At 39.6% G+C, this 72,089-nt stretch overlaps 1 protein-coding gene across 12 annotated transcripts; it reads left to right on the top strand.

Annotated features, from left to right (window-relative positions):
* The first annotated feature begins 32,057 nt into the window (after positions 1-32,057).
* On the top strand, positions 32,058-64,380 carry LOC131223914 (probable protein phosphatase 2C 1). 12 transcript variants are annotated; one of them, XR_009160762.1, is made up of 12 exons: positions 32,060-32,390; positions 33,393-33,586; positions 43,410-43,522; positions 43,674-43,753; positions 44,919-45,000; positions 46,037-46,107; positions 52,425-52,504; positions 52,621-52,718; positions 58,941-59,064; positions 59,157-59,234; positions 64,001-64,049; positions 64,162-64,380. XR_009160762.1 is itself a non-coding variant. In XM_058219483.1 (12 exons), the coding sequence occupies exons 1-12, from the start codon at positions 32,242-32,244 to the stop codon at positions 64,212-64,214; spliced, it is 1,176 nt and encodes a 391-aa protein (XP_058075466.1). In that variant the 5' UTR covers positions 32,062-32,241; the 3' UTR covers positions 64,215-64,380. The 12 variants fall into 12 exon arrangements, 11 of the variants coding, with proteins under 11 accessions (XP_058075467.1, XP_058075468.1, XP_058075466.1 ...); XM_058219483.1 differs by having other exon boundaries at positions 32,062-32,390; positions 59,152-59,234; XM_058219484.1 differs by lacking the exon at positions 58,941-59,064 and having other exon boundaries at positions 32,058-32,390.
* The last annotated feature ends 7,709 nt before the right edge of the window (positions 64,381-72,089 follow it).

The following is a 72,089-nucleotide window of genomic DNA, read 5'->3' as shown; positions in this document are numbered from 1 at the left end:
TATGTTTGTTATGAGATGTGGTTGATCATTGCATATGTCATTGAGCATGTTGTTATGAGACTCCCTGATAGGCGGAGGTTATCTCACATGAGCGCACAATATGTACAGGATTGATGCATGACTGGATTGTATGACTCATATATCTTGCATTATGATTACTGTACACCCTAGCAACATTAGGGTCGTAGCCTCCACAGGCATATCGTGGATGGCCACACGGGGCACCGAAAATTTGTTTGAGCATCGGGCTGTCATAAATGGCTCTGGGTGAAAATTTCTAAAACCCTCTTGGTACCAAAAGACGCCCCAACGTCGAGACCGAGTAGATACATGAGCGCCTGAGTGCCAAATATCAGGAGGCCATATCTCCCACTGTGTCGTGGTCGGTTGGGAGGGGGTGTGGCCTTACCTGCCCAAGCGTAGGGGGCATTGCTAGGCTGAGTTTGACCAACTCATGAATAGGTCCGCTATTGACGTGCCGGATAAGTATTAGCAGACTATCGGCCAGGTGGATAGTGAGGTTTCTAACGCTCACTTGGACTGTGCGGCTGGGAGAGCGGCAGTGCCATTTGGAGTGTACTAAAGCCCAGTGATGATCCCAGAGATGAACAGTACTGATATGTGGACTTATTGAGCAGGAGTTATATACTCATTCATTTATTCATTCACTATCCACTCGAGCTGGTGGTGCACAACTATTTGTTACGTGTGCCTTTGCAATGGCCAGGATTTCGGTTGGGGCGCGCGACTAACCTGAGATCAGTAGTCTACCACAGTGAGTCTAACTATCCAAATTTAGGTATGAGACTGATTTGGATAGAAGTCCCTTGTGATGGACCCTATAGCCTGCGATACTACGTACTATCATCCCGACTTCACACTCCAACATGGTCATTCCATTCATACCGCATATCGTATTACATACGTGGCATATGACATTTTGGGTTACTTGTATTCCTGCATTTATATGGTTTAGATACGACATCTGATATATTGTTCCTTATTTGTATAGTTGATCTGTATTGCATATTCTGATATTGTTTGACTCATGGACTTGTCAGTATTTTCGCTTATTCTGATAACGTATGATTCATGATCTTACACCTATTTTGACATTGTATGATTATGGCATTGTGTTGAATACTTGGCACTTACCTTGTGTACACACTTACACCACCCTCTAAGCTTTCTATAAGCTTATGCACGATAGATGCGTGCAGGTGATGTTAAGTTGCAGCAGCGTGGAGCTTGGAGCATGTATCTAACTTCTGGAGCTTTAATTTTTATATATGTATTTCCCCTTGAGCATTGTATTCAAATCTTTATATTAGTGGATATGTGATGATAATGTTGCCTTTGTGATTTGGGTATACTTGTGGTTATGCGTATTACGAGTTAAATGTACAAAAAAAATCCTCCTTATGGGATCCTAGGATCGGAATCTGGCGTATGGATGCTAGGAGCCGAGAATGGGGTACTACGGAGGCTGTTGGCAGTGAATTCGGCGATCGGGATTCCTGTGAATCCGATTTCCGGGTTTGGGGTGTGACAAATAATGTACTTGATAAGAAAAGTAGACAGTTACACTATGAAATGTAAATCAAACAAGATAATTTGAAAGACAATTGAAAGATAAATTTTGGTTTTGATTGGTTTGGTTGGTGTGAGACCCCTTTCATGTTTGCTTTGATCTTCTATTTATAACTCTAATCCAAGCATTCTGGATCCTTCCCACACTCCGACAGTTATCATAACCATTTCTCCATTACTTTGTTTCCAAATGTTTCTCATGATCTATTTCATTTGAATTTTTTTGTAACCAATTAGCCGACAGTTGTACATATTTCAACTGTTAACCATATGTTGCTTAGTCACTTGGACTCGGTCGTAAATTCATCGGCCACTTTAATATAATTAATACATTGTAATCCCTTCCTCGAGATGCAACTGTACATATCTGTAGGAAATCTTTTGACATACATGTACTCTACCATGGTTAGTTGAAAACAGACCTCGACCGAATATGGTACAAACATTGCCCCCCTCATCGTTATCCTTTCAAAGAAAGTGACTACGACGTTTGAGGTTTTATTAATGCTATCATAAATGCCCACATGTTTTACCCAAATGCGAACCGCCTTCGGCCGTTATCGTTAGTCCCGGTCATGTCGATTCGAGGTGTCGAATGAGTCTTAATCCAACACATGTCTCAAAGAGTTGTTCTGTCGAAATAGGCATGATTTCACAATAAATGTTGCTTTCAAATGGCGATAGTGGATCTATTTGCCGAAAAATGTACACTTTTTATTATTTTCGACTATTCAAATTGTATGGCCAACTATGGAGGGCTTCCTTGGATCCCAGGGAAGAAAGTCCTCCTTTGACTGCTCAATCCACTATCAAGTGGTCGACACAATTAGTTATCCTCAACCATGAACTCTACATTGAAAGAACTTCCCCAAGTCAGGGGACGAGAACTTCTTCGAATCCCAATTATCTGAGCTCTACAATTGACCACAAGGACTTCCCTCAATTTAAGTGAAGAAAGTCCTTCATAGTGCTTGCCCTACTACTATAGTTACTATTTTGAGGTAGACATTAATTCTACCATGCACGACCTATCATTACATCTACGATGCTTGGCCTGCTATACTACAATCTACTATAAGAATTTGAAGACAAAATACGCAATGAACATGGCAAAAAGTTCATCATTCCATTAATAATGGAGGAGATTACAATGTTAACACCAAAAAGAGATATTTTTACAAGGACTTAGGGGAGGTTTTTGGCCCCGGTTTTTGCTGGAGTGAACTGTCAGCAACTTCCTCGGCTAGGCCATCCAAATCAAGATTTGGATAGTTCTGCTTCACGAGCACCTCACACCACGCGTAGCCCATACTAAAGTAATCCCTGAGCTCTTCGGCTTGCTGCCCCGAAGACTTGAACGCCTCCATCGTCGCTGCCTATCCTGCAGGGATGGAGGCCTTAACCTCCACCAGTTTAGCTGCGACTGTAACGCCCCGAACTTTTCAATACCCGAGTATTGAAAGTTCTCAAGTGTTACTAAGAAGTTCGACTTAATACATACATGTGTACGATACCAGTCTAAGTATCTTAACCTTACATCCAATCCCCAACACAAATCTGACCATTTGGAACAGTATCGATTCACAGATCAAGTCATCTGACTGTTGATCATGTGGTTTGATATATGTACCCTTCCTTGACTAAATCAATAAATAACTCTTTATCCATTATGATCTAGATGTAAGTTCTTTTGTAAGAATTGTTTAGAAATGGGCATATAACCATATAGAACAATTTGATCTCACAAAACTCTTAAATCAGTAGTACTTATGAAAATGCCATTAACCTAGACCCCTGAATCCTAGATCACATGACTCCCACAATCTGTTTGACGAGAAACTTTACACCATGCCTATATATCATAGATTGACAATATATGTCAATTTCAACCCTTAGACCAACAAGATCAAAGACTAAAATAGATATTTGCTCGAGTGTGGCCCATCTAAGCTTTGGATCTGCCCCACCTTGTGTCGAATGTCATAATAGGACCCAGAGAATGTGATGAGTGGAACAGATCCGTCAAAAGCATCACAATGGACCCCATGTCTAGACCACGTGTACGCAGGGAATGCACTCCCACACCTCACCAAAACCCAAGGCCCTGTCAAACAAAGTTTGATCGGACCAATCCCGATTCTTTCTTACTCTCATGCTCACTCCTACGCTGGGAATGTTTAAATATTCCACAAACACAGACGGAGATGGGGCCCACCACCAGAGGACGATCAAAGATATGAACTGTCCATCGAACGTGGTCCCCACATCCGATCGGGGCCAAGAAGGACCAGAGAACATCTCCACCACTACAAGATCTCACGCCAAGAAGAACGACGAGGATGAAGAGCTTCCGACTAATACACGCTAACCCAAAGACGATTCGGGCCATCCGATCTCTGAGAGAAGGATGTCCTGATCCTCCCCGACAAAGGGGTTAGGTCGGACGAGAGAGTAGAGATGTGTTTCCACTTTTCTCTCTGATACCTTTGTCATGCGAAGAGAAAATGCTCCTTAAGGAGCTACGATAAAACAATCTGGGCGACTAATTCTAAGGGCCGGAAGTCATCAGACAGCAAGATCCAGGCCATCCAAGGAGTCCGATTAAACGAAGGTTGATCCTGGCCAAAGCCGCCATTAAAGCTGGACCCATCTACGGGCAGATGTTGGGCGATAGACGCTAACTTGGGTGATCAAAACCTGTCGACTAATGGTCCACCAAGACCATAAAAGAAGGAAAGAAAAGCAAGAAATGGAAGATAGAAAAATTGAAATAGACCAACCCTCCTTCCACGCTTCACGTCAATGATTTGCACCACTCGTTCTGCACTCCACCTACGTAAAAGATACGCATGAAGGCTCCAGAAGCCTATCTGTGATATAAAGGACTCCCACCTCCTATTTGGAGGATGCGTGCAAATGAAAGAAATACGGGGTGGGAGAACGAAGGAAAGAAAGAGAGAGAAAGAAGAGAGCGTAGAGAGGAAGGCTGGGTTCGGCTGAAGTATTCCTGGCCAAGAGAATATGTACAAGATGACGTGAGAGAGAGAGAAAGAGGGAAAAGAAAAGAGAAAGAAAAGAAAGAAAGAAACAGAGAGAGAGTGCTGAGTTGACTCGTTAAGTTCTAGATTGAGTCAGGGCCAAGTTCAAGTCAGTTTGGGTTCTACAGTGCTAAGAACCCTGGTGAGGAGCATTCATCAGGCAGAATTATAGGATTGACAAGTGAGATTGAATGAGGTAAATTAATTGAACATCTTGATTTAATTTTTACTTAAATAGTTAATTAAGTTAAGCCCTATACCTTGGCCATAGACATAGCCCTAGACTTAATCCTAACCCTATAAATTTTGTGATATAAGATAAGGTTGAATTTGAAGGAGTGTGTATAAACACCTAGCATTGGATGAGAATGATTCGACTTTAGAAGTGAGAGATTTATCTTTTAAGCTTATGATAATTTAAGTTGGTATGAGTTATTCTGTTCCCTCGCATGCTTTGAATCCTCCCTGCAATATTTGATTTACCACAATCAATTATTTATCCTTTGGGAATAATGGTTAAGATGTAGTGTTAATTATACATGACTTTTCTAAATTTACGTAAGGGTTTTTCCCTTTAAGCTTACCTTAACTTAAGTTGGTATGGTTTAATTCCCTTTTTAAATGTTTTATGTTATTGTGATTCTCTTCTTGTGATCATATACTTTTACCACCATCAATTATCTATCCTTTGGGAATCATGATATGCCTTTAATTACATGCGATCTTTATGAATTTATGTGGGGCGATGGATACAATCTTCGCCCTTGCCTTTACCAATTTTGTTGAGTTGGCCATTGCCACTCTCCTCTTTATTGAGTTGGCCATTGCCACTCTCCTCTTTGTTGAGTTGGTCATTGCTACTCTCCTTTTTATTGAGTTGGCCAATGCCACTCTCCTCTTTGTTGAGTTAGCCATTACTACTCTTCTCTTTATTTTGTTAGCCTTGTGCTATCTACCTTTATGGCTTGGGCATGTGTCTTGATATTCCAAAACCCCCATGATTCTATTTATGTTCCTTATGTGCAAGTGATGTGTTAAGAGGTATCACAACTAGTGACTCAATATTTATCTTATACGTAATGCGTTACAGGTAGCGGCCCTCTTATTCGGCACGTAATTTTGTGGGTTGGTTGGCGTGGTGCACAATTGATGTAAGTAAATCGCTATGCATGTTACATAACCTCTCGGGATTGGATGTCACAAATAGTCGCTCCATAAACACATTGTGTTACATAAATCCCTCAACCGCGTTGTTGTGTCGTCTTGAGATGTTTGCATAAATCCACGTTAACGTTGGACATGCCGGCGAATATCTGTAGTTATGGGATGTGAGTTGAGTCAGGTTTTTTATGAATTATATTTCACATTGTGATGATCACTATGTTTGATGAGCTACACACACTTTGTTAGGCATACATCTCATGTAGGTTGTTTGCGCATACTGATACTTCTCATAGTAGTAGAGTATGTGACGTATCAGAATCCCTTCACATTACTTTTATGAATCTCTCGAATTATTGTTAATCTTAAAGGATAACCATCACTATGAGTAGGGCATTGACCCTCTCCAACCATATAGATGATGTAGGTGATGTACAGATTGAAGACCTAGAGGATCATCTCCCTATGGAAGATTATACTGAAAGAATACGAAGATAGTTTTATACTTTAGTTTTATATTTTTGCTACAAACTCGATAAATGTAATAAGCTTCCATTGAGAAGCATTTGATTATTTACTGAATTTTGTTACTTTGATGAAATAATCAATATAGTTGATTTTACTATCATGAATGGTTACCATCATGAATATATTTGGATGTGATCTAAATGAAAAAAAAAGGTCCGATTTTAAAGCATTCAGTTTATACATTATTAACACCCGGTTTTCTCAGACATGAGTATAAACTCTGGCCGTGAAAATTCAGGATGTTACAGTAACCTCTGCTGACCTGGTCGTCATCTCAACCAGATCGACCGCCACCTTCACCCGCTCTGCCTTGGAGGAAGAAAGGCGTGACCTGAGGTCCTCCAGCGTAGACTGCATTGGGGCCCCTTCATGCTGAGCCTCCTTACTTAGGCCCTAAGGAGGGCCCAATCCTCCCCACTTATCCGCTAGGCCCCTCTAAGGCCTCTGCTTCAGCCAGTGTCGTGTCCGTGTCAGCCACGATAATCTCGCACTCGGTGGCTCTGGTCTAGAGCTCTGCCTCCATTCTTTCATAACCACGCCCGACCTCTCGAAACATTTGGTGGGTGGCCGGGAGTGCTGAAGCAGTCTGGAATAAGAAAAAAGAACAAGGGAGTGACAAATTATGAAATGATAGAGCAAGAGAATAACAACTCAAAAAGAAGGGCATGAAACATGACCTACCTTGAGGTAAGAGGTTGTTAGGTCACATAACAAATCCATTAGATAGAGGGATAGGAGAGTGGCAATATCCTCCTTTGACACATGGTGGGCCGCCCATTTAGACAGCACAGCCATATGATGGCCCAAGGGGAAAGAGTTCGACCCGCTAGCCTCCTTGGCTCCACGGGTAGGAGCAGCATCAGGAGCAGGGGCAACGGGAACCCCTTCACCTAGAGCCTCATCCTGAACTAGGGATGGCTTTAAGTTGACCTCCATAGCCACCGGATGAGGAGGTACAGCTTCAGGGAGAGGGGCTTCAGGCACTGCCTCTGTAATGGGGACCCCGAAAATAGGCTCGAGCCCACCCTCTGTAGTGCCAAAGGATCCTCCTCGGCGGGAAGGAGGGGCTACACCTTTTTTGCCAGCCCTCCTCAGCCATTCCAAGTTGGCTATGGAAGGGAGATTTATCTTCTTGGGGGGATGAGGATGCTCAGACATATTTACAAAAACCAATAGGGACCAAGTCAGATATGGTATAAAATTCCAAATGCAAAAATAGAATTCGACTAACTACATACTTGCTGGCTTAGGCTGGATCGAAGAGTAAAAAGACTGAGGAGTGAGAAATCTCCTTCAATCCCTGTTAACAGCTCTCTGCAGCCTCACCTGAACAATTTACTGAAGTTGCTGCGGGAAAAGCTTGGGATGTAGCCAAGGAAGAACTGCACACGAATGATGCTACAATTAGCAAATAAAACTGCATATATAGGATCTACCAACTCTATAAGCTCAACAACTTTTGACCTGGACTCGCAAATCTAGTGGGGACCTGAGATCATTGCCTACCCACCTCATTTGTTGGGGTCTCCCACTCCCCCGACACAAAAAATCATTTATCCTTCCCGCCTTTGTTGGATGAAGGATTGTTGGTGATGAGAGCTTGGCCCTGGTTTGCCCAAGAAGAGAAGTAATACCAGCCCCGATGGGTAGGACTAATCTTCTTCATGTATAAGTACATGAATTCATCCGCAAATAGCTCAGGGTGTCTAAGTTGTTTCCACAAAATGTAAGTCCCAAATAAGGCCCTCTAGACATTTGGGATCAGCTAACTTGGGGCCAACCTCAGAGTGGCGGTATCCTCCCATACTATGGGGTGAAGAGGGAGCTGAAGACCACACTGCATGGCCACTATGTATATTGCCACCTCGCCCTCTTGAGGATGGCCCAGGACTTCCCCAAGCTTAGGGGCACGTAACACCACTAACTTAGGGATGTGACACTCTGACCTAATCTAAACCAGGTCAGCATCCTCCAATCTCAAACCAACGAGGTCGACCTCCCAAGAAGGCCCGGCAACAAGTAGAATGATCACATGAAGAGAGGGGAGAGGTATCACCACATCTTTACCTCCCGACATCAGAGAAGATGCAGGAGAGGGGAAGTCGTATGAGGAGTCCTCACTCGGGGGATTGGACTCCCCATGGAACGCCCCTGACACCGAAAACTTATCTGAGACAGAGACGTCCGACATCCCGAGCAGAGAATAAAAGAAAGGAAGAAGAGAACCGGAGGAAGGAAAAGATGCCGAAAAAGCAGAGAACAAGCGGATTTTCGACTAACCGAAAATCACCTAGTCCAGCAGAGAAGGAAGGGTAGAAGCAAATGAAGGGAGCTAGGGCATTTCGCCCCCATTATATAGGTGCCCTGGTCTAGTCATTAATGGGCGGCATTTAATGTTGAGGTCCGAAGAGGCGATATGACGCACACCTCTGGCTATGTGGCAGCTCCAATTTGCAGACAGACCCGACAAACAAAGCTGAGACAAGTGTCTCCCTACTACTTGTCTAGAGGCAAAGAGGCACTTATTTATACCCTATTCGACCGAGTTCTATTTTCGGTTATTTAGGGTCAGACTTGTGTGAATCGCGTGCGCATGTGTTTAATGGTCGTAGGATTATTTTAAGAATATACGACCGAATTTTAAAAGAATGCCATCAGATGTCGTGCGCATTTTAAGTGGTCGTTTATGGCGCGACTAAGTTCAAGCAACTAAGCAATCAGTTATCCAGTGGTCAAGTTTATACGGATGCTAACAGATGTCAAGAATTTAGAGAACACAAGATCGTAGGAAGAATCTAAAAGCAGAGAGAGGAGGAAGTAGTTATGGGAAGCATCTAGAGGAATGAAGGAAAGCTATAAATAGAGAGTTAAGCAATTTTAGAAGTTGTCTCATGCCAACCTAAACAAATCAACAAATCAATTATCTTCAATTATCTTTTAGTTATCCAATCAAATTTATATTTCTTAGTGTAATTGCTGCTTTTATCAAGTAAATCATTTCCCTTAGCGTAATCATTTACTTACCACATTTACTACTTGCTTTCTTTAGCTTAATTCATAGTGTAAATGCAGTAGTTGATAATTATTGTTGTGATCAAAGCGCCTTCTAGTGGCCGATAGCGATCGATTTTAATTTTCCCTTTCTATTTCACTCTTCATGCACTAAGAAAGTCCTTTCATACGGAAGGCAAAAAGAAACCCATCATCAGAGGATGAATCCCACCCTCTGACTATCACCTGATCCATTTACACTTTGAGCGAGTAGCTGAATAGGTGACCGATCTCCTCAGATCTCGGTCATACTCAATGTCTGCCTACTTTGGCGCTCGGGGTAATTGTTGTTCGATTTGAATTGGAACCGTAATCCCAATTCTGGCACACCCACGCACTGTCACCCGTGTTAGAGAAAGGATCTTCAAAACAGTAGCGAATAATTTTTTGGCACGCCCGGTGGGACACTATTGTAAACCATTGTTTAGTTATTGTCAGAATGCAATGGAGTGGTAGAATTACTGGGAACAAACCCGCAACGCCAACCACACCGCCCCTAGGGGATGATGTGCAAGTTCAGGCACCTCCAAATAAAATTAATTTAAATGTCAACCTAACCAGAAACCAAACAGGACCATTAATGGCTTGCCCTATTCTTCTGGACGAGGTATCAATGGTACCAAGGGATGTCCATACAAGCATTCAGATGGTATAAGAGATTGCAAAATTTCAATCCAAACAGCTTCATCAATAGGCTGAAAGCACTAACCGTTATATGGCCAGTCAAGTTGAGGCCATGCAACGATTATTAGTCATTGTGATAGAACGAACGCAACCCACACAACAAAATAATGGTAGTTCAGTAGGCAACGTTGTCCCTTTCCCACCGACACCACCAGTGTAGTGTAATATACCACTTATTCCTCAGGAGGTCAGGAATATGCCACATCCTGTAGAGGTTAGACGACCGAAGCAGGAAGCTAGGAATTATGATAATAGGAATCAAGGACTGGCAATGGGATTTTATCCCCAGTAAGGTCCTAGGTTTCAAGAGAATTTTAATAAATTTTGTCTGGATCATCCGCCAGCCATGGAACCTCCACAGATCGATCGTGACCATATATTATAACTCGTACAGGAAGATGCAGGCCAGGTATTAGGCCGCAATGTTATTCCTACATATCATAAACCATACCCAGAATAGGTTGATTGGCAACACCCATTACCGAGAAATTACCGATCGGATTTTGCCCTATTCTTAAGGGAGCGTGGTCAATCAACCATCGAACATGTTGGCTGATTCACCATGCAATGTGGCAAATTAGCTAATAATGATTATTATAAATTACAATTTTTCGATCACTCCCTAACTGTCGTAGCCTTCACTTAGTATTCCAATTTGTTGTCAGATTCAATACATAACTAGCAAGAATTAGAAGAAAGGTTTCAAGCTCAATTCTTTTCTAAGAATAGGGACATGGCCATGGCTGATCTCGCATGATTTCGGCAGTTGCCCAGTGAATCCTATGAAAGCTACATTATGCGGTTTAAGTGATCGAAGAGCCATTGTGAGGTGGTCATGACCGAAGCTGAATTTGTGTAACCTGCACAAGATGGCTTAGAATACAAACTCTGCAAAAAGTCAACATGGAGTTTGCTAATTTCTCGATATGAAGAACTGCTTCAAGAATGGGGCTAGGCAAGCATATTTGTCAATTGGAACATATTACAACGATCCTAATTACGACATTGTAATCGCTGAAATAATGGCTAAGAAACCACTAGTCTGCTCGGTGTTGGTTAAGGCAGAGTAAGCCGCCCCAAGAGCCCAGAAGACTCAAAAAGTATACACCTTTAATATTAGTCGACTGAGGAAATTTTTGACTTTATGTTAGAAACAAAGTTCATCAAAGTCCCTATCAATCACAAGATACCTTCAGCCGAGGACCTCAAGAGGGTTAACTATTGTAAATGGCATTGATCTCGTTCTCATTCCACTAACAAATGCATTATTTTCAGAAATCTTATCTAGGAATACATCGACCGCAGATTACTGAAATTTTAAAAAAAGAAAAAGAAAAAGAAGCCATGTTATTGATACCAATCCGTTCCTAGCCAGCATGGAGATATAAACACGATCACAACCAACTTTAGGGATCGACCTTGACCGAAGGTAGAACTCGGTTAAGGAAGTCTATGTAGAATGAACGTTCGATACATCCCCAGACATTAGTGGGCATCTCAGTATTGGTTAAAATACAGGCATAAGAATGTGACCGCTACGCCCAAGAGATCCCTTGGCAACCTAAAGACCAACCGAAAAATCACAGGCAACAGTCGAGATTAGCAGCGGCCGGAGTAGGTAGTGTTTAATCGCCAGCCACATTGGAGATCGCCCTTGGCTAGGATGGTCAAACCCTACTATGTGAGAAGGAGTATGGAAGTGGCTTACACATCCAAAGTTCCCAATGGTACCAAAAAATCTGACCAGAACTTAGAAACGTCATTGACAGAGAAATAAGGCTACAATGAGAAGGGAGAGAAATCAGAACAAAGATGTACTTCGACCAAAACCCAAGCTATCATCTCCATTATGAAAAATTCCTCAGCCAGAGGAACCAATAGCAGTGAATATGGTTGAGGCCATTACTCTGCCTACTGATCAGGGGAGCAAAGCTGTCATGCCCCAAACCCGAAAATCGGATTCATAGGAATCCTGATTGCCGAATCTGGTGCCGACAGCCTTCGTAGTGCCCCATTCTAGGCTCCCAGCGTCCATATGCCAGGTTCCGATCCTGGGATCCTACAAGGAGAATTTTCCAATGTACATTTAACTCGTAACAAGCATAACCACAAGTTTACCCAAATCACAAAGGCAACATCATCATCAAATACCCACTAATATAATACATTTGAATACAGTGCTGAAAGAGAAATACATAAATCAAAAATCAAAGCTCCAGAGGTCCGCTGCATGCTCCAAGCTCAACGCTGCTGCAACCTAATACTATCTGCATGCATTTATCGTGCATAAGCTTATAGAAGCTTAGAGGGTGGTGTAAGTGTGTGCATAAGGTAAGTGCTAAGTATTTAATATAATGTCATAATCATACAATGTCGGAAATACTGGTAAGATCATGAATTATACGATATCAAAGTAAGCAGAAATACTGACAAGTCTATAAAGATATCATCAACCTCATCCAGGATATACGATGAAAAGACATAGCAAGCTAATGTCATATACTGAGAAAGTAATGTAAATCGGCTATGTAATGCAGAAACTTAATGAACCAAATATCAGATATCGAAGATACAATACAATATGCAATTCGGAAGAGCTACGAATACCATCAGCCTCATCTAAGTCATATAAATGCAGAAACATAGCAACCCAAAATGTCATATGCTGAGGATGTAATGCAATATGCAATATGTGGAGCAAATGAAATGACCAAGCTACAATGTGAAGTCGGGATGATAGTACGTGGTATCACAGGCTATGAGGTCCATCACAAGGGACTTCTATCTAAACTAGTCTCATACCTAATTTGGATAGTCAGACTCAATGTGGTAAACTCCTGATCTCAGGTTAGTCGTGCGCAAACGCTGGTAATAGATCGCGGGTCACCGGAATTCGACCATGAGGACCGCGGAAGCCTACGGAATGATACGGACTAGGATACGGGTCTCACAACTCTCCCCTCCTAATAAAAATTTCGTCCTCAAAATTTAAATCATGATGCAACCAATATAGAGCTCACCAAGGTAGGGAAATCCTACTAGAACACAACATATCAACATAATCATATACCTAAGAGATAGGGATAACGCCAACGAATCTCAGCCTCTTGCTCCCAAGATGCCTCCTCAGCATTATGATGACCCCACTAATCTTCAAATCCTGAATCATAAATGATCAAAAATGGAATACTATGCAGCCTCACAATTTCAACGGTAGGGAGCTATATCAGAAAATCTCTAAGTTATTCGAACTCGAAGATCTAACCATTCTAAGTTCTTAACAATCATAGAGTGTAGGGTAGCTATCAGCAGATATGTGAAGTTATCTTCAAGTATTCCCAAGTTACGCTCTGATACCAACTTCTGTCACACCCCAAACCCATAAATCGGATTCACAGGAATCTCAATTGCTGAATCCAGTGCCGACAGCCTCCGTAGTGCCCCATTCTTAGCTCCCAGCGCCTATATGTCAGGTTTTGATCCTGGGATCCTATAATGAGGATTTTTCAACATACATTTAACTCGTAACAAGCATAACCACAAGTTTACCCAAATCACAAAGGCAATATCATCATCACTTACCTACTAATATAATACATTTGAATACAGTGCTGAAAGGGAAATACATAAATCAAAAATCAAAGCTCTAAAGGTCCACTGCATGCTCCAAGCTCAACGTTGTTGCAACCTAACGCCACCTGCGTGCATCTATCGTGCATAAGATTATAGAAAGCTTAGAGGTTAGTATAATTGTGTGCATAAGGTAAGTACCAAGTATTTAATATAATGTCATAATCATACAATGTCGAAAATACTGGTAAAATCATGAATTATACGATATCAAAGTAGAAATACTGACAAGTCCATAAAGATATCATCAACCTCATCTAGGATATACGATGAAAAGACATAGCAAGCCAATGTCATATACTGAGAAAGTAATGTAAATTAGCTATGTAATACGGAAACGTAATGAACCAGATATCAGATATTGAGGATGCAATATAATATGCAATTCGGAAGAGCTACGAATACCATCAGCCTCATTTAAGTCATATAAATACAGAAACATAGTAACCCAAAATGCCATATGCTGAGGATGTAATGCAATATGCAATATGTGGTGCGAATGAAATGACCAAGCTACAGTGTGAAGTCGGGATGATAGTACGTGGTATCGCAGGCTATGGGGTTCATCACAAGAGACTTCTATCCAAACTAGTCTCATACCTAATTTGGATAGTTAAACTCAATGTGGTAAACTCCTAATCTTAGGTTAGTCGCGCGCAAACGCCGATAACAGATCGCGGGTCGCCAGAATTCAATCAGGAGGACCGCTGAAGCTTACAGAATGGTACAAGCTAGGATACGGGTCTCATAAAAGCTAATTTCAAAAGTGTTAAAACATCGGGCAAATTTAAAGAAGAAGACAATACTAACAACTTGTCAAATTATTTTAGCGAGAATTGCTTCCCAATAGAAGAATAGTTGCCTGGTGATATAAGGGGTAAGGTTTCGGTAGTGGTATTATGTTTGGTTCACTGCTACCGACAATATTTCATTGTAATATGGTGCTCACTTTACAATCCAACTTTCAGAAAAGAGCTACTCAACCAAACACAACGCCTGGCAATGTAGAAGAAAATGTTTCCCCATTTGTTATTTAGCATGCTTCTTTCCCTTACGATGAAGGAAAACAAGGCAAAGCATTACACGTTGACATGGTCATTGTAGCAACCGATGGGGCTGCCAATAGAGTAATATCAATAGACCCACCACTGATATGATGCAACACCTCAAACCGTTATATATTTCACCTCACTTAGACGGATGTCCTATTACAGAATTTTGGTGAACAATGGAGCTGCAATGAACTTATTGCCAAGGAGAATGATGGCCAAATTAGGAAAAACCGCAGCCGATTTAATCCATTCTCAAGTAACTGTTAGCAATTTTGCTGACCACATTACTAATACATATGGTGTGCTACCGATTGATCTAATAGTAGGCACTAAGTCTGTTTTGGCGCCGTTCTTTGTAGTTGACACTTCGTCAAGCTACAATGCCTTGTTAAGGAGAGATTGGATTCATTCTTTTACATGCATTCCTTCTTCTCTCCACTAGTTTGTCATCTTTTGGAATCAGAATAGGGTTGAGCTCATTTTGGCCAATAGCAAGCCCTTTTTAGCCACATCGAATGCTAATGAAGCTTATTACTATGGCGAGAAAATAGGGCCTATCAGGTTCACTGGAAGGAATAAATTTAGACGGTCAATGGGTATTTCAGTAAAGAAGAACCTTGATAGTATAATTCGAGCTATGTAGGTCCAAGAAAATGAAACCCAGCTGAAGGGTTTAACCCTCTATCAGCCGGCTATAAGTTGCATCATCGAAGAGTTACCATGATCGTGACAACTAAATGCGTAGTATGCCTAGCTGATTTCGCAGCGAGGATAAAAAGGCTAGAAGGAAGCCTAGAAGAAAGCAATGAAGGAGACTTTATGAACTTGGTCAAGTTGGATGAGTCAGCCAAAGAAGACAGTTTTGAAATAGAAGATGTATGAGAGGAAGTGGAAGAATGTCGACCGCGGGTCCAAGGCCCGCTGGATGAAGTAAATCTAGGGACAGATCAAGATCAGCCTAGAAGAAAGCAATGAAGGAGACTTTATGAACTTGGTCAAGTTGGATGAGTCGACCGAAGAAGACAGTTTTGAAATAGAAGATGTATGAGAGGAAGTGGAAGAATGTCGACCGCGGGTCCAAGGCCCGCTGGATGAAGTAAATCTAGGGACGGATCAAGATTCGTGGCCCATGTTCATAAGCAACCTGTTACGACCGCCCGAGTGGGACAAAATGATAAGTTATTGTAGGAATTCACAGACTGCTTCACATGGGAATATCACGACATGCCAGGACTGAACAGATCTTTGGTTGAGCACAGGTTACCGACCAAAGAAGGATATCGGCCGCATAAACAACCTCCAAGGAGGATGATGGCCAAAGTCACTCTCAAAGTCAAAGAAGAGATCAAGCGACTTTTGAAAGTTGGGTTTATCTGACCGATCAAGTATGTGGAATGGATGTCAAATGTGGTCCTAGTAATGAAAATGACTGGTAAGATAAGCGTGTGCATAGATTTTAGAAATTTAAATCTACCTACTCTAAAAGACGAGTATCCTATGCCTATGGCTAACCAGTTAGTCGATCGAGCTACTGGGTACGAGATTGTGTCATTTTTGGACAGGCATCAATATTAAAATCGAATATATATATATATATATATATCTATATATATATATATATATATATATATATATATATATATATATATAGATATATATATAGCCTTGGATGATGTACCAACAACTGCAGTTAGGTGTCCTAGTACCTTAGGGACTTACTGTTGGGTAGTAATGCCTTTCGGCTTAAAAAAAATGCTAGAGTGACATACCAAAGGGTGATGAATGCCATCTTTCATGATATGATTGGTTGATTTATGGAGGTCTACATTGACGATGTAGTAGTCAAGTCAGCCAATGTAGAAGATCATTTGTCTCATTTGAGCAAGTCCTTCGAGTGGATGCAAGTCTACAAAGTGAAAATGAACCCAATAAAATGTGCTTTTGGGGTGTCGGCTAATAATTTTCTAGGGTTCCTCGTACATCATAGAGGAATTGAAATTGATTAAAATAAAGCTCAGGCCATGATCGATGCAAGGCCACCAAAGAGTAAGGCCGAGTTACAGAGGTTTTTAGGCCACCTTAATTTCTTGCAACAATTTATATCTAATTGCGTCGCTAAAACTAACATCTTCTCTCCATTGTTGAAATTAAAGTAGGAGACCAAATTTTTATGGGAAGAAGAACATCAACTGGCTTTCCACCGGATTAAAGAGTATTTGATGAAATCACCCATGTTGATGCCTCCTATCAAAGGTCGGTCACTTAAGTTATAATAGTTGCTTCTACAGGATCGATCGGAGCCCTCCTAGCACAAAAAGATGATTCGCAAAAAGAAAGAGCAATCTACTACCTAAGTCAAATATTACTCAATGCAGAATCTTAGTATTCGGCCATAGAAAAACTATCTTTGTATTTGTACTTCGCAGCCACTAAGCTAAGACATTATTTGTTGGTCGAAAGGATTAATGTAATTTCAATCACTGATATGGTCAAATACATGTTAAATCGGCCTATTTTAAGCAACTCAATTGGTAAATGAGTATTGGCATTATCCGAATTTGACTTGCATTACGTGCCACAGAAAGCGCTGAAGGGTAGGGCCATGGCGGAATTCTTCGCCAGTCACCCGTTCGACCAAGAGGAACATATTCCTCTTGGTATTATGGATTTATATGTTGGATAAGTCGAGCCTTGGAAATTAATCCTTGATGGATCAAGAGCCTACGAGACATCTGGGGCTGGTATAGTGCTAGTTGCTCCCAATGCAAATCGGCAAGAATTCACATTTCAATTGGAATTTGAGTGCACTAACAACCAAGCCAAATACGAGGCTATGATAATTGGCCTAGAGATATTGTTGGAATTATGGGTAAAGAATATGATGATTATTGGAGACTCTCAATTGGTAATAAATAAGATGGTTGGTTTGTTTAAGTGCACTAGTCCATTCGTATTACCATACTATGCGGTGGCCATTCAACTGCTAGAACAATTCGATGACATCCAATTAAGGCATGTTACTCGAAATTATAATATAAATGCCAATGAAATTGCACAATTGGCACCAGGATTGGAAATATGGAAGGGATCGGCCAGTCGGTTGATCACAGTTCAAAAAAGATCTTTGCCCTCAATCTTCCAAAGGGGAAGCATAGCAGAGGTCTGTCTAATCGATGTAGAAGAAAAATATTGGAGAGCCCCTCTTATGGGTTATTTGCAAAGTCCTCGAACTAAAGCTGACAGAAACACAAGAAGGTTGGCCGTAAATTATGTCATGATCGAAGATGAACTTTATCGTAAAGGGATTGATGGAGTCTTGCTCCGATGTTTGTCGAAAAATGAAGCAATGACTATTTTGGAAGGGGTCCATGAATATGTTTGTAGGGCTCATCAAGCAGGAAGGAAGATGAAACTTATGCTCAAGTGCTATAAATACTTTTGGCCGGAAATGATGGCCAATTGTGTTTGATATGCAAAAAGTTCTGAGGCTTGTTAGAAGAATGGGCCAATTCAACATGTACTTGCGGCCAAATTACATCATATTATAAAGCCTTGGCCATTTCGAGGGTGAGTGATCAACTTGATTGGGAAAATCTATCAACCCTCAACCAAGATGGCTATGTTTATTATTGTAACGACTGACTACTTTACCAAATGTGTTGAGGCAAAACCTATGTGTAAGGTCGGACAAGAAGATATTATTAGTTTTATAGAAACCAACATCATTCATCGCTTTGGTATTTCGGAATTCATTACCATGGACCGAGGTACAACATTTACAAACAAGGAGACCAAGGCTATGGTTGATCGATATGGGATAAAGATCCTAAAAGTTCCCTGCTTTGTCAAATTACGTGAGTGTTGAGTTAGTCTTCAAGTGAGCCCAAAGATGAATATTATAAGATTAAGACCTCAACCGGGAAGAAGCTCAAGTGCTCCAAACAAGTAAATGAAGTCTCACTTCCCTAACCAAACCCTTGAGGTATATGACCCCATTTAACTTAGTCTTACCTCCAATACATCTTAAATCATCTTTGGCCAGCTTAAGTTTTGAACACTTAAAATATTAGTAGAGTAAACATGAACTATACAAGTAAAATCGATTGCATCGATTTGCAATTGAAGAAATTTTCGATTCAATCGAACATGGTTCAATTGCATCGAGAAATAGGCCCATTCTGTCCAGCAACAAAATAACCATCTCCTGAGAAATATAGATTATATCGAATAGAATTCGATGTATCGAAATTTTGACTTAGAGCACTCCCTCTACACAAAAAATATTCTCTAAGTGTTCATCGATATAATCGAGTCACCTTTGATCACATCGAGAGTAAGTTCTCGATGGAATCGAAGACTGTTCAATTTCATCGAAAATCATGAACATTTTGTCCAGCAAGCCATCCAGGTATATCCATCTTTTTTATTACATCGAAGACCGTTCGATTGCATCGAACTTCAAAATTCGATAGCATCGAATGATTATCGATAGTATCGAAAATTGAGACAAAATCTTCCAACAACCAAAGGTAATTTTTCTAACGAGAATCCAATGGGATCGAACCACCTCTCGATTACATTGAAGTGCACGTTGATAGAATCAAAGGGTGCTCAATAAAATCGAGCAGAATCTATTATACACAAAAATGAATATATGTGTGAAGGAAGTCGATGTAATCGAATAAGGCTCGATAACATCAAAATTCAAATTTCGATATAATCGAAGACTACTCGATAGCATCGATAATGATAGATTTCTGCCTGTTTGTTTACCATTGAGATTCTTCTCTATATATACCGAAGGTTGCTTCTTAGCAAATAGAGCAAGAATTGAAGGAATCTTGAGAAAGTTATTGTAAACGATCATACCCTTATCCTCAAGTGACTTAAGAGTCATTTATTCACATGAAAATACATAAGAAAACACGTAAGGCATCTAATCATATTACGAGGTAACAAATTGGAATTCTCAAAAAGTGGCTTAAGAGCCACTTATTCACATGAAAATACTACAAGCTAGAAGATAAAACTTCTCGAAAGAATTCTTCAACATTTGTCATTCGTCTTTTGGTTGCAGCAGTGGTGCTTCTCCTCTGGCTAGGGATTTGGATGCTTAATTCACTTCTTCCATTTGTAAATGGGCAACATCGACTAATCGAGATATTGTGTCCGCAGTCTTGGCCTTCTCTCCATGTTCGTCTTCTAATTGTTGGTTTAACGTTATCAATTCGGCCTTTAAGACTGTGATTCTCTTTTTGAGGTTCTTGATCCTTGCTTCGAAGGATCTCACTGCAGCATTTTTTGTTGAAATAGTACGAGCGATCTCTTGTATACTAGCTTTCTTGAGATCAGTTGCTTGTTTCTCAGCTTCTAGACGACCGACAACTATCCAAGCATGGCAATATATGTTAAGCATACCTTGGAGATTTAGAAGTGACGATGCCTTAACTGCTAGAGATGGGTTTGATTGAGATAGCATATAGGCCGAATCAGTCAGTCGGTCGATCTTATCTATCAGTCCAGCATCAAAGGATTCAGATAACCCTTTCACAAGGAGATCATATAGCTCGGACAGTAAGGCTGAGAAATTGTCATGGTAGATAGGGGATTTTGCTTTATACATATATCCAGCCAAAGCCTTACCTATTTTGGAAAGAGTATCATTGACTGAAGAAGGACTGGCAAGGATAAAAGTTTCATCTCTAGAAATTATTGCCAAATGAGGAGGAGTCATACAACCATCTCAACGGTGGCCGACGTTGTCAAATTTTCGGCCATATCAATTGTGGTTGAGGTCAATTGTTCAAACTTGACCGATTGATGTTTCTTAACAATGGTTGCTACTTGCTCAACTATCTCAACATGAGTATTTGCGATCGTCACCTCCTCGGAAGCTATTTTCTTGACTTCAACCATCCATTCAGGCCTAGTTTGTACATCGGTCATTACTAACTCGGTTAGTGTTAAAGATTCACTGGTAGTAGAGGGTAAAGGAATTGCTGGATTTAGAGCTAGCTTGAAAGGCCGAATAGGAGAAATCAGAATTTCTTGTTGTGAAGTTAACAGAGAAGGAGATGGTTCCTGTGGGACACTCTCCGTATCACCAGATGAAATACTGATCCTGGGTACATCACTCGAGAAGGTATCCTCCGTACTAGTCGTAATGTTTGAGTCTGTCACTATTGTGGCTACTAGAGTGGGATTTTCAAGAATGACGGGAGTGATGATTGTTGTTGCTGTCTCCCCAGTGAAGGTGTGAGATACAGGGGGAAGTGTGGCCAATGGAATCACTAATATTGGCTTTGTGTTATTTCCTTAAGCATGTGTTGATCTAGGCAATTCCTTAGTTGCTGCGAGATCAAAATAAGTATGATAAGTGTTAAAATGAAAACGTCAAGTTAAGTAGGAATATAAAGTAAGCTTTCTCCACCTAGGCCGAAAGGAATTGCAGTTCGGACTCTTTCTCCTTGTATAGATGTGGGATTTTTTATGGTAGTTGCAAATGTTAGAGGTATAGTGGGGAATGGTGGTGGTTGCGGATGACAAGGCTTAAGGTATTTGTCAAGGGGAAGATCAAGATCATCCAATTTCTCTTTATCTTGGATCCGTTTGTAAAAGCATTTATTAATATGAGCTTCTTTATGCCGCTGAATGCTTGTGGCTATTTCTTCAGAATAATCCGCTTCGCTATGGTGAGGCCAGTATTTTACTTTAAAGTAATTTTCAAAAGCTCGAATGGCCTTAGTAGAAGAAGTATCTGTCAGTTTCTTAGTTCTTTTTTGTGGCTGGTGTTTTGTGGGCGAAGATTGTTCTGGAGGATTTGATCGTTGTAAAGGAAAAATAGGTGGATTTGGGGGTGGATTGATACTTCCTAGTTCAAAAATCTTCCTCGGAGCCATCCGATGTGGTCGAGCAGCTACCAAAATGTCAAGATGTTCTTGGGTGATTTGTGGAACATCTAGGTACGGATGTTCAGCCGCTGAGGCAGAGACTATACTAGTCAACCTTGTCATTGCCCTTGTCATCCTCTTGGCAGTAGTAACAAAGAAAGCAGAGAGAGTTCTCTTCTTACTCTCTGTTAGGCCCATGTGAGAGTAGAGCCAACATGAAAGTTCATTGGTGCTTCGACCACCTAAAAGTTTTACATACTGACTTTTCCACCAGGATATAAAGTTATCCAATGCTGCAGGGTGTTCTAGATACACTGACATCTGTAGAGTGACCACTTCTTTATGGTAAGATGTAACGCCCTGAAATTCGGGGGTCGAGCATACTCAGCTCCCGAGTTTCAAAACATCACTTATGTAACATATTTAATGATGGATGTATGTTGTCTGTAAGAGTACATCAAACATGGAATAGATTAAGCCAAACTGCAAACATAATTCAGGGATAAGTGAAAGACGCAAGCGGAAGACTTAAATAAACATATGTGTACATGTGCAAGTCCCTGAAATACGTATACATGCCAGGTCATACAACAAGTGTTACACTCAAAAATATAAGATCAAAATGAAATTATCTATTTCAAATGAAAACCCAGAATCCCCGCATATCAGGACACGGCTCACATGAACCCGCCTGAGAACTGCATAAAAGAAAACGCGGCCTCATCATCCTCGAACTCCTGCTTTGCCTCAGGGGTCGCGTCAACATCTGCATCTAAGACAGAGTCTGGTTGGTGTTGAAACACCGCCCTAGAACGTGGGAGTGAGTGATCAACTCAGTGGAATAATATCACAAAAGTTAACATGATATCAAATCAATCAAGCAGTAATGGTAAGGTAATACAATTAAACAAGTCTAAAGTACTCTTGTTAATGCAATAATGTATATTTAAATGATGCATGCCCTCGCCTTACTCCCTCAACATCTTCATCTTACATTACGCATGACAACCTCCCGCAGTGCCAACGACTTCCACGCACATGCAAATGCGATGCATGAACATGATTACCAAGTTGTTATTAGTCCTTTTCATACAGCAGTATTGGGAAGCTAAGGTACCTTCCTCATATCAATTTCCACACAGTGATCCATTCTAGGGTCGTCAGTCCTAGACAATCTCATACGATCATATGGTTCTAGGTCGCTGCAAAGGGCTCGTCACCAATCAATGCACGCCTATCATACCTTCGTTACTACTCCAAGGCTCGTCGCCTTAATGTAGTATCAAGGTATGCTCGAGGTCACTACAAAGGGCTCGTCACCAATCAATGTAGGCCGAGAGCACGAATATAGTGTCTCATACCACCATAATCGGCTCACGAGTCTGGTGTGCTCACTGGTCACTACGGGGAGGCTCGTCACCCCAGCGTAGGCCGACAACTCGACCACGGTATCCCATACCACCATGTTTGGCTCATGAGTCTTAGCGGATCAAGGTACAACGGTTAACGGGATTTCATCAGTAAGTTTGGTACCCTAGATTCAAACAATAGCGTCCATACATGGTGAACATACATCAGACAATTGGGTTACTTGGCGAACTCGACTAGCACGATCGCACATTGGGTTAAACGACATAGAGTGCACAAACACTCTATGTGGCCAAACCACTGCCGACAACTCTAATACGACTCGGGTTCGTCAAATCACGTCCTTCGTGGCGAAAGCAACCTCAGCCACGAACTCAAGGCCGATTACCGATTTCCTGGACTACTTCATAGTCCCAAACACATTCCATTATAACAAATATGCATATACAATTTAGAACAGTAATGAAACAACAATTCAAATCATGTAGTATGTGAGCATTTAAAGAATATCAACTTAACATGGATTTACACATAAGTAATACTTGAAGTTAAACAACAAAGAATGTGACTTGCATGTAGGAAATCATACACACCAATAGGAGAGTTGAGAATCGCTTCTCAACGCTCGCAAATAGGATAATATGTTACACTTTAGACCATTCAGACATTTCTACAAACACCTAGACTACATAGTTCAACATACATGACGTATGTTGGAATACACGCATTTGAACAATTCCTTTTGCCAAGGAGTTGACACACATACAATTAGCACAAGTACATGACAAATAATCATGGCAAACACATGTTCATATTTTATACGTATACGATACTTTCTACATATACATAGAATATACAAATCTCAATATAACACATACATATCAGGAATGCAAAATAAACATAGTATTTGGCATGTGAAATTGCACCCACAACAAGAATAAACCATTAACTGACATTGAAAGCCTTGAAAATCATAACCTATACGAATATAGTCTGCACCTTAAACCAGAAAAAGTGCACCGAAATGATTCAGACGATAAGTCGTCATCAACGGCGACTAGATAACCTAAGGCAAGGATAGAAATGAGCTACATCAACACATAGACTATTCTAAGCTCTAAACAGATTAGGGTTAAATTAACTTACCCAAGAAGGAACTTAGAATCGCCGGAATAACGATTCAAAAGTGATGGTTTAAGGATGTAAAGTAACAGGAAAGAATCTTAAGATGATTCACCAACTTCTCTCTCACTTTCTCTCTCTTTTCCTCTCTCTTTCTTAGCTAGGGTTAGGAAATTCGTATGGAAAAGAGAGTGAGGGTTTTAAGGTCTTTATATAGGCCTAAAATAGATGAAAATAGCCCCAGGGCCAAGGTATACATAGGTTATAACCAAATCAGGCCTCTCTCGATCTAACGGAGCACTTCCGGTGGTCCTTTATCCATGTGCGGTCGGACTTAAGCTCACTAACCATGGATTTAGGTCAGGCTGAGTTTTCGTACCGATCGGATTTACAGATCAGCCGTGCCGGACCACTCTTAATTCAACGATCACCGAAACTCGATCAGGTCCACAAGCATTATGACATGCCTGGGCCATCTTCCCTGATCCGAGGGTGAAATTGGGTCAGAATCCAACGGTCAGATTGCTTATAATCGTCGCGCAAGCGACACGACTCAGATTTCATAAAATCATATTTAATTTCTCACCGTTCTCACACTCTTCACTCCGGACTCAATCAAATCGACTGAGGACATCATCTGGACTTGATTTTTGAGGTGATAGTCAAGTCCAACATGGTGACCATAACTGTCTAAGATCATCGCTATCGGACTTTTGACGCGTGGTCCAGGTCCGATCCAAAGCTTCTAAAAATTCTCGAGAACAACTGGATTTAGCGTTGAATCCCAGATTTCAGAGTAACTTAGCGCTAACAATTCTACAGGTTTTAAGTCCTGCAGATCAAATTTAAAGTGATTGATGCTAATTTCACAAGCAATTGAGTTTAACGCTAATTAACCCACAAATAACTTCTAAGGAAAATAGAGGTAGTACTCAGGTCTTAGCACGAAATTTTCTGGGTCATTACATAAGATAAGTTAAGAGATATGTAAAATTCTTCATCAGTGACTATCACACGATCGAATGGAGGTAGGTTGGTTTTTAGTTATGTGAATTAGTGGGTAGAGGATATGTTGTACAAAGCCTAATTGCCAAGCAAATAGAGAAGAATGATACTATTTAATTCTAGCTTTCGCATTTTTTCCTTTCTCAATCATGCCTCCGATAGCCAAATCTCGGCCAACAAAAAAACAATTCCAAGCATGATGAAGACGGCAGACCACATGTTCATTGGTAGGATCAAACTGTCCTATAAGCCACTCTAGTCCATAAGTATTTTCCTCTACGAAGGGAATGAAGGACGGATTATTGTCGGAAAGATTAAGAGAAGAATTCTTGCAGATACTCATCAACGGTAGCAGTTTCTACATGAATATGTAAAATTTGGTCACCATATGAAGAGAACGATTAACCGATATGCTCCTGACTGAAGAGTTGTGGTTGAAAATAGGCGACGAACCACATCTATACAAGCTATATAGGGGTACCAACTGAATATAATCCTCTTGAATTAACTTCATAGAGACCCCTATACAGATGACTAAGAATGAATGGTGCCAATGCTACTCGTTGGCCTTGGACAAGGCATTCGGCCAGAGCGGCGTACTTGGTTGTAACTTGTTGAGCATTAACACATAGGAGATGGCGGCAAATCCAAAAAAAGAGAAAAGCAAGATGTTCGAGCTCCTCAACCAGTCCTGTAAGTTTGCGGTAGGAGTTCATGAAATTGGTGTGTCCCTTAACGTTCTTATTGGAAAAATTCCTACGTTGCCCGGCTTTAGCTTTCGCATGATAAGGCATCCCGAAAGGGGTAAGTTCAGTCAGATGACAGATGTCTTTGATGGAAACGGTCATTAGTCCACAACCAAACATAAAAGTATCAGTAGAGATGCTCCAAAACGATGTTAAGGCTAGAAGAAGAGGAACATTAGGAAAATATTCGAAAAGAGAAAGTTTGAAACATTTGAGGATGCCGAGTTCCCTCCATAGATCTCCATGTTGGGCCGATACTTTGTTGAACCAATCTTCTCATCCAGGAAGAGGTTTCAACCACGACATCGGTACTTTAGATGCATTTGTTGTATCAGGAATAATTCCATATTATATCAAGATATTGCTCCTTGGATAGATTGGGAAGAATAGATCTAAAAGTTGTAGCGATTTGGCCGAAACGTTTGGAGAGAATGAAGGACCAAAACCATAAGCATCTTCATGAATCAGAGACTTGAAAATTATATCCTTCGAGCAATATTCTGCAAAGAGATCCATCACAGCCATTATGTCTCCTTGATCGAATGCAGGTTTAGATGAAGAAGAAGTCATTGTCGAAGAGAAAGAGTAGAATAAAAGAAGAAAGAAAAAGGAAAATGAGGAATTGTATGAAATGCGAACATAAAGCTGCATATCTATATATATATATATATATATATATATATATATATATATATATATATATATGGAGTTTAGAGGCAGCATTAATTAGGAAGCATACCTCTTCGCAGCAGAACGACTCTTTTTGAAGACACATGTCTGTTCAAGTTGCTTTCGCCATTTTATATCAATATGATTAATACTGGTGATGGCGATCAAAGATATTAGGCGATACGTGTGAATATTTAATGTAGTATTTGAAAACACTAAAATGTCACTGCCCTTTTCTTCGAAAGGATAGCAACGAGGGGGGGGGCAATGTTTATACCCTATTCGACCAGGTCCTATTTTCGATTATTTAGGGTCAGGCTCATGTGAATCGTGCATGCATGTGTTTAACAGTCGTAAGATTATTTTAAGAATATACGACTGAATTTCAAAAGAATGCCATCAGATGTCGTGCACATTTTAAGTAGTCGTTTATGGTGTGATCGAGTTCAAGCAACTATGTAGTCAGTGAGATAGTGAATATTTTAATTTAGAGAACGTAAGATCATGGGAAGAATTTAGAAGCAAAGATAGGGAGGAAGCAGTTATGATAACTGTCAATCGTGGGAAGCATCTAGAGGAATGAAGGAAAGTTATAAATAGAGAGTTAAGCAAGTTTAGATGTCGTTTCACACCAACCCAAACAAATCAACAAATCAATTATCTTCAATTATCTTTCATTTATCCTATCAAATTTACATTTCTTAGTGTAATCACTGCTTTTATCAAGTAAATCATTTCCCTTAGCGTAATCATTTACTTACTGCTTTTACTACTTTCTTTCTTTAGCTTAATTCATAATGTAAACGTAGTAGTTGATAATTATTGTTGTGATCAAAGCGCCTTCTAGTGGCTGATCGCGATCGATTTTTATTTCCCCTTTCTATTTCACTATTCATGCATTGAGAAAATCTTTTTGTACGGAAGGCACAAAGAAACCCATCATCAAAGGACGAACCCTACCCTCTGACTATTGCCTGATCCATTTACACTTTGAGCGATTAGATGAATAGGCGACCGATCTCTTTGGATCTCGGTCATACTCAGTGTTTGCCTACTTTATCGCTCGGGGTCATTATTGTTTGGTTTGAATTGGATTTGTAATCACAATTCTGGAATGCCCACGCACTCGTCACCCCCACTAGAGAAAGGATGATCAAAACAGCAGCAAACAACGCCATCATCGCACACGCCTCCTCAAGTGACCCATCACAATCATTAGGGGATCCGCCTCGACTCCCACTCTCACCGCTCCCGTCACGGTCATTAGGGGATCCACCTTGACTCCCACCCTCGTTGTTCCCATCACGATCATTAGGGGATCCGCCTCGATTCCCATGCTCGCCGCTTTCCCCTCATCTGCCATAATGATGAGTATTTCCAACCTCTACCCACTTACACATGAGCTCCAGCCCTTAAGGAAAATCTCGCGATCCATTTACTTCCCAAGCTTATGAAGAGCGCTCGGAAGTAGAGGGGCTATTGTTATGGGAAAAAATGGACCAAGTGCAACAACTAACATGAGGAGGAATGTTGAGCATAAAGGAGGCGGAGAACTCAGTCTTCGCCACCTAGACGACCAACATAAGGAAGTAAGCTCACTCCCTCCACGAGAAAGAACATGAAACGTGGAGGAGAGCACAGTCTTCATTATCGAGCTCAGCCTCCACCAACAACCTAAGTCCCGATCACCTATGATGGCTTCGACCATGATTGTCTCTCTATTATAACCAGCGAGCAAGTCTTGGGTATCGACCTGACTTTGAAGGCAGGCTTCGACCATAATCAATATTCTACTCAGTCCACAGGACCTATACTAGTTAGATTATGAGATTGGACTCATTCATTGGAGATTGACCAAGGACCCCGACCATTTCAATTGTAAGGTCGAGGTCGAGCATCGATCTTGAACTTCTCGGAAGCTGACCACGCCGACTTGGAGGTCGATATCAACTGTCGACCATGGTCTCCTCGGGAGCCGACCACCGGGGGATCTCCTTCTTATACGAGGACCAACTCCCTGAGATCTTTACTAAGGACAACGCCTTAAGTCTCAGAGTAGATCCCCTCTATAATATGCATCTACTAAGTAGGGAGATTACCATTGATGCAAGTAGTACCAAGCAACTATAAATAGGAACCCCACCTTCAGTGAAAGGTATGCACAAATACAAACCAGAAAACCTACATTCTACTGGACCCAATTTGCCTACACTGACTTTGGCATTGGAGGGTCCCCTGCTGAAGCTAGGGTCTCTATTGTTGTCTTTTTTTGCAGGTCCGTAAGTGGTCTGAGGAGGATATCATGATATCAGCATCAACAGTATCCTCATTGTATTTCTTTCCAAGAAGTTCCATCACCGCCATTATATCATTATGATCGAAAGAAGGAGCAAGCGATGAAGAAGCAGCCATTGCAAGGAAAACAAGAGGAAGAAAAGATATTCGAGAAGGAAGTCGTAAAGGGAGAAGCTATTTGAAGGCGTAAAGAAATCAGATTCGAAGTGATGAATATATGACACAAAGAAAGATGACATTTATTGTGAATTTGAGATGATTTCGGTAGAACGGGTAGAAGAGATACGTGTAAATAGGGGATTCATTCGACCCCTCAATTCAAAGCGGCGGAATACAAAGAAAATGGCCGAAGGAGGTTTATATTAGGCAACACGTGCAAACATTTATGACAACACTAATGAATCGTCAAACATATGAAAAGATGAGCTATTGATGTCCTAGAAGGGGGGGGGGGGGGGTGGGTTGGAATAGGACAATGCCAAATAATCAAAATAAAAACGGAATATATAAAGAATATAAAGTCTCAATCGCCCAAGTATTGAAACCTTGATTCCAAATAATTCGTAGGACAACATTTACCTAAAATATTAGGCAGGACAACCTTATTTCATGAATGTTTTTAAAATTAATCTTTCAAACTAGCAAGAGAAGATAAAATAAATACACCATTCACTACAAGAATAAAATAAATAACATTCACCATAAAAAAGAATAAATCATTCACCACAAGGCATAAAGAGTTCTAGTGGTTCGGTGCTTTAAAAAACCATACCTACTCCACTCCCAAAATTACTACCATTGTAAATTTAGCTTTCACTATAACAAGGTATTTACAGGTTCACCTTAACAACCTTACACAATTCCTTATGATTTTCACAGGCTCACCACAATAAAACTCTTTTTGTGATTTATACAGGCTATCACAAACAAAAACCCACTTTGTGATTTTCATGGGCTATCACAAATCAACTCACTGAGATTTTTACAAGCTATCTCAGAAAACCTAAAATGAAATAAAATAAAATATTTATCTTCAAACATAGATTCAAAGATGCAGTAGAAGCTTGTAGCAGAGATCTTCTTTCTTGAATGTAGAAGAGACGATATTCGCTCAACAGAAAGAGTATAGAGTTCTAAAGTATTTTTAAAATGAAAAACTCAAATGTTACTGATTCAATTCTCTTAAATCTCAAGAGGAGTATAGATTACTCTTTAAAATAAGATTGAAATAACCTTAAGAAAGAGAATTGAATAAGCTTAAAAAGAATTTATAAATACTACACAATTAGCTTGCCGAGGACCTGAGCTTCTCTCTCATTTGCAGAAGGTTTAGAGTGATTTTTCGTTGTAGTTTATCATTACAGAAAGCCTCTATTTATAGCCAAAGAGATTGAAAATTCAGTTAGCTTAAGAATAGGTTCAACTGGCCGGATTCCACCAATTGGTTCCAATGGCTATCGGATTGTGCGGGATAAGATTTATTCAAAATTTGGCTGGCCCGAGGTGAATTCGACTGGAGAAATTTTTGTGAATTCCAAAAGATTGCATTGCTGGAATTTAACCCAAATTTTGCTCGAGCTGGCCGAATTTCAAGTTAGGTTAGCTAAACTAAAAGTTAGGCTGTCCAAATTTTCAACAGATTTTGATTTTTAGCTCGAACTTGAAGTTTGGTTAGCCGAGGAAGGTAGGCTTGCCAAACCAGAAGTTAGGCTGGCCGAATTCCAGAGCAAATACACTATAGATAACCCAAAATGAATGGATTTTTGAAAGTACCTAACCTATGGTCTTTCTAGGGTTATATCACTTGTTGTTTAATAAATACAGAGTTCAACTTGTCTTCAACTTGTCTTGAACTTGTCTTGAAACTTAGTGACGCCTTCTTGAAATGATAAGCCAATCTTGAGCTGATCTTCAGACATATTGAGTAGTTTTGATCTAATTGTACTTGCGATCTTGAGCTTCAGAAATGAATGAATATGGAAGAAAATGTGAGAGGGAGAAGAATGTTTTTAAAGATGAGGTATATGTTGGCCAAAAATCTGGTGCATTAATTAGGGCATCATTTTTTCTCGTTTGGTACAATGCTTGTACACGTGTTGTCATGGAAATAACTCTTTATTCAAAAAAAAGAAATCAGAATTGACATTCAGAATTATCTCGGTCAGAGACAGTAATTAAGGCGTTGCCACGTGTCCTGCAGAACGACTGCATTTATGAGGGGTTATACGTTGCTTTTACCTTTTACCTAAAGGTGAAGTGACATGGGAGGCAATGTTCGTCCATATTTCTAACAATTCATACAACAACCAATTAGGGAAGGTTGCATGTAACTATCAGGGAGTTGCGTGGTGTATTTAAAGATCTTTAGAGGTATACAAAGAGGATTTTGCGGCAACATAGCTGGTGTTTATTGAGCAATGCCACATCATCAGAAAGTGGTCGTGCTGAAGCAGTTATCAGGACAAATGGCACAATTAAAAGCAAAGTATTGCTAAAACAATTATAACAACCATCCGAGTGTGAGAAGCATCCAAATAGTTAGGTTAAAGCTATAAATAGTAAATGAATTCAAAAGGAAAAAATCGTCTCATACCAACCAAACCAAACCTTTCTTTCAATTATCCTTTCAGTTATCAATCATTTACGTTCCTTAGTGTAATCCTTTTATCTTCATCAGTCATTTACATTTCTTAATGTAATCATTTAATCTTCATCAATCATTTACATTCCTTAGTATAATCTTTGTTTTACCTACTATTTGCATTCCTTAGTATAATTCATAATAGTAATTAAGTAGTTGTTAACTTTAGCTGTAATTTGAATTTACGCTAATACGCTGGATTCAGTTCGAGTATCAAGTAAAGTTCTCCATATAGAGATACGTTATGTAGTTGTTTTTCATAACTAACTATAAGAATTTCCTTTTTATTTTATTAGTATTGAAGAGAGAAAGTTCTTTTATTTGGAAGCCAAAAGTGTGACCCATCTTCAAAGGACGAATCCCATCCTTTGACTATCGCCCGATCATCATAAGCAATACTATAAAAGTGGCTGAATAGGAGACTGATATTATTAGAACTCGGTAATATATATTGGATTTCCAACATATATGCTTATCTTGATATTTGAAATGTAGTTGTTCACCCGTGTTAATAGTGTGAGTAAATTTGAAATCAAACCACAACACCTCCTAAAACACCTGATCCCTCCCGCAAGCCACACGCAACGGTAACCAAGATCCGCAGGATGCGTGGCAGCCACACGTCCTTCGAGAAACAGAGTGCCATGCATCCAAGCGAAAAGATGGGGCTCGTCCGACGAGTGGCCTGAATAGCTAACACGCCTCGTCTCATTGTCAGAAATCCAGAACCCTGTGCCTACACAAATCCATAGTGGAGACGGGAGAGAGTAGATGGCGATTCCTGTTTGGAGGTCGTCTTCGATTTCTCACGTTCTTCACCGATTGCATCCGTCTCTCCCATCAAATCCCTACTCCTTCCAACTGAAGCCGAAGAAAATCTCTCTTTATTGCCTCCCATCCACAACAACACCAAATTCACTGTAAATCTCTCTCTCTCTCTCTCTCTCTCTCTCTCTCTCTCTCTGTTTTCATTGTTTTCATTTTCAGTTTGGTTCTTGCATTTCTCAACTCAAGTGTGCTTGTGTATTTTCAATCTAATTCAATCCCATAAAAGTGGAAGTGAGCCGAGTCTTATCCTGAGGAACTTACCCTTCATTACCAATTTGAGGCGCATGTCATTTATTATATCTGTTTGAAACGCATGCATATCTATCGCCATTCAGTTCTGGTTTTTTTTTTTTTTTTTTTTTTTTTAAATTAATTTATTTATTTATGACGACAGGGTGTCCCCGCCCCTTAAGGGGAGATTATTCCCTTCGGATGCACGCAATCACCTTCCAACCAGGTGTATTGGGTAAATCGCAGGGAGGGGAATCAATCTCGCGCCTGTGGGGAGCAAACCCATGACACTAGCCATTCGCCCAAACCCCAGGCGGGTCTATTGCCATTCAGTTCGACCTGGCATCTGGACAAATAATCTCTTGAGATGTATGACTAAAACTGTTATGTTTCTTTCTATCTCTGACCAGAATTTTGGATAGATGGGTAATTAATGGTTCAATTCGAGGGAAACCAACCTCCAAAATCTTTGTCGAGAAGAAAAATTAGATAATTCATGTCCCCCTTTTCATTAATCACCCTCAAATATAAAGAATACATGGACCATCATGAAATAAGGAGAAACTGACACATATACAAAGAGAAACAAAGAAAAACTGACATATGTACCACATTCCACAACTACTTCAAATCATAACAACCCAATCCTACACACACCATAACTAACTACCCCTCACACATGATAACTACCCACTTCTACACACATCATAACTATCCTCTTCTACACACATGATCATGCATCCTCATGCATGGAATTGTGGGCACGTATCACTTCTCCCCCTTTATGTTGACCTTATCCTTAAGGTAAACGGAGGGAAACTTCTCTATGATGGACTGATAGGGCTCTCATGTTGCGTCTTCAGGTGCACACCCTTGCCACTGAATCAACACCTTGGTTACTTCCATGTTTCAACGTTTGGCCCACATGTTGCAGCACTTGAAAGGGACCAAAGTACTTGCCTGAGAACGTCAAAGAATGCCCAACTAAGGAAGTTTGTCGATAAGGCTGAAGTTGCAAAATCACCCAATCACTCACTTCAAATTCGTGTTCAGATTGGTGAGAGTCGGCCAAGCATTTCATGCGATTCTGGGCTGCTTGCAAGTTCTCCTTGAGTAGCTTGAGTATGTAATCTTGGCTATGCAACTCTTTTTCTATCTCCTGAACCTTAGTGGTACCAGGTACATATGAAGTGAGTTGTGGAGAAGGGCTCCCATAATCTACTTCAAAGGGAGTCATCTTGGCGGAGGTGCGGAAGGCAGTATTATACCACTATTTAGCCCAAACTATCCACTTAACCCACTCCCTAGGCTTACCATTGATGAGACAATGAAGGTAGTTCTCAATGCAATGATTCACCACCTATGTCTGCCCGTCGGTTTGAGGGTGGTAGGAGGTGCTTATTTTAAGCTGAGTTCTTGCAATGTGAACAACTCTTGCTAAAAGGGACTAGTAAAAGTAGCGTCCGATCGTTAATAATGGAGTGTGGCATTCCATGTAACTTGAATATATTTTCTATAACAGTTTGAGCTGCTATACTAGCTGTATAGGGGTGTGACATGGGAACAAAATGTGCATATTTTGAAAGGCAATCAACCACAATAAAAGTGATGGTTTTACCTTGAGAGGATGGCAATTCGTCAATGACGTCCATACATATATCAGTCCAAACTTGAGTGGGGATTGGAAGGGGCTGTAGGAGACCAGTTGGGGCAATATTTTCAGATTTATTGCATTGACACACATCACATTCCTTAATAAATTTTTTGATGTAATTGTACATGCCTGTCCAATAAAAATTTGTAGCAAGCCTCTTGAGCGTTTATGATATCCGAAGTTACCTTAAGATGGTGTATTGTGTAGCTCCTTAAGAATGATGGGGCGAAGAGGAGAATCTGAACTGATAATTAGCCTACCCTAAACAGCGAGGGTTTAACTGGCCCTGTTGTCCAAGTTGTATCAAATCTTGTAGTGAGGATGACTCTATATTCCTTGCGTACTTCCTCGATCCATATGGGCAAGGGTGAAGACATGGCATGAAGGCTTGCATCTTCATTGACATGTGATAGAGCATCAACTATTGTATTTTCCTTGCCGCTTTGGTCTTCTATTATGTAGCTGAACCCCAATTTTTTCGCAAGCCATTTATGTTGGGCCAGAGTTTCTATTCATTGCTCCAATAGAAATTTTAGGCTCTTTTGATCTGTTCTAATTACAAACTGCCTCCCCAAGAGGTATAAACGCCAATTTTGAACTGCAGTAATAAGAGCTAACATTTCCTTCTCAAAAGTAGATAATTAAGGTTCTTACCATGTAAGGCTTGACTTAGGAATGCTATAGGTTTTGCTTATTGCATCAGTACAACTCCAACCCTAACCCTAGAAGCGTCACACTCTAGCACGAAGGTCTTCTGAAAGTTTACTAGAGCCAAAATGGGTGGACAAGTCATAGCCTCCTTAAGAGTGTGAAAAGCCTTTTCTGCAACCTCACTCCATTTGAAGGAATTTCTTTTTAATAGGTCTGTGAAATGTTCTGCCAACTTCCTATAGTCTTTCATAATTTTTTGGTAATAACTTGATGGGAACATTAGAGGACCTACTCAGATGTACCAGAGACGGATACGATCACCCACATCAACACAACTTTCTTTATGGATGGGAGACGAGTTCCAGATGGGGCCCACCGAGCGATTTTAAAGACCCCACATGCATTGGACGTGCATCAGGAAGACCCCACTTTGGGATGATGCATGTGGGCTACTTAGGAGACTATTTTAGTCATATGATTTCTATTTCATTTCGATCCGACTATTGGATCTTGTCGATCAGGCCATCGGCCCACCAGATCTTTTATATCTGGGCCCCTTGGACTCTGATATTGCTTTCTTTATGGTTTTTGTTATTTTTAGGAGTTATTTGATGATTGGGATTGATAATATATGTTTTAGTTTTCTTATTTTGGACAATGAGCCACTTTACTTAAGTAAGTGGCATAGTTGTAATTATATTAAATTTTAATTCCGAATTTTTTAATTATAAAACCACAAGGGTAGTGGAGTTCCAACCCTAGTGGTGTTATTGAGAAGAAAAAAAGAAGAGTGAAGCTCTCTTGTGTGAAAGGATATTCCTTCTTATTTTCTAGGTTTTTTTTTTTTTTTTTTTTTTTTAATTTTTTTAAAAAATTTTTTAAACCCTTCCTTCCAATTAAATTGTGGAAGGGTAGAAGCTCATTTGGTGGTGGATTCCAAGATACATCCTTCATCTTCTTCTTCTTTGAAAGGTATTCTCTTCATCTCCTGTCTTCCTCTTTTCCCTTCCATTACAACCTTCTAAAGCGTATATCTTTAATTTCTTATTTTCTCCAATTTTTAAAAACCCTAATTTCAAAATCCCCAATTCTCATGAATCCTAATTTTCCAAATTTCAGATTTTCTCCTTTCCGAACCCTAATCATAAAACCTACAAATTTGTCCATTGAGTGTGGAACGTGCGTATGCTAAATTGGAAGTTCCATCCTCCCATTGGTCCTAGTTTTAATTTATGTGATTTCTTAGCATGCGGGCATGTGATTTACGTTAAATCAGATTTTATTTCCTATTGTTTACTCTTAATTACTTGGTAGGTTAGCATCTTTTGTTAATTGAATTACTTTATGGACTCTTTCATAATCTCCACGTTGCATACTAGCATTAAATCATGTGTCCTGCATCAAATTTAGTATCAAAGACCATAGGTTTAGCATAGGATTTTTGTGTTGCATCTAGGTTAGAGTCATATCTAGGGTTAGTAGAGCATTCATTGGATATGGGATCATATTGCTGAATTTTTGTTGGAGTATCCTATTGCTGAATTTTCAGCTAGTGTTTCCCCTTATACCATTGCTGAAATTTTAGCATGGTAATCTCAAGTTGTCACATTGCTGAATTTTCAGTTTGTAATTTTCAGATTACACTTTTGCTGAATTTTTAGTTTGGCACCATCGGATTACTATCCTGCTGAATTTTTTCAATATAAGTTTTAAGGATAGTTACTTGCTGAATTTTTTAGTTAGTGTGTCTAGCGTGATCTCTAGGTTAGTTCTATCATTGTCATCACATTGTCCTAGGACCTAGGGTTTCCTTTAGAGTGCCCTTGTGTATGCCCACTCGTTCAGGACGTGATTTTGGCCTACATCCCACTATGAATCTAGAGCAGATTGAAGAGGCCCTTAACGCTATCAACAACCGTCTGACGGCTATTGAAGCGCACAATAGGACCACCACAACTCAACTGACCGTGATCAATGCGCGTGTTAATTGGCTTAAAGCTTCCCTTCAGGCAAACCCCGACACTCGGGAAGATGTCCAATCACAAGTCACGGATCAAGTTGAGACTGTGCCACTTGCAATTATTAGCCATGCCTTAAGCTAAATTGTAGAAAGTGATGATTGACGCAGGGATTCAATTTTCCACACTTATGCTAAGTGTGGTGGCAAAAACTGCAAGGTGATCATTGATAGTGGCAGTTGTATCAATGTGGTATCTTCGCACCGTGGACCGCTTAAGTATGCTAGTCGTTCCTCACCCTCAGCCCTATCGAGTCTCATGGGTTGATGCATCTTCAATTCTGGTTTCTCAGTGTTGTCCCATTCCCATCCAGTTTTGTTCCTATACGGACACGTTGTGGTGTAATGTTTTGCCTATGGATATAGGCCACATCATTTTGGGCAGGCCTTGGTTGTATGACATAGACGCAACACTATTCGGTTGCTCGAATATGTGTTCGTTTCTGTATAGAGACAAAATGATTGTCTTGAAGTATCTCTCGCCCAAAAGCATCCCTAAAAAGGAGGACGTCAAGACGTGTGGTCCTGAAGATGTGATGAAACTCCAGCTTGAGTCTCTTCATATAGTTAATGCCAAAGAGTCTGAAAAAGAAACTAAAATTGATTTGACATTGTATACACATGTGGAAAGTGAGGTCACACCTAAGATTATTATGGAGATGCCACTTGAGGTTACACCCAAGGTTAGTATAGAGTTACCATCTGAGGTGAGTCTGGTATTGGAGGAGTCTAGTGTTGTTATTACGGAGGACATACCGAATGAGCTTATACCTGTGCGAGACATTCACACATTGACTCTACCAAACTTTCATCATGATAAAATGAGTCTTGGGGAGGAAGTGGATTTAGAAAGACAAGTAGATGAGCCTAGGACCCCTATAGATTGCATACCCATGTTTGTGTTCCATAGGCGTTCAGAGTGTCTGCAGTCTGCACATGCATCTACACAACATATGCATGACTTGCATGTGGATATTAGAAAAAGAATCAATACAAGTTATGAAACATATAAAATGATTGCTGACTCACACCATAAGTTTAAAGAGTTTGTTATGGGTGATGAGGTCATGATTAATATACGTCCAAAAATGTTTCCACAGATAACCGTAAAAAAATTATAGGCTCGTAACACTGGACCATATAAAATCTTGAAAAGACTGGGTTCGAATACTTACTTGATAGATCTTCTACCTAACATGGGTATCAGTTCCACATTTAATGTAGAAGATCTTGTACCTTTTCATGGACATTCCCCTAACCCTCACATGAACTTTGATGGTGATGCCCCGGACCTGTCCCAAAACCCATGGCCATTACCTGACCCCTCTTCTCAACCTTTACCATCCGTACCATCTATGCCTATGAGAAGAGAGGAGATGAAGAATATCTTAGATGAAGAAGCGGTTTCCACACGACATGACGGTTACCACGAGTACCTTGTCAAGTGGAAGGGCACACCAAAATCAGATAGTACGTGGATCACAGAGGCAGAGCTTCAGCGACGAGACCTGGATCTCCTCGAGCATCATTGCAGCTTTATTTCTCCAGAGGCGAAATCTCCTCAGCTGAGGGGAATTGATGGGGACATCAGAGGACCTACTCAGATGTACCAGAGACGGAAACGATCACCCACATCAGCACAACTTTCTTTATGAATGAGAGACGAGTTCCAAATGGGGCCCGCCGAGCCATTTTGAAGACCCCACATGCATTGGACGTGCATAAGGAAGACCCCACTTTGGGATGATGCATGTGGGCTGCTTGGGAGACTATTTTAGTCATATGATTTCTATTTCATGTCGATCCGACTGTTGGATCTTGTCGATTAGGCCATTGGGCTGCCGGATCTTTTAGATCTGGGCCCCTTGGACTCTGATCTTGCTTTCTTTATAGTTTTTGTTATTTTTAGGAGTTATTTGATGGTTGGGATTGATAATATATGTTTTAGTTTTCTTATTTTGGACGATGGGCCACTTTACTTAAGTGAGTGGCATAGTTGTAATTATGCTGAATTTTAATTCCGAATTTTTTTAATTATAAAACCACAAGGGGAGTGGAGTTCCAACCCTAGTGGTGTTATTGAGAAGAAAAAAAGAAGAGTGAAGCTCTCTTGTGTGAAGGAATTTTTCTTCTTATTTTCTAGGGTTTTTTTTTTTTTTTTTTTTAAACCATCCCGTCCAATTAAATTGTGGAAAGGTAGAAGCTTGTTTGGTGGTGGATTCCAAGGTACATCCTTCCTCTTCTTCTTCTTCAAAAGATATTCTCTTCATCTATTTTCTTCCTCTTTTCCCTTCCATTACAACCTTCTAAACCCTAGATCTTTAATTTCTTATTTTCTCCAATTTTTAAAAACCCTAATTCCAAAATCCCCAATTCCCATGAATCCTAATTTTCTAAATTTCATATTTTCTCCTTTCCTAACCTTAATCATAAAACCTACAAATTTGTCCATTGAGTGTGGAATGTGCCTATGCTAAATTGGAAGTTCTATCCTTCCATCGGTCCTTGTTTTAATTTGTGTGATTTCTTAGCATGCGGACATGTGATTTAAGTTAAATCAGATTTTATTTCCTATTATTTACTCTTAATTACTTGGTAGGTTAGCATCTTTTGTTAATTGAATTACTTTATGGACTCTTTCATAATATTCACGTTGCATGCTAGCATTAAACCATGAGTCCTACATCATAACTGGTTAAGCCAAAGAACCTTTGGTAAAGCCTTTGTAGTAGCAGGACAGGGCCACTTCAAGACACTCGAAATTTTTGCTAGATCAACTGAAACCTTTTCCTACGAAATTTTGTGGCCCAGGTACTCCACCTCGGTTTGCGTGAACTCACACTTTGAAGCCTGGGCAAACAATTGATGGTGCCTTAATATAAGCAAAATCTTTTTAAGGTGAACCAGATGCTCCTCCAACGTGGCGCTGTAAATTAAAAGATCATTAAAGAACACAAAGATAAATTTGCACAGATAAGGCCTAAACACATCGTTTATGAGGCTTTGAAAGGTGGATGGGGCATTTGTAAGCTCAAACGGCATCACCAAAAATTCATAGTGAACCTCATGGGTACGAAATGTGGTTTTAGGAATATCAGACTCATGGACTCTCATTTGATGATTACCAAATCTAAGGTCTATTTTTGAAAAATATTTGGCACCATGCAATTTGTCTAATAATAGATCCATTGTAGGAACAGGGAACTTATCTTTAATCATGTTTTGATTTAGTCCAGGTAGTTTACGTGAAGGCACCAACTACCATCTTCCTTGTGCACTAAGATGGTTGGTGAAGAGAAGGGACTCAAGTTGGGTCTGATTATGCCGGCTTAGAGCATTTCATTGACAATCTTTTCTATTTCATTTTTTTGAAGATGGGGATAACGGTAATGCCTGACACTAACTGATTGGGAACCATCTATCAATGGGATTTGGTAATCTTGATTGCAATGAGGAGGCAGCCCTTTGGGTTTGACAAAGACATCACCAAACTCGTGCAATAGAGCAACAATGTGGTCATCTGTGGGAGCTGACTTTGATCGATGCTCTAGATTACAAAGTTGTAGTAACATTCATCTTCCCAATTTTCTCATCTTCTTCTCTATTTTAGCACTCCCCACAATCTTAATTGATGAAACTGCCACGCCCCTTGGGTTGTGAAACTTGCCATTAACTTGGAAATCCATTGTGAGCTGGCTAAATTCCCAAGTGATTCACCTAGAGTTCTCAATGACCAGGCCCCAAGCACCACATCACACCCTCCCAAGGGAAGAAGGTAGAAATAATTTATGATCGGTATTCCTTGTACTAAAACCCGCAAGCCATGACACTTCCCCTTACTAGCAAGCCTATCACCATTTGCCACTATAACTTCAAATCCTTCAACATTATGAACTAGTACCCTAGCACGCTTGATAGTTGACGGGTCCATAAAGCTATGTGTGCAAACCGATCTATCAAAACAGTGATGGGTTGACGGCCTAAGCATCCCATAACACGCATCGTCAGTGGAGTGGTTGATCTAGCAATTGCATGAATTGAAATCTCTGGCGAGGGCTCGACACTATTACCATTTTCATTGTCCTCAACCTCTTCAGCTGGGGCAGTTTCTTCTTCCTTGGGCCAAGAGCCGTCAATAAAAAAAACAACCTTTGCATCTTGCACCTGTGGCCTGGCTGAAACATCTTGTCATAATTAAAGCATAAGCCACAATCTTGCCTCTCCTTTGCCTTAGGTGGGATTAAATGCTTGACTGGAGGAAGCAGTGACTTGGTTGACGTGGCAGTTGTTGTTGGTGAGGCCCTCCCCACAGAAGACTTGGTTTGGCCTCTAACACCTATTCTTGAAGATGATCCAGCCTTATGGCAGTGTTGAGGTCCCTTGGATGAAACATCTGCATGCTCATCCAAATTTCCTCCTTAAAGCCCGATACAAAGCAGCTCACCTATAAGGTCTCCATGAGGCCTTCTGTGAGGTTGATTAGGCATTCGAATTGCGTTTGATACTCCTGCACAAAAGAATTTTAGCAAAGTTTTAGTTAATGCACCCTCGTGGTCTTCATATTGGTTGGGACCAAAACAAGTATGGATGGCTGTGGTGAACTCTTCCCAAGTCATGGTTCCCTTAGCGTCTTAGTAAGTCGTTGCTACCATTGAAGTGCTTCTCACTCCAAATGGAATGAAGCAATCATGAGGCACTGATCATCCTGAATCTACTGGTAGCTGAAAAATTGTTCAGCTCGAAATATCCAGCTTGACAGCTCCTCACCACCACCATACTCGATACTCCGATCTGCTTGCTCCTTCTGGAGTCGGCAGGCGCTTCGGATGGTGCGGTGACTTCTATAACTACTCGAGCTGCTGCTTCTCCTGTCCCCTGGACGAGGGAGGGGTTCTGTTGATCTAAAAGTCGCTTTATCGAGTTGATATTGTTAGTCAGTGCTTCAACTTGCTGTTCGAGAGAGACAAATCGTCCTCCCCGATTCCGGGATCACTGCGTCGGTCCTGCGGTCGCAGAGTCTGCCTGAAGTTGGGAAGATGATCCCGACGACCAGTAGACTGGTCTTGTGGCGCAAGAACGTGTGCAACGGTGGAGGTCTGAGCTTTCTTTCTCCCTTTCGCCACTGTTGCACCTTGGTGGATTATGAGAACGGCTTTCAATGTCGTTCCCATAGATGGCACTAAACTGTTGATGCAGAAATCTGGTTAGCCTCCCTAGACCTTCGAGTACCTGCACAGTGAGCAGACAAAGGAGACCCTAGCTAGTACAGGAGACCCTCTGATGCCTAAGTCAGATATGGAGTATGGGTCTGGTCGTAAACGGAGTTTTAGGCTAGAGATTGTACGTACCTTTCACTATTGGAAGTGCTCTTATAGGTGAGAAGAGGTGGTGGTGTAGAGGGGATCTCCTTGTTTAGAATGGACCTGTTGTAGTGGGATTCAGATTCCGTGCATATTGGGAGGATCTTCCGAGACATTCGGCTAAGATCTCGGGCAAATCCATGTTGCAACCGCTTTCCTAGATCCTCGGCCGGAATCTCGGGTAGACACCGTCAAGATTAGGTCAGAACCAGCAGAAGAAGGATTGTGCCAACCTGGGGTTGTGTCGAACTGGGGTTATATCGACCTAACTCCTTCAACAAGTAGTGTTCGAGTTTCTTTTGGCATCGGGCAGATCAGTGGGTCTTCCGACCTACTGACGAGAGACTGAGCTCGACCTCACTCCTTACTTGGTCTGGGGCCAGAAGTCGAACCTATAGTCATATTTGTCGTTGTCCGACCTGGCGAAGTGCACAAAGTTCCGACCTAACCTTTTCTTATTGGTCGGTCCATTTTTCCCATAACAATGATGTTGATGCATGTTTCGGTAGCCTAGGGTTGCATGTAATTATAACAAATTACCAACACATAAAACCCTGCTTATGAGTAGTGACCTGCCCTCGTCATCCCCGTATCTTGAAATCTATTTTGTGGATCTTTTGAATCTCCCACAATTGAGACCCATACTTGTACTTGGGAGCTTGGATGGGTTTTTCCTTGGGGAAGAAAAAGATCAATTGGTTCAGCTGTTTTCTTCATGAGTTGCACTGTGTTAGTGTAGCTGATACAAATGGTCAAGAGGGATCCCAAGCGAATACTTGGCTGATTGGCCCTTTGGGTTAAAGAAGTAGAGTTTACATAAGATATTCATGAATTTTAATGGAGTTCAAATTAAAAGGGGCAATTCAGTTGGAAAATAAAATGCTTTATTCCTGCATTCAGAAGCATTGCAACTGTATAGGCAACTATTGGAGAAGTAGAAACAAATACTTCTCTATGTAGTCAAACCACCACAGCAATAACCCATGCATTAAAGGAATGTACATACATACAGAAAGTAAGAAACAGATATGAAGGAATTGCAAATCTTTACATTATATCTCTCCATTATTTTTTTCTTTCTTTCTTTATTAGCTGTTCAAGTTATTATGACTTATAAACATCTGGAACTTTTGGGATGTTCTTAATTCATGTATATTGAGCTTCAACATTGTAGATGAGCCAAGTTTTCATTCTTAAGGTCCTCGAGATTTCTCAAAGCAATGGAACAACCGAGTTGATCTATTTTGTCATGGTCATAGGTCGGAGGTGTCTTTTTCTATTGGAACTCACCTCATACCACACCCAAACAAGGTAGTGAAAACCTCGGGAAACTGTCTTCCCATTTCAAAGTATAATATTGATTAGATGCTGAATACATCAACCCTTGTCAAAATAAAACACCAGCTTCTGCCAAATGCATCGTATGTGTTATGACTTGTTCTTTATCTCGATCTTTTTCAAGGTTGACAAAGGCGGTGAAGATGCCTTCTTTGTGAGTAGCTACAATGGGGGAGTTCTTGCCATTGCCGATGGTGTTTCTGGGTGAGAAGCTTTGCTAATGCAGGAAACATGCTCTACTCTGTTTCTTATTATTCAAATTGTTAAATGTATTATTCTTTTACATAATCTTATTTCCAATTGAATGATTAAAACTTAAAAGGAAATTTGAATCATTTTAATGATTCTTGAGTATGTCTCAATTGATTTGATCCAATGAGGAAACTACTTGATGAAAAATCAATGAGGACACAAAAAAGTAAGAAAAAATCGCAAAAGCCAGAAATGTTGAAACAAAGTGGTAGGGAACTACACTTGAATTTAATGTTTTAAAAAGGTGGGTTAGATCAATAAATCTATGTGGTTGTCTATCTATCCAAATGCAGATCTTCAAAATTTATAGTTTTGTTCTTTGATGGATTTGTCAAAAGGACAAAAATACTAGAAAATACACTTGATCGTTCATTTTTGAAGTTAGAAGATAGGACACAGAGTTTTTAGCTGTTTGGTTTAAGGTGGTCCTTTTGGTCAAAGAGAAAGAAGAGGAGAATGATCTGTAGAAGAAAGATGGGGTTCTGTAGTGTAAGGTTCGGATTTAGGGAGAACTGACAAGGTGTAATAAAGGTAATATTAAAATCTTTTATTTTCTTTTTCTTTCTTTTTGATCACTTCTGTGGATTTTCAAGTTATTAGGTAAAAAATTTGGTATATGGATTAGGTGGTGAGGAGCTCAACACCCTCAGTGGTGGTGTGGTGATGTGGTGAGATTTGAATGGTGGGGCTGTATGCCGTCAGAGATGGGCCCAGGCCTTTTTAAAGGTTTTTCAGCTGAGTATGTACTCAGCCCATCTCTGACAACACATGGCCACCAATCAAATCTCGCCGCGTCACAACACCACCGGTAGGGTGGTGAGGGCATCACCACCTAATCTGCATCGAAAGTTTTGTATCAAGCCTTGCCTTCAACAGAAAATATAAATAATAAAAAAGATTGGAAACTGCAAATTTAACTTCTCGTTTTTGTCTGATCTCAAACTTAAGCAGAGTTTGTGAAAAAGGATGGTGGGTCAATCATATGATTGTGAATTTTTCAGAAACCATAGAGCTGTCGCTTTTTTGAAATTTGATGCACGATACCCAGCCAAACTGATTAACTCAGCCGAGCATTGAGCCTTTGTATTGAGTTTCTAATTATTGTATTGAACGACAGGTGGGCAGAACGTGATGTAGATCCTGCACTCTTCTCTCAAGAGCTAATGTCTAATGCCTCATATTTGGTTGAGGATGAGAAGGTACTTGACTGAGATCAAGTTTTACTGCAAATGATATTTATGTGAAGAGGATTTATATTTAGAACATCTTTGTAGCACTTGTTTGAGTGTAGCACATCTGTGAGGTTATCAACTCATTGCCAGTCCCACTGTAGACATGGCCTGGCCTGAACATTTATCTGATCTGCTGATCAGTTGGGCCATGTGTTTCTTTAATGTGGACCACTGGTTAATGAATTAGCTGCTGGATTTTACTGTATACATATAGCTCACCTGATGAGTGACCTGAACTTGATTTTTGGGTCAGGACATGTTCATGATGGGGCCCAAATGAACACATGGATATAACACTCATGTGTGACACTGACACGTGCTGCAAAGAAAATTCTCAGGCATATATGCATCAATATTCTTGGCAGTGCTCAGCATTTAGAACAGAGCAACAAAATTCATCAGGTCTTTATGTGCTTGTCCTTCAAGTTTGAAATGCCACCAGTAAACATACCGTTTTCTATGCACGAGAATTTGATAAAGCATGACCGCAGTTCGGTGATCAAGGCCACTGATCTGATATGCCTCACTGTGGGTGGGTATTTGCCAAAAATCACCCGGATTGGAATATCTCAACTCTATCTGAACGCTTTGATAGTTGACATTTTCTGGTTGAATCTGAAGTGTTACCGTACTACTTAAAACATCAAATTATAGGTCATTGATTGAAGGGTTATAATCTACCAATCTGGAATATTTTCGGGTCATCCTCCATCCATTGCCAGGACTGTTGAATCAATGGTTTGGATCATCAATTTATGGCTCCAAATGTATGGAGTACGGCAAAGTCATAAAACATCAGCAAATTGTTGGTTTGTTGATGAGGAGTGCAGTACCCTGTGATTCCTCTTGTAAATGCATCCTTACAAAAACATCCTTCAGTTTCCTTTTGTGAGTCAAGGGTTCTTTCATGACATTCTAATTTACTTTCTTTGGACATGTCTAATTAAGGTTCTTTTCATGACATGTTTACTTACATCTTGGAAATGATTTGCTTATTTGACAGGTTGATTATGATCCTCAGATTCTTTTGAGGAAAGCACATGCTGCTACCTCATCTATAGGTTCAGCTACCGTGTAAGTTTTATTTATTAAAATTCTAGAGATGTCATCCAAGCAACAATAGAGAAGATCTTTAATTCATTAACTGGGATCGTATTCTTCGCATTTTCCTTGATCTTTGTTTTAATAATGCCTGTGGGAGTTTTGGTGCTCTCATTGCTGGTCCCAAAGGTGGATTAAGAGGGTTGTTTCAGGTTGGCTGCCGGCTTGAAACTTTTGCCACAAATGACAATGAATCTTGACAACATGACATACTTCAATTAGTTGGGATGACGCGTAGATAATGATGATCATTCCTTGCTATTTGTTTTCTCATCTGTTCCCAATATATGACTCATTTTTATTTTTTATTTTTTGAAAGGCACGACTCATTATTGGTTCCTGCATCTCTATAACAACGCATAAACTTTCGAGAAATGGTTGGTTGCCCATGAAAACTTTTTCCTTGCCTTGCCAGGACCCATGCGAAAAAGTAAAAGGATATTTAGAAATCACCAATGGCCTATATTCATTAGTCACTTCCATCTCACCTGTTGAACCAGGCTGGCTTTTTAGAACAGAGCATGTTCACATATATGCCACCTAGTACATGTCTCGGATCTGACACAATGTGCCTTGTTGGTACATGTTCCCTGATTTTATCATCTGTGAATTGCTTTACCATCTCTCATATATATGGTTAATGGAAAATAACTGTTGTCTTTAACAATCAACAGAAAATTGTACATCTAGGTAGCATGGGCCATGGCATCCCCTTAACCTTGTAGCACCCATGGCTATTTCGACACCATGACTTCTGTAGTGTCAGGAGCCAGGTTGCATTTATTGTCATAAACAGTTGTCTTTTGATGATTGATATCTAAATGAGCCTCTTTTTGGCAGATAAGTGGTATTGGTAACCATATACACGAATACATCCATAAATGGATGTGTATGGGTACTTGCGTGCATGCACCACAAATGCATGTTTGACAAAATAAATTTGAGGATGTGTTCAAAATTTAAGAGACAAAATAAAAATTCATGAAACTGATTTCTTGTTTTTTCGAGGATAAAAATTCATGAAATTGATTGCACAAGGAAAAGCCTTCAAAGTTCTAGCCGTATCCAAACGACTTGTGTGATTCGTTCTTGAGCTCCACGTGATATAGTGGGCCACATACAAGCTAGCATAGAATGTTGAAAGACTATTGTTTTATTTGAATTCATTGAAAATCACATTCGTCTTTTGCTTAATTGTATAGGCAAAATTGGTGGTGCTTTAGTCAATGATGGGTAGAGTAGGCTAGGGTTGGACAATCTAGCCTCCATTTTTATTCCTTTTATTTTTGAAAGGCATCTAGCCCTTGATCAAATTCATGATGTTGAAGCTGTTAGTTGGAGAGACCATTTGAGGTGTTCAAAGCTCTGAAAACTGTTGGTAGAGATAAAGCCCCTAAGTTCAGATTGCTTTCCTTCTGCATTCTCTCAAATCTTCTAGGAGGATGTTAAGGGTGATTTTTTGGCTTTCATATTAGACTTCTTTGAGCGAGGAATATTTTGTAAGGACATTGACACACTTTTTATTGCTTTTGTTACCAAAAAAGGTGCAGTGTCTGAAGGACAATCGGCTTATTAGCCTCATTGGGGGCCCATATAAAATTTTAGCCAATGCCCTTGTTGCCAGGCTCCGAAAAGTTTTGGGGGTTATCATTATGAAGATGCAAGGTGCTTTCATGTACGGTAGCCAGATTTTTGAATGGGGCTCTTATTACACGCATGAGTGCATTGATTCCAGACCAGAACAATTTATAGATGGTATCAACCTAAGCTACTGGTATTTGTACAGAAATAAGTGTTATTAATAGATTTTTGTGTGTTTATATTGTTCAGTAGTATGGTGGAGCACCATATGTATTTATTTGCTTTAGTCTTAATTAAAGAACAGAGAGGGGTGAGCATCTAACCCAAACCCTATTTTCTCTCACACTTTCTTCTATCTCTCCATCTCATTTTTCCATCTCGTTTCTTCTCTTTTACTTCTCCTATATTTTTCATGGTATGAAAGCAGGATTAATTCACACCACACCCCACCCCCCCAAATATCCTTTGCCTCTTTCACTTAGGGCCAACCTAGGACCAGCCGGTCCAATTGGCCCACCACTTGTTAGCAAATTTATAAAGACATGGAAGTGTAATTTTTTTTTCAAAAGTTCCAAAATTTAGAAGATTAATTAGGATCCTCATCTAGATACGATCATACTTTAAAAGCACACAAATTAATGGCTAAGATGATACCTTAGTTTTGTGTCCTGCAATCAAAGTAGAAGTTTGATGCCATTCCTCCAACGTAGGAATCCTTGATCTTTCCCCAAAAAAGGGTAAAGTAGAGAAGCCAACACCCTGAGGTAGGGTCGAGTCATGCGCATGCGAGAGCCATCCACAGAGTGGACAGACATACACACTTGTGATGAGGAACAAGGAGAGAACGTTCTCTCTGTCTCTTCTTCTTTCTTTTTTTCCCACTCTGTCTAATGTCCAAGGGGTGGGGATGGTCCAAGTCTCTCTCATGCTTTCTCCACCATTAAACATGATCTATTTATAAGGAGTCAGGGTTTCTGAGGGAAACATCTGTATGATGCTCCTCACCCCTACAAACTTTTGTATGTGTCAATGTATAAAAGTCTGTAAACCTACGTTATCCATAGACCCAAATTAGCTACATTCCTCCACCCTTTGTGGCTACCATCCTTGACCTAATCCCATGTCGGTCTAAGTGATGGTTCACCAGATCTCAACCGTTGGATGTCCTACAAAGCGCAATCAATACATTTTAATGGTTAGAATTAAAAGATGAATAGTTTAAATCGATATATTAAACATTTAAAACACATTGTATAGCTTAAAAACCACTTGGTGGATGGTCCAAGCATCAAGATCAGTCGATTACCCACACACACCAAGGCAACCAAGTGGATCCTTGGTTGGAGATTGCGGGATTCTATTGCATTCTAATTCATGCATCCAACCACACCCATATGTTAACTACTAACATAACTTTGCAAGGTGAGTCAAAGCACAAAACACTAGGACTATGAAGTCCCAACATGGCCTTAGGTCTAAGGATTAGTCAAAGCTAGTATATGATCAAGTCTATCTAGCCTATCTAGCTCGGGCATGATGGGTCTCCCGAACTAGAGACAGTGTGATCCTCCATCTAGCTGTGATCCTCCATCTAGCTATGCCAACACAAAAGAACTTGCATATCATGAACACTCCCATGTTAGGTAGGGTCCAAGGCATCAAAAACTCGATGGTGGAGACCGTCAATCCCAACTCATTGTTGGTTCCCACACACAGGATGATCACTAAATATGTTCACGGGTAACCTAGTCCCACTATTGACAAAACTCTCCCTTGGCCACTGCCCATTGTGACTTGTGATTTAAGTATTAGTATCGATGCATGTATCGCATCGTTGGGATATTGAAGCATATTGGGTATCAGATGGGAAATATCGCACGTATTGCATAATGTGTCATTGTTTTTCAGAAATATTGGGAAATTGGTCAATTTTTTCAATGAAACTTCCGGGGGTTTTAAATAAGATACAATTACACACTTATAACTCAAAAGATCACAAAAAACAAGTACACATAATAAGTTTTCTTTGTACAAGTCATAAACTATGCGCTTCAGACATAAGTGATGTAACTATATTAAAAATTAATTCATGTAAATTTATTTATTTATTTATTTATTTTTATATAATTTATAAAAAGTTGGGATCACACCACTTGTGATATGCCCTCAATACACTTGTAAACACATAATAAGTTTTCTTTGTACAAGTCATAAACTATGCGCTTCAGACATAAGTGATGTAACTATATTAAAAATTAATTCATGTAAATTTATTTATTTATTTTTATATAATTTATAAAAAGTTGGGATCACACCACTTGTGATATGCCCTCAATACACTTGTAAATCATTGACAACATGTAAAAAAACACAACCAATACATTCTGAAGCCAAAAAAAGAAGTGAAATATGCCGGTGATATGCCCTCAATACACTTATGTGGCTATACTTCAGACTCACATAGAGTAATACAGTGGCTCAAAGTCATCATCTCCATCTCCACAGGGCTGGCTATAGTATTGCTCCTCAACAAAGTGACAATACTGTGCCCAAGTTATAGTAAAATGATACTAATGAAGATACTCCCCAACGTATCGCTAATACTCATCATCTTCGAATTGGATCAGTACACCCATCCATGGATACTGCGTAATCGTGATCATCTGTGGCTGATGTGGATCTGGAGTTGGATATGGGGTGGGTGTATATGAAACTCCTGAATACATTTGTTCATTGCCATCCCCAGATATCCTCGTGTGTACGTGTAAGTGTAGTCCTGGCTATAGTTGAATAATTGTGTACAATGATTGCTGGAGTCGCTCGTCACATATCCATGAGGTCCATAACCATAACCATAAGATCTATATCCATATTCTGGCTAGAACTAGAGTTGCGCCGCCCATTTTTTAGAGTATGTTTGATATTATGATATTATCCCTGATATTATCCCTATCTCCGGTGATGCCAATAACACCGGTAGCAATATCGATAACTCTAGTAGTATTAGAAATTCTAGGTATTAGTGATATATCGCTAAGTCTCGCCGATATCACCAATGTATTACCAATATTTTTAACTATGTAAATTTCAGGTGTCGCTTGTATCTCCAATGTATTGCCAATATTTTCGACTATGTAAATTCTAGGTGTCACTTGAATCGCCTGTGTATCAGCAATATTTTGGTAATATCGCCAATGTATCGATATCGCAAAAAATCTATTTATTAAAAAATGTTTGTCTGGATGGATGGTTGGGATAATTGGATGGTTGTATGGGATGGATGGATTGATGGTTGGATTATCATGCATGTGTATTGTATTTATATCCTTATTTATGCATGGATGTATAGTGTATGGATGCATTATGCATGGTTGTTTGCTTGTTAATTAGTTTAATGAGATTTAAGTGACTTTTGTGTTATGATTGGACTGATTATTTTATTATTTTATTATTTTTTATGACAGCAGGTACTTTTAGGCCCTATTAAATGGAAACTTATTATGTATGCATTCGTTTTGCAATTTTTTGATTCCTAAATAAGCAAATATGTGTATTTTAGCATCTCCTGAAGTTTCATTGAAAAATTCCATTCTTTTCCCCATGTTTCCCACATTTCCAGAAATTGCGATGTTATTGGCGATATCAATATTGTTTCCGTATCTCCGGCAAGCTAAACTTGTAGTGATACTGATACTTCGAGCCCTTTGGCCACCATTGATGTCAATGGACCCCATGCTCGGTGCTTAAGAGTCCTAAGCGCTACCTAGCTGCTTCTTATGACAAATGTACTGATTTTTCGGATGAGAACCTTGTGCTTGGACAATATGAGGACGAGAATCCATGCTCGAGTGAAATTGTTTTCTTATGTTAGAAAACCTTATTACAAAGGTCAATCCCAAGGATTCTTGAGTTAGAAATTGTTTGCTTAAGTTAGAAAGCCTCAATGTGATAGTTGACACTTTTGGTTTTGTAGGAAGTTAAAGTAGGCCCCACCAATGGGTACAACACAATTTTTATTGGATCCCACATTTTGGCTAGACATTTCCTCTATGTTGTCCTTGATCTTCTGAATATTTGTCTTGATCTTCGGGGCCTGATCTACACATCCATATTGACTTATTTTTAATCGATCGCTGAATCCATCCATCTACTTATCCACTCATCAATACATCTAGTAATGCAAACTCCATCTGTTGGGATGTAGTTCTCATGCCTCAGTAGATTAGAGTTATCATACCAAACAAACGAGTAAATAAATAAATAAAAGGAGAACTATATCGTAGTTATCATGAAATGTATAGTTGTTTGAATCTCCCTAATTTACGACTCTAGGAGTGCCGTGACTTATTCAAATGTATTACTATTAGGGTTTAGATTGATTGGTTATTATGTGAAGATTATTATTAGCAAGTTGAGATAGTAGGTAAGCATGGTTAGAGTTGAGAACTATTGATTTGTTTTTCTTATGAACTTTAGATGTGATATTGCTTATTAAGCAATGAAAAATAATTGAAAATTTGGAGGTAGATCCCCTTCAAGAGATCAAAATACATGATATGACCCAGAGTTGCATCAGTAGTGCACCCTGCACTCTAGATTATATTTTCCCCTATAACGTTTTTTTTTTTTTTTTTGGTAATATATATTTGTTTTTATGTCTCAAAGACTTCTGCTACTTTTGCTTATTTCTTTTGCCACATTCTGAATAGAATTGTTGCTATGCTGGAGAAGAATGGGACTCTGAAAATTGCAAATGTTGGAGACTGTGGACTAAGAGTTCTTCGGAAAGGTAATGATATATTGTAATTTGTTTAATTTTCAAAACTTGCTTTTTCTCTTCAGTTGGGTGCTTAATGAGTGTTCGTTGAAAGCATTCATGTTATTTGTTTTCTTTTATCTTTTCAGGCCAAGTTGTTTTTTCTACGTCTCCACAAGAACATTCTTTTGACTGTCCTTACCAGTTGAGCTCTGAAGTGGTTGGTCAAACTTACCAAGATGCCATGGTACACACTCCCTTTCATTGTTCTCACATCAAACTTGTCCTACTGTATGCTCTCCCAAATATCCATCATAAGGCAAACTTTTTCTTTGTCATTATTTCAAATAGTTCTTACTGTTTATTAGATGTCAAGTGCTAAGGAAAAGGAATTATCAGGTCCTGATGTGCTGACTCTGTACAAGTGGAACATGTAGTTCTGTCATCTTCGTCAATGATCTGATGCGTGGGCCCCACTGTTGATGGGGGATGCTGATCCACAAGAATTTTCTCTATTGGAAGAACATTAGTGTTTTATCCATGGCTTACAGGTGGTTAAGAAGAGCAACCATACTTGATCTGGGAAGAAAGATGAAAGATTGAAAGGCTAGGATCTTCCAATCTGGTAAATTTTGTGGCCATCCCATGTCTACAACTTAGCCTATCCATGGGCCATGCTTGTGTGGACTGCATGCATCATGATTATAAACACTCCCTCATTCCGCAAGACCCTATACTTCCCTTCAAAAGGTGTATTTAATAGAAGGCAAAACAGTCCTACGCAGATTTAGTTTGCACGCTTACTGGGTAAGTTCAACAAATTTGGATACTTCCTCATAGATATATATTCCCTTGAGGTATTCTAGAATGCTTGTGCAGAGACTTTCTAGATTATATTTGAACTCAGTGTGTTCAAGGGCCCATGGATTAGTGATCTAAACCTTTGATATGGGACTTACCCTGGACAGTCCTTGCACCAAAAATGCCCTAGATGGGAAGATCCTAGCTGTAGAACATTTGGACTGACTTTGGTTCAAATCTGAAGTTCTGAACCCTTGCTATATGTCTTTCCTGCCCACATTTTTGGGACACCTATTAAAACGTTATAATAGTTTCATCTATGAATTTTATGTGCAACATCCATCCAAAGTGGGGTTCAAATATTGATGATTTTGATTACCAAACCATGGGTGCACTTGTACAAATTGAAAGCCCAAATGGTAATGTACAAAATCTTGGCCTGAGCATTGTATGATGCCTCTATTCACTTAAGGCATGGTACCATGCATGAGGGAGTAGTTTGATACTTTTGCAGAGTGTGATGGCTGATAATAGGCGCTCAAAAGTTGTACATGTGGCATACATGACCTCAACCATCCAAATTGCAGGACCCACTATTGGTAGGACATCTTTGACTCATCTTATCGTCTAATTAATAGGCATTTGTTTCTAGGGCCCATTTGGCATTACTTCTGGAAAGCCTAAAATTGATCTTCAAGAATTGCTTATGTGAAAATAAGCAAGTTTGTTAAACATACATAAGAAAAAAGACAATTGTCCTATTTCAGTGAAGTAGTGCTAACAATCAAACTGCGATGATTGATGATAGGCTACATTAACTCAACCATCCAAATTGTGGGACCCACTCTTTATAGGTCATCATCCAAAAATTAGATTGGTTAACGTATCTTAACATCTTAATTAATGGACATTTGTTTTTAGGGCCCATTTGGCATTGCTTTTGGAAAGCCTAAAAATGATTTTCGAGAATTGCTTATGTGAGAAAAAACAAGTTTGTTAAACATAAATAAGGAAAAACGATTGTCCAATTTTCAAGATTGCAAGTTGTCCTCCTGCTGTATTATTTTCCCGCTTGTTTGCAAGTGGGTCTTTAATAAAAATTTCCATTAATCCTCAAAAAAAAAAAAAAAACAAATATAATAAAATAAATCAAGGCGTGATGATTGGTAATAGGTGCCCAGAAATTGTACATGTGGCATAGATTAACTCAACTTAACCATCCAAATTGCAGAACCCACTATTGATAGGTCATCATCCAAGAACCCATCATCCACAGGTCATCATCCAAGAATTAGATTGGTTGACTCAACTTAACATCTTAATTAATGGATGATTTTTTAGGGCCCATTTGGGATTGCTTCTGGAAAATCTAAAATTAATTTTCAATAAACAATTCTTTGAAATTGTTTATTGAGAATTGCTAATAAAAAAGTTTTTTAAACAAAATAAGGGGGGGGGGGGGGGGGGAAAGAGTGTCCTATCTCAACAAAGTAGTGCTAACAATCAGAGGTTAAACTATTTTTCAACAAAAAGTGCCCCATTTCAAGGAAAAAAGTGGTAAACAATAAAAGGTTAAGCCATTTTCAACTAAAGTGTACAAATTGGAGGTTAGATTGTTCAACTTGTTTAATTAAACAATTAGTCCATTTCATAAAAAAGCGTCACAAATCAAAACTTTGATTGAGCCCTAAAAAAGTCTCTAATTATAAAAAAGTGCCCACGATGCCTTTTGATCTCCATCCAGCTTCAACTTTTGATCCAGAACATTTGAGTCTTCCTATCACCCTGCTAACAGGAACTAGGACTTCCACTTCTCACCCCATTGGTAATTTTGTCTCTTCAACATTGTCTTTCTTCTATTTCTCTTCCCTCCAAGGTTTTAGATGCCTTGGCTGACCCTCATTGGAAAGCCACTATGCTTGAAGAGTTGTCTGCCTTACAGGAACAACATACGTGGGATCTGATCATGCTTTCCCTAGGAAAACATGTTATTGGGTGTAATGGGTTTTTCACGGTCAAATATAAATCAGATGGTTCAATTGAATGATACAAAGCTCACCTTGTCGCCAAAGCATTTACCCAACAATATGGGGTGGACTGCGGGATCTTTGCTCTAGTTGCTAAGTTAATTCTGACCATTTTTTTAAATATCGATGACATCGGCCGATATATCCCACGATATATCTTGTATCCCACCAGTGCGATACGAAACACACTAGTGCGATATATCCCACATGTTCGATCTAGTGAGCATTTTCGAATTTTGATGCTCTTATTTTCTGTAATTCATGTTAAATTAGTATCAAATTGTTACAAATTCATGATTTTTCATGTTTTGCATGAAAAATCGAGATTTGGAGGAGATGGCCGAGTTGTGAAAAATTGAAAAAAAAAAAATTCAAAATTTTCCAATTTCTCGCAAATCGTTTGCAATCTTCGTGTTCAAACATCACATTAAAAATGTTTGTAACCTAATCTAGTGATTCTTCTTTTGCTTTTGAATGTATTGCGTGTGTTTCCACACGTCTTCTTACATTTTTAAATTATATGAATAGACATTGAATATACTTGCATCAATTCAGTTAGACAACGCATAGATTAGGACCTCATACAAAGAAAACCTATTATGTGTACTTGTTTTTTGTAATGTTTTGATTTATAAGTGTATATTGATGTCTTTTTTAACAATCACCGAAGTTTCATCGAAAAATTCAGCTAATTTCCCAATGTTTCCCCATGTTTCCAACAACAGCGATACATTACACAATACAACCAATATATCCCATGTGATAATCGATACATATCCGTATCCCAACAATGCGATACGTAACACGATACCGATATTTCGAACACTGATTCTGACTGAATTCTCTTAATCTATTGCTACTCACCAAGACTGGCCGCTTGCTCAAATAGATGTAAAAAATGCTTTACTTTATTGTGATCTTCATGAAGATATCTATATAATGTTGCCACCTGCATTCAGGCCTAAGGGGGAAAGTGGGAAATTTTACAAGCTTGAGAAATCACTTTATGCCTCAAACAATCTCCTCATGGTTGGTTTGACAAACTTGGCAGTTTTGACCATTTGGTTTTTCTTAAATGAAAGAATGATCACACCACTATTCTTGTCATCTATGTCAACAGCATCATTCTCACAGGAAACAGTGCCGACGAAATTAATCAAGTAAAATCATTTTGGCATCATCCTTTGAAGTGAAGGATCTTGGTGTTGGGTTTCTATAGTCTTGTGCATATAATCATTCATGCGCAGGATTGGATGCAATCAAATTGGAAGGGAGAAAAAGAAGAAATCACCATGATAATCAAGGAAAAAACATGGGGGGGAGGGGGGGGAGGTTTATAGCTCTAGAGCATACCTTTATGGAGAAGATGATCCTCCAAGCTTTACCTTCTCGTTGATTCTTCAAAGCTACAACTCTTATGCAAGAGCCCCACCCATAATACTTAAAAAATGAAAGATCTTATGTTGGGTTTCTAAACCTTAGCATGTTCATGCACTCTCAAGATTGGATGCAATCAAATTGGAATGTAAAAAGAAGAAGAAGAAGAAGAAGAAGAAATCACTGTGATAATCAACACGAAACATGGGGTTTTTAGTTGTAGAGCATACGTTTATGGAAAAAATGATCCTCTAAGCTTTTCCTTCTCCTTGATTCTTCAAAGCTACAACTCTTGTGCAAGAGCTCCACCCATCATCCTTTAAAATGAAAGACCTTGTGTTGGGTTTCAAAACCCTTATGCATGTAATCATGCACCCCTAGGATCGGATGCAATTAAATTGGAAGGGAGAAACAGAAGAAATCACTATGATAATTGACACAAAACATGGATTTTCTAGTTTTAGAGTATACCTTTATGGAGAAGATGATTCTCTAAGCTTTTTCACTTATCCTACATCCTTCTACATCATCAACCTTCCATTATGTGGGCCTAGGCCCTAAACATGGATCCCACTTGATAGACATGAAGATTTTCCGTTACATTTTTTATAAGTTACTTCTTAAACTATCATTTAATTCAAAACCTTTTAACTAAAAAATTTGCATGAGCTTATGACTAACTGGTCTTGTAAATCCTGGTGATCTTCCATAGTGAAATAATCCATACAATAAGATTACTTATTGTGGATTCTTTGTTGGATCATCATGGGATGCCCTTTCATCCAGGTGACCCAACCATATGCCTATGTTATCCTGGGGAATGAGATTCACGACATGTATCAAAACCACCTGCATGGTTAACAAGTCTCCATGATTAATCTTCAGGTCTTAAGTATGTTAGGATAGGGTGCTTGTGAATGTATGCTTTTATATGGAACCTAGGAGCATTCCACACATGATCCGCCATTCAATGTGTCAACTTTCAATGTGTTAAATTTCAAGTTGTACACACTCATGTACTGATATGAGTCATCAACTCATATTTCCTGAAACAAAGTAACACTGCTAATGCAGTCATCGAGTCACACGACAACCATATACATAAAAATAAAATAAATGGCAACTGTATACATATGCTAGCCCAAGCATTGGATGGTTGTGAACACTTATTTTCATGGATAAGGTCCTTGGAGCTAAATCTCTCCTGTGCCATTGGCTTAGGCACTTGGCCCAACACAATATCCATGAGGAACTTAATGGTTTCCATTAAACCATATTGTGCTTTTAAGCACAACCTTTACGATGAGTAGCAAGTACTCTTTTCTGTCTTATCAATGATCATGTTGCTTTAGTAATCACAGGTGGTAGTAATGATAGCCTAAGAAGGGTACAGATTAGGTTTCAAGGGCACAAAACCCAACACTTGACTCAACTATTTTTTGGTATTGAAGTTGCTTGATTCAGACAACGAATCTTCCAATCTCAACAAAAATATATATTGGATCTTCTCTCTGAGTATGGTCTTCTTAGCGTACATCCTGCAGATACACCCATTGAAGTAAATCATAAACTTCATGATCACCAATCTAAAGAAATTGATATTCTGGGAATGTATCGTCTTGTTGGTCAGGTTTCCTGATCATCACTCAGCCAGATATCAGCTATACTGTTGGTCTTGTTAGCTAGTTTATTCAATCTCCTTGTCATTATAACCTTGAGACAGTTTATCGCATTCTGCAGTATTCAAGAACGCTCCTGGCAGCAGTCTTCTATACTCCTATCATGCCTTCTAATGCTTGCTCTTTTCTTCTCTTTCCTCATTCTTCACATGCAAATCAGTCCTCGACTTAGTCTTTCTGCATACATCTTCAGGAACTAGCTAGGCTTCTTGCATGGGCATGTGTACGAGAATCCTAGATTTTGGTGCATGTTAGCACAGCTGTGTTAAATGGTGGTGACTTGAATGGGCATGTGTACGAGAATCCAGACTGTCCAAGACATGGCTTCCATTGTGGATGCAGTATAGCTCAGAAATCACGCTTTTGAAAATATCCTAAAGTACAATTAGTGGCCACAACGGGATGGTAAGAAGAAAAAAAGATAAACTGTCCAAATCCATTGGGCAAAAATCTGAACATGGGTTTCTTGGTTGTGGTTGCACCTGTAGGGAATTCTTTATCATCAATGTCACAACTATTAGTTGGTATAGATCTAATTGTTTTGAATGCTTCTTCTAGTGACATATATGTTCTTTCTGAGGACAGGTTTGTAGTGTGCAACTAATGGAGGGAGACACTATTGTTATGGGTTCAGACGGACTATTCGACAATGTTTTTGACAATGAAATAGTTTCTACAATCTCTAGATTTAGAGATGCTTCCGAGGGTGGTTGGTTTCTTCATTCAACTTTGCACATATCATTTGGACATTCATTCATCTATTTCCCTCTTAACTAATACTGGACTTCTTTTGTAGCAAAGGCATTGGCAGAACTAGCTAGCAATCACTCGAAGGACATCAATTTTGACTCTCCCTACTCCTTGGAGGCCAGAAGTCGGGTATGGCATAGAAACATTTAATCAGTTGTCATCCAGGCCATTCATTTCATTTGTACTCTTCAATTTCTTTACTTAGAATTCACATAAATAGTTGGTTTGCGGGCTGCAATACAAGAAAAATGTGGAAGTAGATACATGCTTCTCCTTTTGGCTGAAGTGTGAGAGTACGGAATGTGAGTGAAACGCTAGTGTTCTTCAGGCAGGCCCAATCATGAATGTGTCTTCTCCCAAAAATCAGGCCTGTTGGCTCATCGGATGGGCCACAGGTATCTTGAATGTAGAAACCATCTTTTGTTATCTGATTTGTGGAGGGAGCACATGTCGGCACCTACCTGATGAACAATGATATTCAATTTGTTTCATCATTCAAATATGCTTTGTTGATGGACCTAATGATCTGACGGGTGGACTGTGATGGTCTCACATTTGGTTTCTCATTATTATTGGGCTGACATATGTGTTCGAATAGAGTTTAAGCCCATGGAATTTACTTGTGTGACAAGTATGCAGGGATATTATTGTACTTTTGCTTTTATTATGAAAGCTCTAATACTAAAATAGAGAGGCTGCTTTTCTGCCATTCTCTCTCTTCTCTCTATCACGACCCCAAATCCGAAACCATGGTTAACACTAACCCTAGCCTCAAGTTCAGAGCCATGACTCAGGTTAAATTACATTCATCACATATCCATGACAAGTTTATGAAATACATTCACATCCAAATCTTAAAATATAAAAAATAACCATCTGAGATTAATAATATCATCATCCATCATTATTTTAAATATCCATCTCAACATAACATAAGATAATATCAAATAGCAATTTGTCTATTTCATTTTCCATCCAAAAGCATAGGGTCCAAGCTATCTTCCTTGTCCGACCAGTTTCACATAATCAAATCAATAGTTTTGCAATATCAATTTTTTTTAGGAAAAGCTTAGAGAAATATTCAGAACTAAAAATATAGAATTCTGATTTCAGAAAAATAGGAACAATTTCCTGGCTAGTTTAATAAACTTCTCACTCATTACTCAGTGCACTCAATACAACTCATCACTCAGCATTGCCAACACATAGCATAAATATACATTTAGCAAAGCCATCTCCTAGCATAATAATCACTCGATAAAAAGCCAACATATGGCCCAATAATCACTCAACAAAACCACTCATTTCCAATTGAACAAACAAGTGCCTTCATCCTGGCCACACTGAATTCCAAGGAATCAATCACTCAAATGGACACACGGTCCTCATTACCATTCTTTTCATACAAGTATCCCTCTTAGCCATTCAATAATTCAGTGTCATATCATAGTCCTCACCATCACTCACCATTTCTCTATTGAAATTAATCCTCACCATCTCTCTATTGAAATCAATCCTCACCATCTCTCCAATTTGTATACATGAAATACTTTCCCAAAAACATTCAAAAATTGGAACTTTCCAAGTATGATATTTTCAAAAATAGCGCAATTGCCAATAATAGTTCAAATATAAGAACATTCCAAAATACATCATCTATCATGAATGGTTTAAAACAAGGATTTTAAAAATAACTTTAGTAAAATTAACCAAAATACTTCATATGTCTTTGATTTAGAACCACTTGCCAATATAGTTCCACAGGCGTATAGAGTACGCCCGTCAAGGTCCTTTCCATACACTTCTCGCCAACGATCCTTTTTTACCATCTTTCAAGTGACAGCTAACTTACGTTTCCTATCTTTTTGTTCCATTTCCTTCATACTAATTTAGGAAACATTTCATAAATAACTTTCCTAATTTGGGAATGCCACTGCTTAATTATAGATCTTGGTTTGCCCCTCGGCCCTCTTACCTAACTTAGGTTTGTCCAAATGCACCGACGGTCCATGGGTATGATCTTAGGGTTCTACTTTTTGGTTTGATTTATGCCTAGACCATCCATGTTTGAGGTCCACCTAGGTCAAGTCGTAGGGTATTGGGGTCCAAGTCTACTTCCAGAGTTTTAAATTTCCACTCTCTAATTTAACGTTAGTAGCACATGACAGGTTAATATCAAGAGAAAAAAAAAAATCACAATTTAGGCATTAGGGTCCTATGTTAACGTTTTGGGTTTTTAATGAGTTTTGCTATTTCAGGTGACCCATAATTCTAATGGCCCAATTTTCATTGTACAAATCTCATTCACCTTTAGATGAATTTCCATTCCTCATGTGCTTCTTAGGAATATCTTTTCCTTCGAAGTCCATTTGGAAACCCAACCCACTACTCTAGACCCCCAAGGTAAAGCACACACACTTTTCTAGTAACCATAACAAACATAGGGTTCTATTTCCATCCATACCTACTTGTGATTGTTGGTGTACTAATAGGCCTTAATCAGGCTTAAATTCATTTGGCCGGTGTTAGATTGTAGACCCAAGATAGCCCACATGCAGATGTAATGGGCTTGATTGTAGGCCGGACAAAATCACCTTTATTTTCAAATACTCTAATGAAAGAGGCACACCTTAGCGTCCCAAAATCAAAATTTGATGTGGATACATAAAATGTAAATGCCTACTATACGTCCGACATCGCCACCACAAGTATGAATCAATAATTCTATGTTTAGTGATCCAACTAAAGTATAATAGAGGATTTTTCTATCAAGTGTTCCAATTTCCCATCCGTGATTATAAGAACGTTAGTGGGTTCCATTCCAGCCCTTTATAGTCTTTTGGGCCCACTTCCAAGGATAGGCCCAAAGTACATGAAATAAATTGTGGCATGACTTGGGCCAACTAAATAGTGACATGAACTCTCATTTTCTGATCTATATGGAATCAAATTTTCCAGATACACCATTTGAAATGGGACCCACAATAGTTCTCAAAAAGTCACCCAATCTCGAGGAAAAACAAGGTTTTTAGTTTAAAAGTTTCAATAGTTTGGATAGGCCCACAATAGAGGCAAAATTCTTCCCAGACCCGAAATTGATTTTCAAAAAGTTCCTTAGTACTAATAATGGGTCCCACATTAACCAAGAAATGGCCCCTTTTTTTCTTTTTCTTTTTTTTTTTTTTTTCAATTTGGCCCAATTGATGATTATTGGGCTGTTTAACACATAGAGCCCTTTGACAAACAATGATTGGCTTCTCATGGCTGACCAAACATAAGGTTTTTAAGGTGAATCCTTCCCATGGTTAGATGTGTCCCATCTCAGTCTGAATCAAATTTCAAAAAATCCAAGTTTTCCAGTTTATCCCATCAACGTGTCTGGTTGTAAGCTAAGATATAAAGTAGGCATATATTGCTGAATCATAAAAGCAAAAAAGATACATTTTAGTAATTCTATACATGAATAGATTTAAGAGTCACATCTAACAGTTACAACAGCAAAGCAATGATTTTCCTGTATTCACAAATCACACGAATAGATATTCTACCCTTCCTATATTACAAATCAGATGAATAGATAATCTAACCTCATTAACTGTACACATTGTAATTTTAATTCAAAGACTATTCTTTTGATTAGATAGGGATTAATATCTCCTTCTTTAAACCAAGGAAGATCACAAAATGGAGATAGATGATGAGATCTGGTCCATTTTATGAATTCAATGCTGTTGGGTATGGTTTTCCTCTTTGTCATCTACACAATTTTTATTGTGGCTATCCACACATCTTTGATTGTGGTTGACCTTAATGGGTCGTCCCAATGGTCCAAATTTGATCACCGATCCATATATATATAGTGGCTTCTTTAAATCTGTCCCATTCAATCATTCCAACAGTTTTTAAGAAACCATGCTTCCGTTGATACATTGGATAAGTCATACCGTGGAGATCAGATTATTTTAAGGTATAAAGCTGATTTAAAACTGATCCGTTTTCAGCCTCTAACCATCCTTAGACGTCATTTTCTCGAGATCCAAAACAGTCCACTAAGCAGTCAATTTGTTTGGTTCAAGTCTGACCATCCATTGGCCCTTGATTGGGCGTCACTTTCTGAATTCATCCATTGTCCAAATCAGTTTCCAAATGTGAGGATCCTTCAAGGATACTTGCTCATCATATCATTTCGGAAAACAATAATAATAAAATGATCCAGGGATGATCAGATCCAACTGTACATGTGTCTTGGACGTCGATCATGAGCCTCAAGTTGGAATGGTGTAAAAGGATTTCAAAATAGATAATCCTCTAATAAAATGGCCCATAGAAGATGGTTTAGTCATTCAGCATCATATCGTTCATAGATTGACTAATTCAAAAAAAAGAAAAGAAAATGAGAAAGCCACTTACATGATCACGTCCACCTCTCTCTCTCTCTCTCTCTCTCTCTCTCTCTCTATAAATCCACTCACCCACTCACGTAAGAGGAGTTTCCTTACGTAGCTTGCAACGTCCATCCTCCTCTCAATCTAAGGACTTGATTTACTCTCTGCTATTCAAGGTAAGTATTGACTTCCAGAGGCAAAATTTTCAGTAAAAGGATAGTTTGCCAGTCACGGAATTCGATCCTATGACATATATCTCCCAACGAAGCTCACTTTGAGTGAGAGGCCTCTATCTCATGACCTACTCTTCATCCAACATCACTTGCCACTTGTCAAACCATGTTTCTTTTTTTCTTTTCTTTTTTTCTTTTTCTTTTTTCTTTTTTTTTAATAGAAAGAAACATGAATTAAATAAATAGCAAGTATTCTTGGAGTACATTGCATGTCTGCAAGAGCATCTACTTTGTCCTGATAATAATGAACTGTAATCTTGATATTATTCCTCTGCAGGGTTTTGATGTTCCACTTTGGAAGAAAGTTGTTGGAATGAAACTAACAGGCTTGACTTTTCTCATTCCTGATACAATTACAGATCCTTTTTCACTTAAAATGAATTATCATGAATGTACATTTATGTTCACACATATTTAACTTTAGTCTATTATTGGCAGGTGGGAAGCTAGATGATATCACCGTGATAGTGGGCCATGTAGTAAGTACTTGAGATGATCATATATTCTTAACAGAGCTGAAAATGAAAAAGGGAAGATTCAAGTTGGGTCTGTTTTGGAATTCTTGAGGCTACGTTTGGGTACATAATTGAGCCGTATAAGCTATATTCAGTTTAATAAAAGAGGAAATGACAAAATATAATGATGTTTCAGTATTCACGGTGACAAAGGCTCCTCAAATTTCAGTTATGTTCCTTTTTAAGTCCAACTAAGGAAAGGATGATGGTGCAATCTTGAACCATCAGGTCCATCAGATTGGTGTGCATCTATGCTCATGGACTTCATGGTGGCCATGATGTGAGTAGGCTTCACGTGCCAGCGAGCCCCTGGTTCACATGTATGGTTCATTAGTCATGCACCTGACCTCTTTGCTTGGAGGGAAATAACATGAAGAGTCCTTTCAAAGCAAACGGAAGAGAGAAGATTCCACTATATTCCCAATTTGTAATTCCATCCCCGCAAGGAAAGTTGATACGAGAAAGGAAAACGAGACGATATAGAAGATTCCCATTTTGCTGATCCATATTATTATTATTATTAAATGTTCGATCTGGTCCTTCGGTCGTGTGTGGTCCTTCAATGACAATCCATTTATGCCCTTGAATCTAAGGGGATGAACTTGGTGTCCCCTTCGCATATGGAGATGGATCTTGATCTCATGTCGCTTTTCTTGACCCTGTATTGGCAGTTGGATTGTATCCATCACCATTTAGTTTTGCTGTATAAAAAACCTTTCGGCCGTGACTGGGTACCAGAGATCTCATGCCAAACGATGGAAAAGGGTTTTCTTTTGAAGTGACTATTTGTATTGCTTGGATAGCAAAGAAGATCGATTCTCGAAAAGAGCTATTACAGTTTTCCCTATTTTTGATTTTGGTACAAAAAACTAAATGACTGTTGTGAGAGTTGTTGGGGGCAAAAATACAAGTCCGAAAATTCGGACTTAATGCCTCGGGACTCGGACTTAATACCTCGGGTCACCGAAGGATGTGTCAAATCCGAGGCATGGTTCGCTAAACCGAGACAATGGTTGAGTCGGTTCGGACGACTTATCAGCGTTCCGGGCATGTGTCGGGCGGACCACCTTGCAAGACCGACCGTCGCTAGGTCAGATCTCATCCCGGATATCTTGGGATAAGATCTCCGACCCCGAAGCGAAGATCCCATGATCCCAGGAGAAGATCTCGCGCACAATACCAGGAAGAGAATCCTCGTACGATTAAATGCCCCAGCAGCTATAAAAGGAGGACCCCTGTCACCTTGAGAGGTACGAAACAAATTCCCTCTAAAAACCTTTCAATACTTTGAGACCCCGAGTCCAGGCCTGACTTTGGCATCGGAGGGTCCCCTGCTCAAGCTAGGGTCTCCTTTGTCCTCTTCCTGTGCAGGCATACAAGGGTTCAGGAGGACGAACCAGACACATTGCATCAACAGTAATATAATATTTCCTATTGCTATCTAAACATGAATTCTAAAATTGAAACTCATGTTTCAATAATTCTCATGAAAATCATTATTAGGTAATTATTATTGTTTTTCTTTTGTTTCCTTGGAGTCTACATATTCCAATCATGGATTCCCATAGATCCCACGAGCATTGCTTTATTGGCACGTAGATTCTCATAGATCCTATTTTTGAAGGTCTTGTTTGGTAGAGAGGGAAATCCATATTCCTCTCACAACGGTTACAATGAATTTTATGCATGAGAATTTAATTATGGAAAAGATTAATAATTATTTGAATCTTATTATTTTCTTTGTTGTCAAGGACAACCCAGACTGCTCAAACAGTAGAAAACCCTTTTTTTTTTTTCATTTGCTCTAGTCTCCCTCGGTGAGCAGGCAATTATTGGTACTAGTGCTAGTATCTCTTGATACTAGTTTTACACATCAACAAGCTTAAAAGTATGAAAAGATTCTTTTTGTAGGTCTTTGTGTAGGACCGTCACTGATATGGGTGTGTACGTGTAGGTTTGTGGATAACCTGTAAAACTATTGTAAAAGTTAGATGTGAACCTATTTAAAATCTTCGAGATTTTATTTATGTTTGTGATTGCTTATGTAGATGTATTTCTATTATGCTTTTGTTTGAATTGTTCATTACGGATGCATGAATAGATTGTATGATATTCACTTCATTTGCTACACACTGTTGATGCTCAAACCTGGTTGATCCCACTTTGCCTCTTACGAGCCTCTTAGATACCTATACATGAACAATGAACAAGAAGACACAGGAGTGCCGATTGTGGTCGGAGACACTCCGATGCCTAAGTAAGGCAGTAGGCATAGTAGGAAAGATGGGGTAATTGTGCATACATATTCCTTATGGCAGTGAGTGTATTTATAAGCTTTTTGGGTTGTTTGCGTATCCGAGTGAATTTGGTGGATACGTTGGAGGGACCCGTATTGTAGTATGAATTTGTTCTCAAATATTTCTCCGATTACGCCTTGATTGGTGTGATCCTCGGCTGAGATCTCACCAGTCAGTCCCGTCTATATACGGTGCAGGATTCTCTTTAAATGCTTCTATTTTGAGGTTGAGGTCGAGGTCGAGGTCGGTACCTGAGATTGGGTCAGGGGTCAAAGTGACAATTGAGGCCGAACTAAAAAGTAGCCCACACCAAAGGTCGGGGTGATTTTCCGACCCTCAAGCAATATATAAAGTCACTGAGTCTCGCTGCTCGGCTCATCTGTCTCATACATCTGTTTAGCTCCATTTTACCCATAACAGTGGCCCTCCTACTTCTAATCTCTATACTTTATGAGCTCGAGAAGTAACTTTTGAATTAATGTATGAGCGGGTAGTCTTGATTCTTTAACTAGAGAAGGTCAGCTCGTTCCATGTGTGTTACTCGATTTTATTGTCTAATAGTTAATGTGGAAATTGAAAAGGAACGACACCCGCTACGGTGATCGAGGAGGATATTATGACAGTATCTTCGTATGAGGAGTCATGCACAGAATGGCAAGCGTCATTTTGCCTTTATGTGTGGGTAGTTGTGTATGATGCCTTAGTAGATACGATAGCTAAGCATATAGGTTTTTAGGTCGCATAGCTAGTAGACAAAAGATTAAGAACGATGAACCTTTTTACTTCAATTGGGGGAGGTTCCACATATAGTAGACTAAGTAGTAGAAATGAAGAAAAGAACCTTCTTCCCTTTGACTGAGGGAGGTTCCTTATAGTCAAACGTGTAAGTCATGAGTATAGTAGGAAAAACCGTAAGAACGAGAAGGAGCACATTCGCCCCTTTAACTAAGAGAGGTCACTCATAGTTGAGCATGTCGATAAAAACGGTAGATAAAATAGTAAAAATAAAGGGGAGAACCTTATTCCCTTTAACTGAGAGAAGTTTCTCATAGTTGAGCACGAGTAGCTTCTACCAAGGCAATCAGTCGAGCATAGTCTTTTAACATATCGGAGTCCCTCATGGTTAGTAGATCTTTAGATGCTCGACGTTCCATGGGTGAGGTAAAAGCTTACCCTCCATGTTTTCTAGTCGATACGTCCCTCGTAACGCCTTCATGTCTTAGTCGATACGTTCCTTAGTACCTGAGGTCAAGGTCTGGGTTGGCCGATGAGCCTTATTACTGAGCTCGGTTCAGTGGTTTAGATCGATCATCATGTTTCCTTGCTCATCCCAGCTACCCTAAGTACCTGCTTTGGCGTGGTGTTCAAGGGAGTGTACTGGTGAAAGCGACTTTCTGGACGTCAATTGGTACGATGGCCTTGGTTTTGGTTGTCGTCCTCCTTTCTTTTAGAGTTAGCGGCAGAAGGCTCCCCTTCTTCCTTTTGCTTCCTATCCTTATCCGAGTTATTTCCTCCTCGAGTAGCTCTTCATAAACTGAAGAGCTCATTAGCGTTAAAATATTTTTGAGCTTGGTTAAATAGGTCGGTGAGGGTAATCGGGGGGTTCTTACTAATAGAGAAGAACTTTCCTTGTTTAATGTTGTCTATCGTGGCGGACAAATCTATCTTTTCGGAGTAACCATATACCTGGACAGCTTCAGCATTGAAACGGATGATGTAGTCTCTTAGTAGCTTGTCCTCCCTCTGAGTGATCATAAGGAGGTGTGTTGATGGCTTTCTCCTGTCTTTCCCACCGATAAACTGAGTGATGAAATCCTTTCTAAGTTGAGTGAAGGAACTGCTGGATTTTGGCTTCAGGTGTCTGTACCATTTCTGCGCAGTTCCTAACAAAGTCAGGGAGAATACCCCGTACATTGCGGCTTCAGAAGCACCATGGAGCTCCATCTAGACTCTAAAGGACTCAAGATGCTCGGTTAGGTCTCCTGTTCTAGAGTAAGGAGTGATGTGAGGCATCCGAAACCTGGACGGGAGCTGGGATCTCATAATGTCATCAGTGAAAGGAGGCTCGGTTTCTTCTAGCATGGCTTTGACGGAGGCTAGGTCTTTGGCTCGGCATGCCTGCTAAATATTACTGAGCTGATCTCGGATCTCTTTGAGCTCTGCCTCCCACGGGACCTCGCTTTCCACCATGACTTCGGGGGCCTTGCCATGTCTCCTTTTCTAGGGTATGGTGCAGGTCAGACTCAACAAGCATAGTTGTATCCACGGTATGTGTGGGAGCCTGCACGCATCGTATTGGCCAGTCTTTCATCGCATGTGGATTATGAGGTACCTATGGAGGTCAGGACTACTCGATTGTTGCACCTGCTTCCGCGTCTTTGTCGGGGAATGGCTACTACCGCTCAAATATCCATATTATCTGATCCACGTTGTCGGTCAAGGCATCGAATTGGTTTTCTAAGGAGATGAGTTGACCCTCGAGATCTCTACACAACCACTACGGGGCGGGGGGTTAGTGTGATGATCTGAATGTGGGGCTTGAAGATCTTCGGGCTATCCTTTCAGCATGGGGATCAGTTCGATAATGGCGGCTAAGGCCTTCTTCTTTCCTTTAGCCATCATAGGGTGGAGGGGGAAAGAGGGCGAGTAACTTTGATACGATGGGAACTTCCGAATGGCTTTGTTATCGTTCCCACAACAGCGCCAAACTGTTGATGCTCAAACCTGGTCGAGCCCACTTCGCCTCCTACGAGCCTCTTAGATACCAGTACAGGAACAGTGAACAAGAAGACACTGGGGGCGCTGATTGTGGCCAGAGACCCTCTGATGCCTAAGTTAGGCAGTAGGTGTAATAGGAAAGATGGGGTAATTGTGCATACATTTTCCTTATGGCAGTGAGTGTATTTATAAGCTTTCTGGGCTGTTTGCATATCCAGGTGGATTTGCTGGATACAATGGAGGGACCTGTATTGTATTGTGAATATGTTCTCAGATATTTCTCTAATTACACCTCGATTGATGTGATCCTTAGTTGAGATCTCACTAAGCAGTCCTGCTTATATACGGTGCGGGATTATCTCTGGATGTTTTTATTCCAAGGTCGAGATCAGCATCTGAGGTCGGGTCGGTACCTGAGGTTGGGTCGGTACTTGAGGTCGGGTTGGTACTTGAGGTCAGGTTAGTACCTGAGGTTGGGTCGAGGGCCAAAGTGACAACTGAGACCGATGTAGAAAGTAGCCGACAATGAAGGTTAGGGTGATTTTTCAACCCTTAAGCAATATATAAAGTCACCAAGTCTCGCTGCTCAGCTCATCTGTCTCATACATCTATTTAGCTCCATTTTATCCATAACACACACAATTGATATTTCATATCTCACCTCATAGACTAGTTGCTCAATTAGTTGTATTTATTGTAATCTATCTACTTGGACCCAGTTGACTTCAAAGCCTAAGTTTTAATTACTTTTATTTGGCACATATTTTTAAGTGGTCCTATTTACCACCTTCTAGGATTTAGTCATAATTCTAAGCTCTGCCAAGCTTCCACGCATAGCATGTGGTGTCATGTTAGACTATCAACGCAATTTCAAAAATTATGAGAGCTCAAAAATTATGGGAGCCCACTTTATTGTGTATGTCAACCAAATCATTCATGTCTGCCCCACTTAGGGTGGCAATTGGTTGGGACATGGCCAGGATGGGGCTGGCCCTGCCTTAATTAGTCCACCCTAGCCAAGCACTGACCCTAACAGGCTAAAAATGCCTCAGCCCTGACCCCACAGTGACTTGATCAAAGATCTAAATAGTCTGAATATAATATTTAATAATAATAATAATAATAATAATAATAATATTATTATTATTATTGTTTTGCAATTTCCCTTCATTCACAATGAATTCCATTATATAAATGGTTTACATGATTTTCAAAGCTTTAGATATGATTTTAGATTGTTTCAAATTGGGTTGATTTGTAGGATCCTGGCCTAATACGAGGGGAACACACAGTCGCAATTGATGCACTATTTGGTTGCCACACAGATGTTATAGCGGCCTCAAACAAGCTCGATCTTATGATAAGTTACCCTACTATTGATTGTATGTGATCATTTCTACTTATTGCCTCCCACTGATCGCTGGTGTCTAATGATGAATGGAAACATTGTTGCCTCTACTTGTTTAAGAGACGAGGGATAAGACTCACTACCGGTTGAGCCAAACTCTCATTACCTAGGGGCGTTGTATATACCAGTTCTTGAGAAGCTTTAGCTACAACTAGCATGTTGTATTATTCCCCATATTTATTGGGTATATTCCAAACATTTTCTAGTGTTTGCAAGGACCACTGGCTACCACAATTATTATTTTTTTACATTGTCAATGCATTTTGTATGAACTGTTTTTCAGTCCGTAGTGCCCTCAACTACTCAATTCTATGTTATGCATGATGAGATTGAGTGTCAAGACTTTAGTGGTCAATGACAATTGTCATGGGTAATTTGTCCAAGTTGTTTATTTTATGTTAATTCGCCCCAAAGATATATTGGTAGCCTTCAATGACCCTGTTCTTAATATGCACTTATGATGCTTTTGCACTCCAATTATCCAGTTTTTGTGAATGTATATTGAAACTTTTATTTAGAATTTTATGTGTTGCCCTCAATTCAGCCAGTTAGGGCAGCTCGTGTGACCGAGGGCCCAGATCAGATGTATGTATGCATGTGTGATTGTGAGGGCATGCCAGAGTCTGCCTAACTTAAAGTTTTCTTTTGTTGATTGAATTGTTGGTGCCCCTACGCTGAGATGGACAGATTGGAGACTGGATTGCGCTCTGTACTCGGGCGATTTATGCAAGGGTAGGGGTTAACCCTCACGGATGAGTTCTTTCTTCCTTATATCGGCAGATGCAAAATCAGCCAGTTTAAGATTTTTTTTATTTTTATTTTTTATTACACCAGTACTTTAGTATGGTATTTCTCAATCAGAATGGAAGATTTGCACATAAAGGAATATAAGCTAGACTAAACATGATCGATTTTATTAATATTGTTTCCATGTTACAACTGCCGTTCTCTACAACTGTATATAAATAAAAGTGAGAAACAAAATAAATACCTGATGCATCTATTGGAACAGACGGTCAAGGCAGGTGGTCAACATGATATGATCAGAGTATGAACAACTGAATTGAAACTCAGATGAACATAGTGATCCGGCAACTTAAATTTGTAGATATTTAGCCTACTCCTAAGATAAATGTACTGCATCGAGAGCCACTGGGCAGTGGCGAACTAGACTAGGAAAAGTAAGATATACATGAAAGTAAGGTAGATATAAAAGTAGGTAGATGTGTCCACGAGCTCTTCTTTTTATGCTCATTCTATATCCTTCCTAAGGCCATGAGAGCCTCTCACTAGGCTTGTGGATCCTTCATGTGGGCTTTCGGATATGTAATATTTTCCTTAGCAAATTGGGACTTACCTTAGAGAGAAAGGGCTCCGAAGTTGCTAGCTTCTCGGATCTTCTTCCGTAGCTGATCCTTCACGGAAATG

The sequence above is a fragment of the Magnolia sinica genome, chromosome 13 (assembly GCF_029962835.1).
Source record: "Magnolia sinica isolate HGM2019 chromosome 13, MsV1, whole genome shotgun sequence".
Taxonomy (NCBI): domain Eukaryota; kingdom Viridiplantae; phylum Streptophyta; class Magnoliopsida; order Magnoliales; family Magnoliaceae; genus Magnolia; species Magnolia sinica.
Note: the sequence above shows the minus strand (reverse complement) of the source record. Positions and strands in the feature narration are given on the sequence as shown.

Excerpts from the sequence above, each read along its gene's own strand:
- LOC131223914 (XM_058219483.1), top strand. The coding sequence starts at position 32,242 with ATGGCGATTCCTGTTTGGAGGTCGTCTTCGATTTCTCACGTTCTTCAC. Across the intron at positions 59,235-64,000 it reads CCTTGGAGGCCAGAAGTCGG|GGTTTTGATGTTCCACTTTG; the intron begins GTATGGCATAGA and ends ATTCCTCTGCAG. Across the intron at positions 64,050-64,161 it reads TGTTGGAATGAAACTAACAG|GTGGGAAGCTAGATGATATC; the intron begins GCTTGACTTTTC and ends TATTATTGGCAG.